Source organism: Dendrobates tinctorius, unplaced genomic scaffold, assembly GCF_039654945.1.
Source record: "Dendrobates tinctorius isolate UK_male_01 unplaced genomic scaffold, ASM3965494v1 ptg000019l, whole genome shotgun sequence".
Lineage (NCBI taxonomy): Eukaryota > Metazoa > Chordata > Amphibia > Anura > Dendrobatidae > Dendrobates > Dendrobates tinctorius.
In genome coordinates, this window is record NW_027361687.1 from 89407663 (window position 1) to 89479751 (window position 72089).

Sequence of the window (72089 nt, forward strand, 5' to 3'; positions counted from 1 at the left end):
CCTTCTTACTAGTGATGAGCGAGCATGCTCGCCACTACTCGGTGCTCGCCCGAGCATCTCACTGCTCGAGATGCTCGGAGCTCGCCGAGTATTTCCGGGGTTGCTCAGTGGGAGCTTGGGTCCACGCCCTGCATGTTTGGTGCTCTATAGAGAGCTAATGAACATGCAGGGATTGTCTGCCACACACTGTAATGCTGCAGCCATGTTGGTTGTAGCATTACAGTGATTGGCTGGCCGCACAGCATCATTAGGTCTATATCAGACCTTGCTCTGCCATGCTCATCACAGTCTGCTCCGGAATCAGCAGCATAGGGAGAGTTGCTGCTGAGCTAGGGAGAGATTTGTTTGCTTCGTACTTAGTCTGGGTATACCATATATAATACACATATCCATATCAACTTACTGTCCTTCTGAGGACTAATAAAGCTGCATAGATATCAATGCTAGGCAGGCAGTGTATGTGGCAGACTTCAGTGTAGCAAGAAGGTACATTCCAGGTCTGTCTGCTGCTACTAGTGCCTATGACAAATATTTCTAGACATAGCCCCAGGTATAAGGGGCTAGGAATATTTTTTTTTATCTTAATCCTGATTATTTGATTTAAAAACAATCCAGAGAACACTGTTTTTCTGCTCCATTCGCTTGTTGGCACTGCAGAATACAGTCATATTCTTTTAATATTAGGCCACATGCACACATTGAATATTTGGTGAGATTTTACCCCTATTCCAGAAGTGGGTGAAAAATGCAGAAGTTGGGCAAATGTTTCTATTATGCTTTTCCTCTGACTGTTCCACTCCTGGTTTTGGCTTGCAAATACTGGGGTAAAAAAATTCACCAAAGACTCAATGTGTGCACATGGCCTTACAGCGCTATAAATACAGCAATTTTAAACTGGGATTTGTCCATCCCATGGATCACATATCAGTGTGCTCAAAATTTTGCCATTTCAGGCTTCCATTTAAATTTTGTTGCAGTGTCTTAGCTATCTTATTGACACCAGTTTGCTGAAAAAAAATAGTTACCTACAGGCTAGATATTTCAAACTTTGGTTTGTCCACCCTACGGATCACATATCAGTGCGTTCAAAATTGTGCCATTTCAGGCCTCCATTTAAATTTTGTTGCAGTGTCTTAGCCAAGTTATTAACATGTGAACATATATTCCCTTTAAAGGGAATCTGTCACCCATTTTTAGTGATATTATGTAAAGATATCAACCAATTGTGTGTCCCATAATGATTCTATTAGGACTTTTGATTCCCCCCAACCCCGCACCTTTGATGCATACATTTTTCATCTTGGTGGAGATGTATGGAAATCGGTACTGCGCATGTGCCTGTATTTTTCAGCACGGTCTATGCCCCGGAAGTGTGTCCTGCATGTGAAGACTTCCAGGGCATAGACCGCGCTGAAAAATACTGGCGCATCGCAGTACCGATTATATGCTTTGCACACAGTTGGCAAAGCATACTGCGCAAGCGCCGGAGGCCTTTTCAATGCGCATGTGCGGAAAACTATGGCATCTGTGATATTCACAGATGAAGATTACGTTCAGCAAGCCGAGGAGGTGGGGGGAAGAAGGCGAATAAGTCCCGCCCATCCGACCAGACCATGGCGATTTCCATACATCTCCACCCAGATAAAAAAGGTATTTACAGTATGCATCAAAGGTGTGGGGTCGGGGGGAATCAAAAGTCCTAATAGAATCCTTATGGGACGCACAATTGGGTGATATCTTGACATGATATCACTAAAAATGGTTAACAGATTCCCTTTAAAAACACTTTAACCCCTTAGTGACAGAGCCAATTTGCAGCTTAATGACCAGGCCAATTTTTACAATTCTGACAACTGTCATTTTATGAGGTTATAACTCTGGAACGCTTTAACGGATCCCGCTGATTCTGAGATTTTTTTTCGTGACATATTTTCCTTTATGTCAATGGCAAAATTTCTTCGATATGACTTGCGTTTATGAAAAAAATGTAAATATGGCGAAAATTTTTAAAATTTTGCAATTTTCAAAATGTAATTTTTATGCCCTTAATCAGAGAGATATGTCAAGCAAATACTTAATAAATAACATTTTACACATGTCTTCTTTACATCAGCATAATTTTGGAAACAAAATTTTTTGGTTAGGAACTTATAAGGGTTAAAATTTGACCATCGATTTCTCATTTTTACAAAAAAATTTACAAAACCATTTATTTTTAGGGACCACATCACATTTGAAGTCATTTTGAGGGGTCAATATGACAGATATGACAGAAAATACCTAAAAGTGACACTATTCTAAAAACAGCACACTTCAAGGTGCTCAAAACCACATTCAATAAGTTTACTAACCTTTGACATGCTTCACAGGAACTGAAACAATGTGAAAGGAAAAAATTAACATTTAACTTTTTTTTACAAACATTTTACTTCAGAACCATTTTTTTTTATTTTCAAAAGAGTAAAAAGAGAAAATGAACCACAAAATTTGTTGTGCAATTTCTCCTGAATATGCCGATACCCCATATGTGGGGGTAAACCACTGTTTGGGCGCACGGCAGGCCTTGGAACGGAAGGAGCGCCGTTTGACTTTTTCAATGCAGAATTGGCTGGAATTGAGATCGGATGCCATGTCGCGTTTGGAGAGCCCCTAATGTGCCTAAACAGTGGAAACCCCCACAAGTGACCCTATTTTGTAAATTAGACCCCCCAAGGAGCTTATCTAGATATATAGTGAGCGCTTTGAACCCGCAAGTGCTTCACAGAAGTTTATAACGTAGAGCTGTGAAAATAAAAAAATCATATTTTTTTCAACAAAAATGATGTTTTCACACCCAAATTTTTACTTTCACAAGGGTAGCAGGAGAAATCTGACCACAAAGGTTGTTGTGCAATTTGTTCTGAGTATGTTGATATCCCATATGTGGGGGGAACCACTGGTTCAGTGCATGGCAGAGCTTGGAAAGGAAGGGGTGCCATTTTGGAATGCAGACTTTGATAGAATGGTCTGCTGACGTCATGTTGCATTTGCAGAGCCCCTGATGTGCCTAAACAGTTGAAACCCCCCATAAGTGACCCCATTATGGAATCTAGACCCCCCAAGGAACTTATCTAGATGTGTTGTGAGAACTTTGAACCCCCAAGTATTTCACTAAAGTTTATAACGCAGACCTGTGAAAATAAAAAATCATTTTTTTTTCCAAGAAATTATTTTTTAGCCTGCAATTTTTTATTTTCATTGGGGTAACAGGAGAAATTAGACCCCAATAGTTGTTGTCCAATTTGTCCTTAGTACCCTGGTACCCCATAAGTGGGCGGACCACTGCTTGTACACACGTCAGGGCTCAAAAGGGAAGTAGTGATGTTTTGAAATGCAGACTTTGATGAAATGGTCTGTGGGCATCATGCTGCATTTGAAGAGCCCTTGATAATGCCTAAACAGTAGAAACTCCTTTACATGTGGCCTCATTTTGGAAACTAGACCCCCCAAGGAGCTAATCTAGATGTATGGTGCGCAGTTTGAACCCCTAAAGTGCTTCAAAGAAGTTTATAGCGCAGAGCTGTGAAAATAAAAAAATCATATTTTTTTCCGCAAAAATAATTTTTTAGCCCCCAATTTTTTATTTTCTCAAGGGTAACAGGAGAAATTAGACCCCAAAAGTTGGTGTGCAATTTGCCCTGAGTACGCTGATGCCCCATCTGTTGGGGTAAACCACTGTTTGGGCACACGTCGGGGCTCAGAAGGGAGGGAGCACCGTTTGACTTTGAATGCAAAATTGGCTGGAATCAATGGTGGCATCATGTCACGTTTGGAGGCCCCCTGATGTGCCTAAAAAGTGGAACCCCTCAATTCTAACTCCAACCCTAACCTCAACACACCCTTTAACCCTAATCCCAACCCTAACCATAACCCTAACCCTAAACACAACCTTAATCCCAACCCTAACAATAATCCTAACTACAAACCTAAACCCAAAACACCCCTATCCCCAATCCCAACCCTAACCCTAATCTCTAACCCTAATCGTAACCTTAATCCCAACCCTAACCCTAATCCCAACACTAATCCTAATCCCAACTCTAACCCTAATTCCAACCCTAACCCTAATTCCTACCCTAGTCCTGTCATGATCTCAGTGCGGGTTGGACTCGCACACTTGGGGTAAATGTCTGGAACCAGTGCTGATGACTTGCACTTCTGGGGTTAAATGTTATGATCCCAGTGCAGGCTCTTACCTGCACATCTGGGGCTTATTATTGTGGCCTCTTGCTGGTTCTGGGAAAGCTTTTTATAGCCACAGGAAGCTCCTATCCCCGTCAGTTATACTTTTGCCCTTGGCAGAGTGTGTTGACACCTGAGTGTGTTTGTGCTGTGTTCTTGTTTGCCTGGTTACGACTCGGTCTGTTCTCTGGATACTGCTTGTTGGATTCTGCTTGGTACCTTCTATGTCTGTTTGGCTTTGACCTCTGCCTGGCCCCGACTATCCGTTCTGTCTAACCCCTGGTACTTTACTGCTATCTCTGTGTATGACCTGGTTTGTCTGACTTTGAGTATTCCTGTATAGTATTCTGCTGATCTCTGGCAGCAGGACGCTAAGCTCCTCCCCTTACAGTCACATGACCATAGGTCCTTCGCTGCTTGGTAAACTGCAGCATTCCCAGGTCCTGTTCTGCCTGAACTGCCCGGCCGTATTGTACCCCAGGCCCCTTTGCAGTGTGGGTGAGTCCCTGCTCAGTGGTGGCTGCACGCCGACCATAACAGGACCGTGACAGTCCTAATTCCAACCATAATCCTAATTTCAACCCTAATTCCAACCATAACCATATCCATAACTTTAGCCTCACTCTAACCCTCATGGGAAAATAAAAATAAATATATTTTCTTTATTTCATTATTTTTACCTAACTAAGGGGGGTTTATTTACTATTTTTTTTATTTTGATCACTGTGATAGGGTCTATCGCAGTGACCAAAATGAACAAATAGGAAAAAACTTCCTATTGTTGCTGGGTGCATTCACAGCTCTGTGGTTTAAGTACCCTTAACTACCGCCGTTAAAAGGTGTATCGTGGTCGTTAAGGGGTTAATATTCAGATTATTGAAAAACACCTACCCAGTGGAAAAAAATTGGTTAAATACCAAAAAATGAAACTGACCAACATGCTTGCCTACAAAAGCCCTGCAATAGACCTAGTGATGCCCCTACCTGGCTGTAGAGGTTGGCACCCTAAAGAACGATTTTGGTGCCCCCACTCAGCGTGGACTATCCCTCACTCCCCTTTTCCAGCCCTATCAGTATAGGTGGGAAAACAATACATTATAGAGCAGAGATTAAAAAAAGTTAGTAGCTTGATACCTTGAATATTTATAAAAAAACCCTGCAGGTGTTTTGTAAGGCAAACTAGATAATGTAAATACCATCCAAAATCATGACCAATACCCCACAATGCAATAAATAATACAATATAGTTTGCCCTGCTGCTAAATAGTCTGGGCCAAATGTACTTGCAGTTAGATAAGCAGTAAAACAATAAAATATACTAGTTGGCCCAATTTTCGCACATTGGTCGTTGGGTTCATTTCAGAAAAAGCAAGCTGGTCAAATGTAAATGTGCTTCATGAGATGATGAACACAGACAGGTATTTATATATGTAGATTGGTAATACAATAAATTGGTTTGATATAACATGGTTTGATATAACATGCAGTAGGACTTAGCATGAATCGGATGCATCCCGACGCGTTTTCCTGCTAACACGGTTCGTCAGGAGGTGGCTTTGATGTTTGAGATGCCGGATGCCATGATGTCCTTCAACCCGATGCCAAGGATTGTGGGCCCTAAGCTAATCAGTGTTGCCCCACAGTCTACAGCTCCTGCACTTCATCCTCCTCCTCTTCAGTCTCCATCTCTGAAATGACCACATCAGCCACACTGCAGCACTGCCTCAGCCAAGCGGCAACAGGCTGTGCTGAAGCTAATATGCTTAGGTGACAAAACGCACAATGCTGAAGAGTTGTGCACAGCTCTGAAAGAGTAGGCATATCTGTGGCTGACACTGCTGAACCTACAGCCAGGCATGGTCATATGTGCTGCTGAATCTACAGCCAGGCATGGTCATGTGTGACAATGCCCAGAACCTGGTGGCGGCTCTGAGGTGAGCTTACACACGTACCATGCCTGGCCTCGTGGTTCAGCGGTTTCTAAAAACCTACCCTGAGCTGCCAGATTTGTTTGTCAAAGTATGCCACCTGTGTGCCCATTTTAGAAAGTCAGTTACAGCTTCCGCCGCCCACTTTTGCAGCTTCCGGCTCACCAACTGGTGTGTGATGTCCCCATGCATTGGAACTCTGCACTGCAGATGTTGGAAAGGATTTGTGAACAGAAGAGGGCAGTTGTTGACTACCAGTATCAACAATGCTGTCGGTATTCAGTTCAGACTCCACGCATAAGAACTCAGGAGGGGACATGGATGTCAGACATATGCACCATCCTCTAAAACTTTGAGGACTCCACCAAGATGGTGAGCGGCGATGACACCATAATAAGCGTCACCATCCATTTTCTCTGTGTTCTGAAACGCTGTCTGCTCACAATCATAGAGGATACATTGCAGGCATAGCACGATGAGATGAAGTAAGGAATCATAAAAGGTGATTATACACTGCCCAGCCTCATCTCATCCCAATGTGGATTTGGTGACAAAGAAAAAGAGGAAGAGGAGGTGGAAAAACAAGCGCAAGTTTAATGCGCTATAGATTGTACTACCTGCACAACAGTCATGCCGTCTGTTCACCATGGATGGCCTGAGGACAGAAAGGATGAGGAGGAGGAGAGCATAGTCAGTTGTCCTCTTGGTTAAGACATGGAAGTCTTGCCTGTTAGCAGTCTAGCACGCATGGCTGAGTTTGGTACGCTGCCTTTCCCATGACCCTCACGTTCTCCAAATTTTGGGTGACAGTCATTACTGTCATTGCTCTAGACCCATGATAAAAGGAGAACTTTCTTTCTCTTATTCCTTAGGCGGACAGGTCTACTAAAATGGGGCAGTACCAGAGGGCCCTTGTTGCGGAATTGTTAAAAATTCATATCTTTAAAAGCTGGTAGCAGAAGTCACAGTTCATTGGACAACCAAAGAGTACAGGCGAGAGAGACACAACTCCAATCCAGCAGAGGCAGGGGAACACTGGCAAAGGCCCTGAGGCGCAGGGTACTCTCGCAAGGAGTGCTAAGTTTTGGAAGATGCTGAGAGAGTACCTTGCTGACCGTGATTCCTCTGTGCCTTATAATTATTGTGTATCCAAGCTGGACACGTGACATGAACTGGCTCTCTATGCAATTGGAGGTCCTGGCCTGCCCTGCCGCTAGTGTTTTGTCAGAGATGATTTTTAGTGCCGCTGGTGGAATTATAACTGATAAGCACATCCACCTGTCAACTGAAAATACGACATGCTGACTCTTATAAAAATGAAAAAGGGCTGGATTGGACCAGACTTCTCAACACCATTGAATAATAGCAGCGTAGCATCTACACAAATCCAGTGTCTTTTTTTGAGAGGTCTATTCCCATGCACCTCTTCACACTCACACATGGGTATATGATGTGCCCCAGAGGCCATGGGATACTCGGTAACAAGCCTAAAAACTTCAATGGGAAATGTCACAGTGGCAGTGACCCGGTCCGTGGCCTCAGACGGTCATGTAAAAGGGGAGTATTGATTAGGGATAAAGTTTATGTAGTGATTCGTGATGCCAGTTGGAGTGTTCGACTGTAGTATAGCCAGCACTGCAGATGATCCCTGGGGGAGTAGATGGTGATGGCAGTGCAGATGTTAAACCCTCTCCAACCAGGGCCGACCCCCAGAGATTGTGATGGAAGTAGAAGGCACGGAGTAATAAGGCAGGAGACAAGAAAAGTCACTTTATCATTTACTGTAGTTCAGGTGCAGTTCAGAGGAGATATTACAACTCTCATCAGGTTACAATCTGCTCTGGAGAATGGGAGTTATCCTTCCTCTGCCGTGACTCAGTGTAAGCTTCCTGCTATTCTAATCCCTTCAGGGACCAAGGCTTCCCAGAGTTTGGAACTTCTAGTATAGCCTCTATTCACTATTTATTTCTCCGCTGGACACTTGCAGCTTGGAACCTTTGTGAAACTCACATTCCTTCTTGTACAATCCTCACTGATCCTAGTTTGCTGCGGTAATCCCATGGAAAACACTGCGCTATTGGTTGTATAAACTCACACAGTTTCTCAGCTTACCAACCTGCTCTGAAAGCATGGATGGCCTAAGGGCTGATTCCCTGAGGCTTCTTATTAGCTTTACTCCTGGAGGGACCACATGTCATCATGGCTACCAAGAGCATTCTTCCTCCTTCTTCACTGAACAACAACTTTAGACTCCTCCCCCTCCCAGTTAGGACATGTCTGCAAAGCTCTAAGCTTCAGACAAGTAAGGGAGTGAGGTGAATTGTGTGTGGTGTGGTCTCTAGCAGAGAAAGCATAACTCCCATTGTTCACAAAACACATACATAACAGTACATATTTAACCCTTTTGTGGCAATAAAGACGCAGGGTGCCACATTCCCCCTAGTTAAAGGTAGCCTGTCCTCGGGCTACACAAGGAACATAAGCATATAATAAATGACATAACAGCTAACTTGAGTGTAAGTAAACAGTCCCAGTAACTGAACTGGGTCATGGATTACAGCCCAAAACCACTTCTGATTTGTTGGATTGTCCCTGAGTGCAGCTGCAGGACACACAGACCATAGCATGAAATTCACTGCACTGGCTGTTTTAGATGGCTTCTTGCCAAAGTATGATGAACGTTTTTTTTCTTCTCAAGTTTAAGAGTCTTTACAAGAGTTCTTGTAGTAGAAAAAGGCATAATAACTATTAAAATCTCACATTAGTCCATGTGGGCACAATTTCTTTAACATTTTCAATAAGGTTACCTAAGGCAAAGTTCAATAATAGTACAACTGAAAACTAACTTATTAATCTTAGACTATTTTACAAATCCTTTTTATAGCGAGTTTGGCCCTGTGTGCTACGCTGTGATCTGCGAAAGATAGGAATACTAGACAGCTTCCTACGAATCTTTGAACCTACCATGGGTACAACAGGTTCACTGCTGACTGTGGGAAAGTTTTCTGATTCCTCCACCTGCAAAGCGTTAGTTTTTAGCATTAGCGACTCATTGCTTTCAGGACAATCCTGCGTCAAGCCTCAGAAGGTCTGAGCGCCTGTCCATACAGGCTGCTCCCTGAACCATCTGCATCTAGGACCCAGCGTTGACCTCCTCCTGCCCTGAGAAGTTTGGATCTATTTAGTTAGTGGCTCAGCTGTGACCCAGTGTGGGTAATAGCTTCATTTCCACTTCTGCTTGCTAGAGTCTTGGACCTTCTCAGAGTGCTCCAGTTTGGTGTCTGGAATCCCTCTTCTGGTATCCGTATCTAGCTATTCAGCTAAGTGTTCCCCTGTTTGTCTCACATTATCATCTTTAGTTTAGCAGAGACTGCCTAGCGTGCATCTCCCTCCCGTTCCCCATTCAGGACTAGGCCCCAGGGAGATTCAGGGCCTCATGTTCCGGCTCGGCGATTGGTGAGGAACCAACATAGGGACTCTGTAGGAGTTCTAGAGAGAGATTAGATCTAACCTAGGGGTCTCCAAATCCATTCCATAGTGTCTGGTCCCCCTTTCCCATTTCCCCTTATGTTACACTTGGTTTTCCCTCACCGTGCGTGACATTATTACCCGCCTCACTGTTTAGAGGAAAAAAAAAATGACACGTGGTTTATTTGTGGAAGTGTTTTGTTAGCTTTGTGGGTTTTTTTATTGTTTTTTTTTTCTCTCTCTCCCTTTGGAGATGGATGCAGTCACTAGGTTGGCTGAGCGACTACGCTGTTTGTCTCTGGAAGTGACTGATCTTCGTTGGGAGGTTCTGCAGCAGCAGCAGCTGCTGGTCGCCAGTGTTGGGGCCTCTGCTGCTGCGCCGGGTCGGCCTGAACCTAAGATTGCTCTCCCTGACAGATTTTCAGGAGGCAGGGACAAGTTTTTTGTGTTTAAAGAGGCCTGCAAATTGTATTTCAAAATTCGTCCCTACTCATCTGGCGGTGAAGAGCAAAAAGAAGGGATTGTGATTTCTTTATTGCAAGGCAATCCACAATCCTGGGTTTTTTTTCTTACCACAGGACTCTGTTTGTTTCCAGTCTGTGGAGGGATTTTTTTGGGGCCCTGGCCCTCATTTATGACAACCCTGACTGAGTTACCCTGGCGGAGTCTAGACTTCGCCGCCTCCTGCAGGGGAACTGGTCAGTAGAGTCATATAGCTTTGAATTCCGTAGGTGGGCAGCAGACACAAAATAGAATGATGCGGCTCTTAAGAGCCAATTTTGTGAGTGTTTTTCTGAAAAACTAAAAGATGTTCTGGCTATGTATGAGGCTCCTGTGTCATTGGAGGAGGCTATTTTGCTTGCTATATGTGTGGATAGATGCCTCCGGGATTGGTGGGTAAGACCACTTTCCCCAGGTCCCTCTGGTGGGGGTCATTCCCCTGTGTCCGGGGATCGGCCTGGCGATGAACCTGTGTTGGGGGAGGAGGTAGAACCCATGCAGTTAGAAGGGGCCGCCACCCCATACTTCAGCGCTGAGAATCGCAAGAAAAAAGGTGTTTGTTTTTTCTGCGGGAAAAAGGGTCATTTTATTGGAGCCTGCCCTTTAGTACCAAGGCAAAAGGGTACTCGGTTAACCCTTAGTGGTCTGTAGTTAGATAAGCAGGTCGTGCATTTTTCTTTTGCTTGCAGTTCCCGATTTGTCCTGTCAGCAGAGGTGGTGCTAGAGAGCAAGGCCGAGAACATTTCTGTGTTTGACAGTGGAGCTTGAGTCAGTATGGTGGACGCCGAGTTTGTGAGAACTCATGGTCTTGCTTGCTGTACATTAGCTAATCCTATTCCCATTTTCGCCATTGATTCAGCTCCACTTGCACAGAAGACTCTCACAAAAATTTTTCATAATATAAAACTGAGGGTGGGGCTGACTCATTCTGAAATAACTCCATGCTATGTTTTAGAGGGGCTCCCCACTCCAATTGTGTTGGGCCTACCCTGGCTGGTCAGACATAATTCGGTGGTGGATTGGCAAGCCAGGGAAATCATTGAATGGGGAGATTGCTGTCAGGAGAACTGTCTGAATGTTTCCCTCTCTGCAGTCTCTGCTGAAGTCTTGCCAGGATTTCTGAAGGGCTTTGAGGCTGTCTTTTCAGAGAGGGGGAGTCAGGAGCTACCCCACATCGTGCACACGATTGTCCCATTAACCTGATCTCCGGAGCTAAACTGCCCAAATCCAGGCTGTATAATCTTTCTGGCCCTGAGAGACAGGCTATGAAGGAGTTCATTGCCGAAAGTCTGGAGAAGGGACACATCAGACCCTCATCTTCGCCCTTTGCGGCGGGGTTCTTCTTTGTGAAGAAGGATGGCAGCTTATGTCCCTGTGTAGATTTCTGGGAATTAAATCAAATCACCATCCGAGACCCATACCCTCTGCCTCTGATTCCAGTTTGTTCAGTCAGGTGGTGGGAGCTAAAGTGTTCTCCAAAGTGGACTTAAGGGGGGCTTACAATCTGGTTAGGATCAGTGACGAGCGTCAGCTTACTCTGAGTCGTTTTTCTTCTTAGAGTGGACCCTCTGGGCCGTGGCACCCACCCACCTAGGGCGAGCTGACCTAGTGAGAACCCACCACCCTGTTCAGGGAGTGTCAGGGGCAAGACCAAGGGGGTGAGCCACCACGGCAGCTGGACCAGACAGCCGGTTCAGAGAGACACTATTGAGTGTCCAGCAACAGGATGAACAGGATACGAAACATAAAGCAAGGTCACAGGATTTCTTCAACAAACGTGGTTTCACACTTTAATCAGGTGCAAGGCATAAACAGAGAATCAGGTGCAGGGCATAAACAGTGAAACACGGCAAGGCGCATGCAAGGGCACGCCAAATGTTCCAGACATAACACGTGCTAGAAAACATACCAGGGTCCAGGGCAGGGTACGTGTTAGGGGTCACACCAGAGTTCCTAGGAATGATGTGTGCTAGGGCATGCCAGAGTCCAAGGCAAGGTGCGTGCTAGGAGACACGCCAGAGTCCGAGGCAGGGTGCGTGCTAGAAGACACGCCAGGGTCCAAGGCAGATGCGAAGGCATCGGACTCCGAAACACTGGCAAGGACTGGCAGGATCCAGGCATCAGGATGTAGTCATCTGGTTCCGGACCTCTGGCAGTGGTTGGCAGGCTTCGAGAATCCAGCAGACAAACCAGGATACGAGGCAGGGTGTGTGCTAGGAGACACGCCAGGGTCAGGTTCAAGGACGGAGGCCTGCGCGGGCAGTGGGCAAGCTAGGGACAGGTACATGGACGGAGGCCTGCACGTATAGAGGGACACGGCAGGGACAGAAACAAGGACAGAGGCCTGCGCGTGCAGAGAGACACGCCAGGGTCAGGGTTCAAGGCAGAGTCCTGCGCGTGCAGAGGGCACGCCGGGGTCAGAGTTAAAAGCAGAGTCCTGCACGTGCAGAGGGCACGCCAGGGACAGAGTTCAGGCTAGGACCTGTGCGTTCAAGAGGGCACGACATGGTACATAGCTAGACCTGCGCGTCGTTTTACAGAAGCACGGGGAGGTATGCCATGGGGCAGGCGAGGGCCTGCGTGTGCTAAGAGAAGCACGGAGAGCACAGTGCAGAGACAGCGTAGGTGCAAGGAAGCACAGAGAGCACGGCTGGGGCACTGGCTGGCTGGACGGGCTGCAGAACAAACAGGCGGGTAAGACTCCAGCGAACCCGACTGGGACATAGCTCTCACTGACCGATGAGCACGGTTGAGGCGCAAGCAGGAGGGCATGGCGAGAGCGGGCACGGCTGAGCCACAAGCAGGAGGCTAGGAAGGCCAGGCGCATGCAGAGGGCACACGGAGAAACAAGGCAAGGCAAAGCAAGAAACAAGGCAAAGCTAGACAGGGTACGGAACCAGGAGCGGAACGTAAGCAGAAACACAGAGCCAGGTCAGAGCGAGAACAAAGCTAACAGCGGAGCGTAGGCCAAAGCCCAGAGCCGGGTCAAGGGAGAACCTTGAGACTAGACATGGAAATGTGCAAGAGAGCACCAAAGGTAAGAGAGGAGGAATGGTGCGTGTGCCAGGAGGCACTACAGAGCACCATAGGTAAGAGAGGCAGAATGGTGCGTGTGCCAGGAGGCACAACAGAGCACCATAGGTAAGAGCAAGGAACAACTTAGGCAAGACATAGTGAAACAGGCTAAGGCAGAGAACAGCGGAAGTACTACAAGGCTCAGAATAGCAAAGGCCAGACATTGCGAAACAGGCAAGGCAGAGAACATAGGAAGGACTACAAGTCAAAGAATAGCTAAGGCAAGACATAGCAAAACAGGCTAAGGCAGAGAACAGCGGAAGTATTACAAGGCAAAGCAAAGCAAGGACAAAGAGGGCACGAGAGATAACACAAGACATGTGCAGAAACGCACTACAGAGCAGAGTGCAGGGGCACAGAATACAGGGAGCGACTGAGCAGACCAAGCAACCATGCAGGGAAGCAACACGATACTCAGGCCCTGACCATAGGGAGGGGCGGTCTGATATAGCACCATAGCACCAGTACTTCCGGGTCGAGACCAGGGAGGAACTTTGGGTTCAGATCCTCAAGGATCATAGAGAGAATTGCTAGGACAGCCTGGGTAGAACTATAGAGAAGGTCACATGATCAGGGGTTCCAGGAATACAGCGGATTGCAGAGTCAGACAGACACGGATAGTTACCCAGCAACAGCGTGCAGCCATGAGGTAAGGCACGCGTACACATTGCTCCAGGCATCTTGCGGCATGACAGACATGACGGACATGACAGACATGGCGGACATGACAGGATCAGAGAGAGGGACAAATGGAAGACTGCCTTCAACACCCCTGAGGGGCATTTTGAGAGCCTGGTTATGCCATTCAGTCTCACTACTGCCCCTGCAGTTTTCCAGCACTTCATCAATGACATATTTCATCACTTGGTGGGCAGGTTTGTGGTGGTCAATTTAGATGACATCAGGGGCATGTTAAATAGGTTTTACAGATCTTAAGAGATAACAAACTACGCCAAACTGGAGAAATGTATTTTTGCCGCACACGAGATACAGTTTTCGGGATATTTGTTGTCATGTTCAGGGTTTCGGATGGATCCGGAGAAGGTTCGTGCTGTTCTGGACTGGGACCATCCTGAGAACCCAAAGGCCTTGCAGCGTTTTCTGGGCTTTACAAATTTTTACCGAAAATTCATTCGGAATTACTCTGCAATTGTTAAACCCCTTACTGACAAGGAAGGGATTGGATTTTTGTAATTGGTCAGAGGCCGCTCTGAATGCTTTTTCCTCCCTAAAAAACTGTTTTGCCAAGGCACCCATACTCAGTCAACCCGATGCCTCTCAGCCATTTATTGTAGAGGTTCAGACATCGGAGGTGGGGGTGGGGGCTCTGTTGTCTCACGGTCCGTCTCCTGGTAAATGGCACCCATGTGCATTCTTTTAGAAAAAATTGTCCTCGGCCGAGAGGAACTATGAAATGGGTAACAGTGAGCTGTTGGCAATCAAATTGGCATTGGAAGAATGGCGACATTGGCTGGAGGGTGCTGCCCATCCTATTACAGTTATTACTGATCACAACAATCTTGCATATGTGCAGTCGGCCAAGCATGTGAACCCGAGATAAGCTAGGTGGTCGTTGTTTTTTGCGAGGTTCAATTTTGTGGTCACTTTTTGCCCCGGGGTATAAAATGTTAAGGCGGATGCTCTGTCTAGAAGCTTCCTGGGTGGGGGAGACCAAGAGTCCAGTACCGATATTGCAGGAGTGGGTAGTTGTTTCAGCACTATATCCTGAACTGGAGGCTGAGGTGTTGGAGGCACAGGGGGATGCACCTGTCTCCTGTCCTTCAGGGAAGTTATTTGTACCACCCAATCTGCGCCGCAAGGTTACTAACGAACATCACAACTCGGTGCTATCAGAGCATCCAGGGGGTAAAGCTATTGCGGACCTTCTCTCTCGTCGTTTTTGGTGGCCGGGGTTGCAACGGGATGTGGTGGAACAGGTGTCCGCATGCAATACTTGCGCTCGCTGTAAGGTATCGCGTACTCACTCACCTGGTACTCTCCTTCCATTACCCATTCCCTGCAGGCCTTGGACACTTCTATCCTTGGATTTCATCATAGACCTACCAGTATCTGCGGGTAAAACAGTGGTGTTGGTGGTTGTGGATAGATTTAGTAAAATGGTCTGTTTCATTGCATTACTAGCACTTCCTAATGTCAAGACTCTGGCCCAGGTTTTCATTAATGAGATTGTAAAACTTCACGGGGTTCCCTCCGATGTCGTGTCTGATCGGGGAACCCAATTTGTTTCCAAGATCTAGAGGGCATTCTGTTCTTGACTGGGGTACAGCTGTCCTTCTCTTCAGCCTTTCATCCCCAGTCAAACGGGCAGACAGAGCTGGTTAACCAGAATTTGGAGACATACCTCAGGTGTTTCATCTCTGAAAACCAAGAGGATTGGTCATCCTACTTACCATTAACTGAATTTGCAATAAATAATTTCCGTCGAGTCCACTGGCAGGTCACCGTTTTTCGGTGCGTATGGTTATCATCCACAGTTTGGTACCTTTAATGGGGGAGGGCTTCAGGAGTTCCAGAGGAGGAGCGTTTCGCGTCGTCGCTGTCTTCCGTGTGGCAGGGTGTCCTGAAGAATTTGAGAATTATGGGAGACAGGTACAAACAAATGGCTGACAGGAGACGTCTGCTAGGTCCGGACCTAAATGAGAATGACTTTGTGTGGTTGTCCACTAGGAATATTAAGTTGAAGGTTCCTTCTTGGAAGTTGGGGCGCAGGTTTATTGGTCTTTAAAGAATATCTGCTGCTATAAACCCAGCAGCGTTTCGTCTGGAGCTTCCAAAAGCTCTCAAAATCCACAATGTTTTTCATAGATCTATTCTGAAGAAATGTGTGAACTCCATTGAGTCCTCATCCCCACCGCGCCCCCCCCCCCCCAATTTTGGTAGATGGAAATTTGTAGTTTAAGATTTCGAAGATTGTTGATTCCTGTCTCCTTCGTCGTTCCTTGCAATACTTGGTGCGCTGGAGGGGTTATGGTCCAGAGGAAAGGACATGGGTGTCCTAGGTTGGTTAGGGCATTCCATACCTCACATCCTGAGAAACTGGGTCTTGAGTGTCCGGAGGCCACTCGTAGGAGTGGGTTCTGTCACGAGCGCATCGGAGGTGACAGGCTATCATCCTGCATCAGAAGGTATGAGCGCCTGTCCATACAGACTGCTCCCTGAACCACCTGCCTCTAGGACCCAGCATCGACCTCCTCCTCCCCTGAAAAGTTTGGATCTATTTAGTTAGTGGCTCAGCTGTGACCTAGTGCGAGTAATAGCTTCATTTCCACTTCTGCTTGCTAGAGTGTTGGACCTTCTCAGAGTGCTCCAGTCTGGTGTCTGGAATCCCTCTTTTGGTATCCGTATCTGGCTATTCAGCTAAGTCTTCCCCTGTTTATCTCACCTTACCATCTTTAGTTTAGTGGAGACTGCCTAGCGCGCATCTCCCTCCCATTCCCCATTCAGGATAAGGCCCCAGGGAGATTCAGGGCCTCATGTTCCGGCTCGGCGATTGGTGAGGAACCTATATAGGGACTCTGTAGGAGTTCTAGGGAGAGATTAGATCTAGCCTAGGGGGTCTTCAAATCCCTTCCTTAGTGTCTGGGCCCCCCTTCCCCATTTCCCTTTATGTTACATTTGGTTTTCCCTCACCGTGCGTGACAGATACACACTTCTTCATAATGTGAACATTTTTTCATGAGGCCCTCCTCTACATCTCTTCAAAGGGGCATTGGAGTGGTTCCAAATTTTTGGCAGCCCTTGCAATCACTGCATAGCAAACACTATGGGAGACCGACTTCTTCATAACGGGAATATTATTTCATGAGACCCTCCTCTACGTCTCTTCAAAGGGGTATGGGAGTGGCTCCAAATTTTTGGCAGCCTTTGCATTCACTGCATAGGCAAACACAATAGGGGACCCATTTCTACATAATGGGAACATTTTTTCATGAGGCCCTCCTCTTCGACTCTTCAAAGGGGTATGGGAGTGGTTCCAAATTTTAGCAGCTCTTGCATTCACTGCATAGGCAAACAGTATGGGAGAACCACTTCATAATAATGGGAACATTGTTTTCAGGAGGCCCTCCTGTATGTCTCTTCAAAGTGGCATTATGGTGTGTCCAAATTTGTGGCAGCTCTTGCATTCACTGCATAGGCAAACAGTATGGGAGACCACTCCCAGTAATGGCAACACTGTTTTCAGGAGGCCCTCCTGTATGTCTCTTCAAAGGGGTATTGGGGTGCATCCAAATTTTGGGCAAACCTGCCACTCACTGCAAAGGCAAACACTATGTGAGACCCACATCCTAATAATGGGAACATTTTTCATGAGGCCCTCCTGTACGTCTCGTCAAAGGGGTACTGGGCTGCGCCCTTATTTTTGGCAGCGCTGCCACACGCAGCATAAAATAACAGTATAGGAGACCCACTGTTTAATAACACTGTGTTATTAAGGTTTTGTGCCTCGGACAATTTTGAGTTTTCCTGATAAATTTTTTCATGCTGATTTCAGAAATTACTTCAGATTTTTCCTATCACTCAAAGTTTTTGAGAAATGATACGAAACATTATAATATTCTGTTTTAATTCTAAAAACTCATAAATGAACTTTTTCTGACACAGTATATTCTGAATTTTCCACTGAAATAACATAAATCGCTGATCTACACATATGCAAGCACTTATTATGCGAATTATGCACAGGCGCAGTGAATCATTCGGCTGACCGTTTGAGGAGCATACCTTGGCAGGGGAGGAATCAAAAGACAATACTGACATACTTAGAGCATGGCTGAATGGATCACGACCTTTAATGCCGTTCGCTGTCCCAATGATATGGAGAGAGCAGAGAGATCATGTAACAGATTGCTACTTCTGCCTTACAAATATAACAGGAAATTCAGCAAAGAACAAGAAGTCACTAGAATATCATACTCTTCCTTCAGCCATAAGACCAGTGCCACACGATGAAAGTCTTCGTGTTCCAAAGCCGCCCAAAGTATGGACAGTGGAGGACGACGAAGATGAACTAACAATGTCAGTGGAAAATGAAACTGCTGCAGACCCAGACTTTGAGCCTTCTACATCTAATCCACATCTGTTCAGTCAACCTGATCTGAGTGACTTGGTCAGAGATTTGAAAATTGTCAAAGAGGCAGGCAGAATTATTGGGATCAAGGCTACAAGAACGGAATCTCTTATTACCAGGAACAAGAGTTTCTGCTTTTCGCAGTTGTCAAGAAGACCTTAATCAATTTTTCAACCATGTCGACAGTTTAACCTTTTGCATCGACGTCTTGGGGTTGTTTCGTGCTCTTGGATGCGAACATTACCTGAAGGAGTCAGGAACACCGCACTGTACTTGCTCACTGAGCCAGTGTGCGTGTCCTGAGTGTCAGGATCCTGTCAGCGCCGGCGTGCAGCCTCCGCTGAGCAGGGACTCACCTGCACTGTAGGGGTACCGGGGTCAGGTACAGCCAGAAAGTACCGATGCACAGGACCTGTGGATGCTGAAGTTTAGCAAGCAGACACGGGACCTACGGTCATGTGACTGCAAGGGGGCGGTGCTTAGCGTCCTGCTTAGTGAGATGGCAAGACACTATACAGAGTTACTGAGAGTCAGGCAAAACGGGGTTCATACACAGAGATAGCCGTAACGTACCAAGGATGAGACAGAGCGGATAGTCAGGGCCAAGCAGCAGTCAAAACCAAACAGACATAGAAGGTACCAAGCAGAATCCAAAGCAATATCCAGAGAACAGACCGAGTCATACACAAATTATCAAGCAACCAGAACACAGCAAAAACACACTCAGGGGTCACCACACTATGCCAAGGGCAAGAGTATAACTGACAGGGATGGGAGTGTCCTGAGGCTATAAGAAGCCTCTCCCAGAACCAGGGAGAGGCCACAATCGTAGCCCCAGGTGTGCAGGTAAGCCTGCACCGGGATCACAACCTTTAACCTCAGAAATGCCAGTCATCAGCACTGGTTCCAGACATTAAACCCACGTGTGCGAGTCAAACCCGCACTGAGATCATGATAGTACCCCCCTCTCAACAGGGGGCCTCTGGACCCCCAGGCTTGCCCGAGTACTTAGCATGGAAAGCCCACACCAGGCGATCAGCATGCATCAACCGGGTCGGTACCCAGGACCTGTCTTCCGGTCCATACCCCTTCCAATAAACCAGGTACTGTACCGACCGCTGTACCAACCTGGAATCTACAATATTACCAACCTCGTACTTCACCTGCCCCTCGACCAAAACAGGAGAAGCAGCAGACTCAGAGTCTCCCCGGACTGCTTCAAAAGGTTTCAGTAGAGTTTTGTGGAAGACGTTAGGGATCTTGAAAGAGGGTGGAAGGCACAGCCTATACGCCACTGGATTGATTTTTTCCACAATCTTGTATGGGCCCATGTATTTGGGCCCCAACTTGGCTGAAGGAACCTTCAACGTAATGTTTCGAGTGGAGAGCCAAACCTTGTCTCCAACCTGAAACGTGGGCCCTAGTGTTCGTTTCCTGTCCGCAAAAAGCATACCTGCCCTGAGACCTAGATATACTCCGCTGAACTTCTGCCCACGTATTCTGTAATCGCTGAACAGAGCCATCAGCCCCGGTACACCCCGAGTCCAGAAGAGAAAACTCACCAAAATGAGGACTGAACCCATAATTGATCAAAAAAGGAGTCATACCCGTGGATTGACTCACCCGACTAATGAAGGCAAATTCAGCCAACGGCAGTGCATTGCACCAGTCATTCTGTCTAGCAGAGGTTATACACCTGAGCATCTGTTCCAGGGACTGGTTAGTGCGCTCCGTCTGACCATTGCTCTCAGGATGGTATGCAGAAGAAAAGGACAGAGACATCCCTATTTTTTGCAGAAAGCACACCAAAACATAGCCACAAACTGCACACCACGATCAGACACCACATTCAGGGGTACCCCATGCAACCGGATCACATGCTGCACAAACAACCTGGACAACATCTCAGCTGACGGTAGTGCAGACAGAGGTACAAAATGAGCCTGCTTAGAAAACCTGTCCACCACTACCCACACCACTGTATTACCCTTAGATGGAGGGAGATTGGTAACAAAATCCATGGATAAGTGAGTCCATGGTCTTTCGGGCACTGCCAAAGGGCATCAGCTCCCCTGCCGGCCGGCTATGAGAGCTTTTAGAATGAGCGCAGACCCCACAACCAGCAATGAATTTTTTATGTCCGAACCAAGGGTAGGCCACCAAAAGATCCTAGCCACGGCCAGACATGTGGCTGAAATACCAGGGTGAGCACTCAGCTTGGATTCATGGAACTCCTGCAAGAGTTTCAGGCGAAGTTGCTCTGGGACAAACAACTTCCCCTCCGACTTGGCCGCTGGGGCCCGCGACTGGGCCCCCTGAATCTCCCATTCCAATTCAGATGAGACCTCTGCTATCACAATCCCAGGGTGAAGAATGGAGGACGGTGGCTCAGGGGGCAAAACAGAAGCCGCGGAGACACCATCACGTGTTTCTCAATGCAAGCAATGACAAGCCAGGTCTTTGCCCGGGAAGAAACAACTACGGGAAGAGCAGTCTCCAATGTAGGAAACCACATATGCCAAAACATGGTATCCATCCACATACAGCTGTTTCGGGGTATTGCCCCTCATCAGTGTGGAGTAGGAAACTGGCTGGTAGGAGCAATGCCTAGTAAAAAGACTATGAAAAGGAGGATGAATGAACTCATGGAGATCAACATCCGACACTGCGGAGACACCATCACATGTTTCTCAACGCAGTGATTCTAGAGCACTGCCCCCATCCCTTATGGGAAATATGTAAAACATGCAAAACAGAAGCCGCGGAGATACCATCACGTGTTTCTCAACGCAAGCAATGACCAGCCAGGTCTTTGCCCGGGAAGGAACAACCACGGGAAGGGCAGTCTCCAATGAAGGAAACCACCTATGCCAAAACATGGTATCCATCAACATACAGCTGTTTCGGGGTATTGCCCCTCATCAGTGTGGAGTAGGAAACTGGCTGGTAGGAGCAATGCCTAGTAAAAAGACTATGAAAAGGAGGATGAATGAACTCATGGAGATCAACATCAGACACTGCGGAGACACCATCACATGTTTCTCAACGCAGTGATTCTAGAGCACTGCCCCCATCCCTTATGGGAAATATGTAAAACATGCAAAACAGAAGCCGCGGAGATACCATCACGTGTTTCTCAACGCAAGCAATGACCAGCCAGGTCTTTGCCCGGGAAGGAACAACCACGGGAAGGGCAGTCTCCAATGAAGGAAACCACCTATGCCAAAACATGGTATCCATCCACATACAGCTGTTTTGGGGTATTGGCCCTCATCAGTGTGGAGTAGGAAACTGGCTGGTAGGAGCAATGCCTAGTAAAAAGACTATGAAAAGGAGGATGAATGAACTCATGGAGATCAACATCCGACACTGCGGAGACACCATCACGTGTTTCTCAGCGCAGTGATTCTAGAGCACTGCCCCCATCCCTTATGGGAAATATGTAAAACATGCAAAACAGAAGCCGCGGAGACACCATCACATGTTTCTCAACGCAAGCAATGACCAGCCAGGTCTTTGCCCGGGAAGGAACAACCACGGGAAGGGCAGTCTCCAATGAAGGAAACCACCTATGCCAAAACATGGTATCCATCCACATACAGCTGTTTCGGGGTATTGCCCCTCATCAGTGTGGAGTAGGAAACTGGCTGGTAGGAGCAATGCCTAGTAAAAAGACTATTAAAAGGAGGATGAATGGACTCATGGAGATCAACATCCGACACTGCGGAGACACCATCACGTGTTTCTCAGCGCAGTGATTCTAGAGCACTGCCCCCATCCCTTATGGGAAATATGTAAAACATGCAAAACAGAAGCCGCGGAGACACCATCACGTGTTTTTCAACGCAAGCAATGACCAGCCAGGTCTTTGCCCGGGAAGGAACAACCACGGGAAGGGCAGTCTCCAATGAAGGAAACCACCTATGCCAAAACATGGTATCCATCCACATACAGCTGTTTCGGGGTATTGCCCCTCATCAGTGTGGAGTAGGAAACTTGCTGGTAGGAGCAATGCCTAGTAAAAAGACTATGAAAAGGAGGATGAATGAACTCATGGAGATCAACATCCGACACTGCGGAGACACCATCACGTGTTTCTCAACGCAGTGATTCTAGAGCACTGCTCCCATCCCTTATGGGAAATATGTAAAACATGCAAAACAGAAGCCGCGGAGACACCATCACGTGTTTCTCAACGCAAGCAATGACCAGCCAGGTCTTTGCCCGGGAAGGAACAACCACCTATGCCAAAACATGGTATCCATCAACATACAGCTGTTTCGGGGTATTGCCCCTCATCAGTGTGGAGTAGGAAACTGGCTGGTAGGAGCAATGCCTAGTAAAAAGACTATGAAAAGGAGGATGAATGAACTCATGGAGATCAACATCCGACACTGCGGAGACACCATCACGTGTTTCTCAACGCAGTGATTCTAGAGCACTGCCCCCATCCCTTATGGGAAATATGTAAAACATGCAAAACAGAAGCCACGGAGACACCATCACGTGTTTCTCAACGCAAGCAATGACCAGCCAGGTCTTTGCCCGGGAAGGAACAACCACGGGAAGGGCAGTCTCCAATGAAGGAAACCACCTTTGCCAAAACATGGTATCCATCCACATACAGCTGTTTCAGGGTATTGCCCCTCATCAGTGTGGAGTAGGAAACTGGCTGGTAGGAGCAATGCCTAGTAAAAAGACTATGAAAAGGAGGATGAATGAACTCATGGAGATCAACATCCGACACTGCGGAGACACCATCACGTGTTTCTCAACGCAGTGATTCTAGAGCACTTCCCCCATCCCTTATGGGAAATATGTAAAACATGCAAAACAGAAGCCACGGAGACACCATCACGTGTTTCTCAACGCAAGCAATGACCAGCCAGGTCTTTGCCCGGAAAGGAACAACCACGGGAAGGGCAGTCTCCAATGAAGGAAACCACCTATGCCAAAACATGGTATCCATCCACATACAGCTGTTTCGGGGTATTGCCCCTCATCAGTGTGGAGTAGGAAACTGGCTGGCTCAGGGGCTGACACCGGCTGAAAACTGCGCGATAAGGCGTCAGCCTTGACATTCTTAGACCATGGATGAAATGTAATCGTAAACTGAAAACGGGAAAAAAAAAGTGACCAACGGGCTGTCTGGGCATTAGTCTTTTAGCAGACTCAATGTATGACAAGTTTTTGTGATCCGTGATCACCATAGCCGGGTGACTGGCCCCCTCCAAAAAGTGCTGAGAACTTCTTGGAAAAGAAAGCACATGGCCTGAGTTTTGTTAGAGTGGCAGGCCCTTGGGACAACACCCCCCCACCCCCACCTTAGAGGCGTCCACTTCCACGACGAATGGTTTGGACGGATCTGGCTGTACTAACACAGGCGCAGACATAAAGCTTCTTTTCAGGTTTGCAAAGGCCTCTTTTGCGAGCGAGGACCAGTTTCTCACATCCGCACCTTTACAAGTAAGATCTGTGAGTGGTTTGACCACCTGTGAAAACCCCCGAATAAATTTGCAGAAATAATTGGCGAACCTCAAGAAGCGCTGAAGACCCTTAAGGTCTCGGGGTTGCACCCAATCCGCAATGGCCTGCACCTTCTTGGGGTCCATGCGAAAACCCTCACAGGACACAATTAATCCCAAAAAAGACAATTCTTGAACAAAAAACACCCATTTCTCTAATTTGGCATACAGATAATTTTCCCTCAGTCTTTGGAGAACGGTTCGTACATGATTCAGATGAGATTGACTGTCGTGTGAGTATATCAGAATATCGTCTAAGTAAATGACAACAAAACGACCAATGAGATCCGAGAATACCACGTTGATGAAATTCTGAAATATGGCTGGGGCATTGGTAAGACCAAACGGCATGACTAAATTTTCAAACAGTCCCTCGGTCGTGAGGAACGCGGTTTTCCATTCATCCCCCTCCCAGACCCTTATCAAATTATATGACCCCCGAAGATCCAGTTTGGAGAATCATTTTGCCCCTGAAAGTTGGTTACACAAATAGGGAATCAATGGAAGGGGGTACGTAATTCGTACAGTAATCTTGTTCAGCTCACGAAAATCGAGGCAGGGACGTAAACCACCATCTTTTTTCTTAACAAAAAAAAACCCTGCCGCCACAGGTAAGACTGAGGGACGTATGTGTCCTTTGCGAAGACTCTCAGCAATGTAATCTTTCATGGCCAAGCACTCAGGGACAGATAAATTAAACAGACGGGCTTTAGGCAATTTAGCCCCCGGGACTAACTTGATAGTGCAGTCAAAGGGTCTATGTGGCGGCAACGTCTTGGCCTCGCTTTCAGAGAACACATTTTCGAATTCTTTCAGGTACTCCGGAATACCTTCCAGCTTGACAGATGACACAGATACAGATTTAAAACAGGTTCAACCAATAGTGCAGACTTATCACATAACATCGAATCATTAAACTCCCACTGAAAAATCTCCCCCGTTTTCCAGTTAATGACTGGGTTATGGCGTTGTAACCAGGGCATCCACAACACCAATCCTGCTGGTAGATTGTCCAGAACCAAACAACTTAATTTTTCCACATGGGTAGCGCCCACTTTGAGTGAAAACAAGTCAGACATAAAGAGAATTCCCTCTTTAGTGAGGGGGGAGGAGTCAATGGCCACCACTTTGATCGGAACCTTAAGTCTAACTGTCCCTATCTTACAGCGTGTGACCAATTGGGAGTCAATGAGACTGATGGATGATCCGCAGTCCACAAAAGCTGTAGAGGGAAAACAACAATCGTCCACTAACAGTTCCACATGAAGCAACACCTTAGAAAACGAGTACCTGAGGGTCTGAGTAGTCTCCCCGCTGACTACCCAGACCTAGTCGTTTCCCGTCGACCGGGTTGAGGATGGACAATCAGGACACTCCCATTTCCAATGTCCTGTTTTACCACAGTAGAAGCATAACTGCTTTTCTCTCCGGCCTTGTCTCTCCTTTTCCTTCACGGAGAGAACCGCTACGTCCATGGGTACAGAAACAGTCTCTTTTCCACTAGGGAACAATGGAGTCTCCGCCTGCATCACCACCCCTGGCCCGCAGCCTGCAGTCCATCTGGACGGCCTGGATCATGGCGTCCTAGAGAGAGTTAGGTGGGGGATGTAATGCCGAGGCATCCTGTAACCGCTCGGACAAGCCTCTGCGAAAGAGTCCTCGGAGTGCGGTGTCGTCCCAAGAGACCTCTGCGGCCCAGCGGTGCAATTCTGTGCAAAACCACTCAGCCGAGTGTTTCCCCTGACAGACACTCATCACCATGTCCTCTGCCAATCGCACTCGGTCCGGCTCATCATATATGTGCCCGAGGGCCTCAAAAAATGCATTCACAGACACTCTCTCAGGGGCAGTGGGAGGAAGGGAGAAAGCCCAAGCTTGTGGGGACCCTCTGTGGGGACCCTCTTAACACCGCACTGTACTTGCTCACTGAGCCACTGCGTGTGTCCTGAGTGTCAGGATCCTGTCAGCGCCGGCGTGCAGCCTCCGCTGAGCAGGGACTCACCTGCACTGTAGGGGTACTGGGGTCAGGTACAGGTGGTCTCTACATAATGACTACTTCCTTCTGACTTTTATCCCCAGAGGAACGTGGCCTCAAACTAAAGAAGAGTTTGCACCCCTCCATGAAGACCCTGAACTCCTTTTCGTTCCCAGAAAAGAAATCAGGCAGTTTAACAGGTGGTTCTGGGGACACCAAAACAACATCACTCGCCCCAGCCCCCAGAGACCCAGCAGCTAAAACCCCCCGCACTGTCTCAGAAACCTGCTGCTGAGAATGAGCCAGAGCAGATTTTTCATTTGCTCAGCAAGAGATTGTATGGGATCCATATTTTCAGCAGAGAAGAAAAAAAAAAAAAACCCCAAAAACTTAATGGTCAGTTATAATGTCAGGAACACCGCACTGTACTTGCTCACTGAGCCACTGCGTGTGTCCTGAGTGTCAGGATCCTGTCAGCGCCGGCGTGCAGCCTCCGCTGAGCAGGGACTCACCCGCACTGTAGGGGTACTGGGGTCAGGTACAGCCAGAAAGTACTGATGCAGAGGACCTGTGGATGCTAAAGTTTAGCAAGCAGACACGGGACCTACGGTCATGTGACTGCAAAGGGGCGGGGCTTAGCGTCCTGCTTAGCGAGATGGAAAGACACTATACAGAATTGCTCAGAGTCAGGCAAAACGGGGTTCATACACAGAGATAGCCGTAATGTACCAAGGATGAGACAGAGCGGATAGTTAGGGCCAAGCAGCAGTCAAAACCAAACAGACATAGAAGGTACCAAGCAGAATCCAAAGCAATATCCAGAGAACAGACCGAGTCACACAGATTATCAAGCAACCAGAACACAGCAAAAACACACTCAGGGGTCACCACACTATGCCCAGGGCAAGAGTATAACTGACAGGGATGGGAGCGTCCTGAGGCTATAAGAAGCCTCTCCCAGAACCAGGGAGAGGCCACAATCATAGCCCCAGGTGTGCAGGTAAGCCTGCACCGGGATCACAACCTTTAACCCCAGAAATGCCAGTCATCAGCACTGGTTCTAGACATTAACCCCACGTGTGCGAGTCAAACCCGCACTGAGATCATGACAGAAGGAATGGTGACTATTCATTGGCTCGTCAGTTTTAAGTCTGAAGGCTGTTTTACTACACAACAGAAATATCTATCCTTCTATACCTATTCGGCCTGCAGTACACATGAAAGAAACATATGAGAATAAGGAGTTACTGTTGACCTACATTAATTATAAAAATTTAAACTGGAACATATGTGGTGATTAGTGTTGAGTAGAGTTGAGCGATACCATCCGATACTTCAAAGTATCGTATCGGATGGTATCGGCCGATCTTTAAAAAAAGTATCGGTATCGCCGATTCCGATACCGGAAGTCCCATTCAAGTCTATGGGACTTCCGGTATCGGAATAAGAAAAACCCTTTCCTGCCCTTGTACAGCCTCTCTGGGGTCTGTACGGGCCTTTCGGGGGGCTGTGCCGGCCTGCCAGGGGGTCTGTGCAGGCTCCGGTGGTCTGTGCCGGCCTGCCGGTGGTCTGTGCAGGCTCCGGGGGGCTGTGCCGGCCTGCCGGGGGGCTGTGCCGGCCTGCCGGGGGGCTGTGCCGGCCTGCCAGGGGGTCTGTGCAGGCTCCGGTGGTCTGTGCCGGCCTGCCGGTGGTCTGTGCAGGCTCCGGGGGGCTGTGCCGGCCTGCCGGGGGGCTGTGCCGGCCTGCCGGGGGGCTGTGCCGGCCTGCCGGTGGTCTGTGCAGGCTCCGGGGGTCTGTGCAGGCATCGTCCGATGGGACTACAAGTCCCATCTGGCGATGCCTGCTACCATGACAGTGATTGACACATTAGCCAATGATGGGACAGTAGTAGTCCCATCATCCGGCTAATGTGTTAAATGTAAAAAAAAAAAAAAAAAAAAAAAAAAAATTACATGCTACATTCATACTACATACTACATACATGCTACATTCATACTACATACTACATACATGCTACATTCATACTACATGCAACATACATACTACATATATACTACATGCATGCTACATATATACTACATGCATGCTACATACATACTACATGATACATACTACATATATACTACATGCATGCTACATACATACTACATATATACTACATGCATGCTACATACATACTACATGCTACATGCATGCTACATACATACTACATACATGCTACATATATACTACATACATACTACATATATACTACATGCATGCTACATACATACTACATATATACTACATGCATGCTACATACATACTACATGCTACATGCATGCTACATATATACTACATACATGCTACATATATACTACATACATACTACATATATACTACATGCATGCTACATACATACTACATATATACTACATGCATGCTACATACATACTACATGCTACATGCATGCTACATACATACTACATACATGCTACATATATACTACATACATACTACATATATACTACATACATACCACATACATACTACATGCATGCTACATATATACTACATGCATGCTACATACATACTACATATATACTACATGCATGCTACATACATACTACATGCTACATGCATGCTACATACATACTACATGCTACATACATACCACATATATACTACATACATACAATACATTCATACAATACATACATAGACATACAGTACATATAACATAGAGTAACATACTTACCAATACTTGTCACATTGTTCCCCGAAGCCATTGTCGTCTACGGAATAAATATTAACATAACAAACCACAAAAATACTCACCCACGATCCGAAGCAGTCCACGAGTGTGTCCCACGACGATCTTGGGTAGAGAACTGCAGCATCAGCTGATGCTGCCGTTCTCTACGGGCTGCAGGAATCCAATGATGGAAGGTAGGTATCCTTCCGCACTGTATTCCTCCGCCACTTAAAAAAAAAAAAAAGTCCCTAGTCTCACTTTATGCCATTGCTGTGTGGGAATTTCCCACACAGCAATGGCATAAAGTGAGACTAGGGACTTTTTTTTTTTTAAGTGGCGGAGGAATACAGTGCGGAAGGATACCTACCTTCCGTCATTGGATTCCTGCAGCCCGTAGAGAACGGCAGCATCATCTGATGCTGCAGTTCTCTACCCAAGATCGTCGTGGGACACACTCGTGGACTGCTTCGGATCGTGGGTGAGTATTTTTGTGGTTTGTTATGTTAATATTTATTCCGGAAAGACAATGGCTTCGGGGAACAATGTGACAAGTATTGGTAAGTATGTTACTCTATGTTATATGTACTGTATGTCTATGTATGTATTGTATGAATGTATTGTATGTATGTAGTATATATGTGGTATGTATGTAGCATGTAGTATGTATGTAGTATGTATGTAGCATGCATGTAGCATGTAGTATGTATGTAGCATGCATGTAGTATATATGTAGTATGTATGTAGCATGCATGTAGTATATATGTAGCATGTATGTAGTATGTATGTGGTATGTATGTAGCATGTAGTATATATGTAGCATGCATGTAGTATATATGTAGTATGTATGTAGTATGTATGTAGCATGTATGTAGTATATATGTAGTATGTATGTAGTATATATGTAGTATGTATGTAGTATATATGTAGCATGCATGTAGTATATATGTAGTATGTATGTAGTATATATGTAGTATATATGTAGTATATATGTAGCATGTATGTAGTATATATGTAGTATGTATGTAGTATATATGTAGCATGCATGTAGTATATATGTAGTATGTATGTAGTATATATGTAGCATGCATGTAGTATATATGTAGTATGTATGTAGTATATATGTAGCATGTATGTAGTATGTATGTAGCATGCATGTAGCATGTAGTATGTATGTAGCATGCATGTAGTATATATGTAGTATGTATGTAGCATGCATGTAGTATATATGTAGCATGCATGTAGTATGTATGTGGTATGTATGTAGCATGTAGTATATATGTAGTATGTATGTAGTATGTATGTAGCATGCAGTATGTATGTAGTATGTATGTAGTATATATGTAGTATGTATGTAGCATGCATGTAGTATGTATGTAGTATGTATGTAGTATGTATGTAGTATATATGTAGTATGTATGTAGCATGTAGTATGTATGTAGTATTTTTTTTTTTTTTTTTTTTTTTTAACATTTAACACATTAGCCGGATGATGGGACTACTACTGTCCCATCATTGGCTAATGTGTCAATCACTGTCATGGTAGCAGGCATCGCCCGATGGGACTTGTAGTCCCATCGGACGATGCTTGCACAGACCCCCGGACATCAGCACAGCCCCCCGGCAGGCCGGCACAGCCCCCCGGCAGGCCGGTACAGACCCCCACAGGGTGCACAGCCCCCCGGCAGGCCGGCACAGCCCCCCGGCAGGCCGGCAGAGACCCCGGGCAGTCCACACAGCCCCCCGGCAGGCCGGCACAGCCCCCCGGCAGGCCGGCAGAGACCCCCGGAAGGCCCGAAATGACGGCGCATCATGATGCGCACACACCGCGCATCATGATGACGTCAGGCCGTCAATCAACTGAACTTCCGATTCCGATGCCGAATTCCGATATTGAAAAAATATCGGAAGTCGGTATCGGAATTCCGATACAGCAAGTATCGGCCGATACCCGATACTTGCGGTATCGGAATGCTCAACACTAGTGTTGAGCGATACCACACGATACTGAAAACATTGTATCGGAATGGATCTGCCGATCTAAAAAAAGTATCGGGTATCGCCGATTCTGATCCTGGAAGTCCCATTCAAGTCAATGGAACAGAAATATCGGAATTAAAAAAAAAAAACTTTTTTTCCCTGTAGGTTAATTCTACATGAAGAAAAACAACTAATAATAATGTAGAATGTATTGTGGGAGGTGTAGGAGACACTAAAGCCATAGAGGTTTAGTCCAATCAAATTGAATAGCAGTAATTTGTTTTTTTTTAAAGACGTTCGTAGTTACAAAGATATTGACTATGTTAAAGTCTTTAATATTTTGTCAGATATGTATGTTTCACTACCTTCTTCTTCTTCTTCTTCCTATTTTTTTTTTACATTCTTCATATTCTTCTTATTCAACTATTATTCTTCTTCATATTCTACTTCTTCATCTTCTTCCTATTCTTCTTCTTCATCATATTCTTATTTGTGTCAAGCATTCCTGTAGTTGTAATCTATAAAAGTTTGAAGATTACACCTTCCGTTCAGCCTGTCACAAAAGATTTACACCAGGATTTGTCCGCGTTCAGTTTGGCCTGCAGCAGCAGGCCTTTTCCAGGGACACCATGAGGAGGAACGGACTCGCCCCCATACACTGCTTAGTCTTCTTCTGCTTATAAATTAGATAATATAATTTGCTCAGATTTTTAGTCTTATGCTTAATGTTCTTCTGCTTTTGGTTTTTATGCTTCTTGTTCTTCTGTCTCTTGTTGTTCTGCTTCTTGGTGGTTGCCTTCATGTTCTTTGTCCTCTTGGTCATCTTCTTCAGGGTCATCTTTTAGGTATTCTTCTGTGTGGTCTTCAGGGTCGTCATCTTCAGGGTCATTGTCAGGGAGATCCACAGTGAGAAGCAAAACCCATTTCCACAAGCTTGAACTTGGAAAAGTAGCAGAAGGTACAAGAAGGCTGAGGAACTGCCGAGAACCAGCTGACGGTGCTGGAACCTGGATGGGTAGCAGAAGGAACAATAGTAAAAGGAACTAGCGAGGACCAGCTGACGGTGCTGGAACCCTGAGGGGCAGCAGAAGGAACAAGAGCCAATGGCACAACTGTGGACCAGCTGACGGTGCTGGAACACGGTTACTAAGCAGGAGGTACCTGTGCTACAAAGCACTACCAAGGACCAGCAGACGTTGCTGGAACTCGGATACCAGGAAGGAGGCACCTAGGCCAAAGGCTCTGCCAAGAACCAGCTGACGGTGCTGGAACCCGGATGGGTAGCAGAAGGAACAATAGCAAATGGAACTAGCGAGGACCAGCTGATGGTGCTGGAACCCGGAGGGGCAGCAGAAGGAACAAGAGCCAATGGCACAACTGTGGACCAGCTGACGGTGCTGGAACACGGTTACTAAGCAGGAGGTACCTGTGCTACAAAGCACTACCAAGGACCAGCAGACGTTGCTGGAACTCGGATACCAAGAAGGAGGCACCTACGCCAAAGGCACTGCCGAGAACCAGCTGACGGTGCTGGAACCCGGATGGGTAGCAGAAGGTACCCATGAAAAAAACAAAGCTGCAAGGCCGTGAGCCTGCCGCAGTTACCAAAACCCACAGTCCTACAGGGGGTGCTTGTCCTATTGGCACTACGGAACCAGCCTTTATTACCAGAACCCGCAGCCCACATAGGAAGCACCGAAACTGCAGGCACCATAGACTCGGCTAACCCGACCGCAACACGACAGGACAACGTATTGGTGGCAAAGTGACGTTGACATTACCCGGAAACAGCAGGCGTGCTGGAGCCAGGCTGGGCAGGAGGGAGTACCCGTGCCAAAGACACTTCTGAGCAGCAACTGGCGATGATGGAGCCCAAGATCAATCACGGAGCAGGCTGAGGCCTACTTGGAGCAAGTTTTAGATCAGTTGTACACTACAACTGATTGTAATCGTGCTCCACTTAGGCCTTCACATGCCACCATCAGGCCTCAGCCTGCTCCATGCCTCATCCTGGGCTCCAACAACGCCAGTTGGTGTTCAGAAGTGCCGTCTTCACAGAGAAAAACACACTAGCTCCTGTGTTAGTGGGGTTCAGAAACGCCAGCTGTTCCCCTGCTGTGTAGACGGCAATGTCTCCTGCTCCACCCACATTCAAACTCCTACTGATTTTTAACCGTGCTCCACTTAGGCCTCTGGCTCCACTGTCTCTAGTTTTTCCCCTGGCCTCCAACCCCGCAAGTTGCTGCTCTTAAGGGGCGTCTGCACAATCCACACTTGTTCCTGGGTTACAGGGGCTCAGTCACGTCAGTGGATCCCCTGATGTGTGTCCAGCAAGGTTTCCTGCTCAGTCCTCATTAACACTACTAGTAATGGGAAATACTAGAGACAGTAGAGCCAGAGGCATAAGTGGAGCATGGCTAAAAATCAGTAGTAGTGTGACAATGTAGGAAGCAGGAGATTTTGCCATCCACACAGCAGGGGAGCAGCTGGCGTTATTGAATCCCACTGACACCGGAGCGAATGTTTCTATCTGTGCAGACGGCACTTCCAAGCTACATCTGGCTGTGTTGGAGCCCAGGATCAATGCTCCGAGCAGGCTGAGGCCTACTTGGAGCAAGTAGAAAATAAGATGTTGCGTGATTTTGGAGGCACCAGGAGACTTTGCCATCCGCACAGCAGGGGAACAGCTGGCGTTACTGAACCCCACTGACACCGGAGCGAGTGTTTCTATCTGTGCGGACGGCACTTCCAAGCTACAACTGGCTGTGTTGGAGCCTGTAACGGACAGGGAAGGACAATGTCCGAGAGTGGACCCTCTGGGTCGCGGATCTGGAGCCCCTGGGTCGAGCGCGCCAGGTGAAGACCGACCCCTATACAGGGATCGTTAGGGGCAAAACCGCAGAGGACAGAACCGCGACAGCCGGTACCAGGAGGGACGGCTCGGGGACACGGAGCGACAGCGCTACCAAGAATACTGGACAGAGCAGGGTTATAGGATGAGGAGGCGGCAGGCAGCCGCTACTAGTGGGTATACAGGAGGAGGCACAGGAGCAGAGGAAGGGCACACCAGGAGGAAACAGATGGAAGCACAAGGACGGTAGCATACGAGACCTAGGGAGCGGGGAGAGGAGAGACAAGGAGGAGGCGACACAGAACTGAGACAAGCAGGGAGACGGAAGGAGGACCAAAACTAGATTCCTAACACGACAGAGGGGGCCAGAACAGAGTGTAAAGAAACACAATCCTCAGGCGTCCTCACTACGGAGAGAACGCCTGAAATATCATAGGACCCGGAAGTGGGCGGTGCGCACCGCCCTCAGCGCCGCCCACCGCTGACAGAAGAGAGAGCGCTGGCGCGCGCCCGCGACCTAAGGAGAGGGCGCAGGGACATCGGAGGATGAAGGGCTGGGTAAGAGATCTCGCTGCGGCGGGAGCGCCGGCGGGGGCGGCAACAGCCGGCGCCGCCGGAGCGGGGGCGCGGCCGGGCATGGCCGCGAGCACCACAGTACCCCCCCCTTTACATCCTCCCTTTCTGAGATTGGCCAGAAATCTTTTCAAAATAAGGGGGGAGTTGATGTTTTCTCGAGGCTCCCAGGACCTCTCCTCAGGACCAAACCCCTTCCAATCAATAAGAAAGAGGGATCTCCCCTTGACCTTTTTCATGGCTAAAATGTCCCTTATTTCAAAGATGTCATCCGAGCCAACAGGCGAAGGAGGGGCAATGGAGGCTGGTTGGAACCGATTCAGAACTACAGGTTTCAGGAGCGAGATATGAAAGGCGTTGGGGACCCGGAGTGAAGCCGGCAATTTCAGTTTGTAAGCCACCTCATTGATGCGTTTTAGCACCTCGAAGGGACCGATGTAATGAGGACTCAACTTATAGGAAGGAACTTTCAAGCGGATGTGCTTGGTCGAGAGCCAGACCTTGTCGCCAGGATGGTACGGAGGAAGGTCCCTTCATCTTTTGTCCGCATGTTTCTTGATTCGAGCACTGGCATTCACGAGGGACTCTCTGGTCTCCCTCCAAATCTTAGAAAAGTCTATGGTGAGAGCATCTGCTGCCGGAACTCCTGATGACGTGGTAAAGGGCAGTGGAACCCCCGGATTGCGACCAGAGACCACAAAGAACGGAGATTTGGTGGTCGACTCACTGGGGTGGTTGTTATGGGCGAATTCTGCCCAAAGTAGAAGTGAGACCCAGTTGTCCTGATGAGCGTTGGAAAAGTGACACAGATAGGTTGTCAGGCCCTGATTTATCCGTTCCACTTACCCGTTGGTCTGTGGATGATAAGCCGAGGAAAAATCGGTGGATGTACCCATAAGTCGGCAGAGAGCCCTCCAGAAGCGAGACGTAAACTGAACCCCACGATCAGACACAATCCGTAGGGGGAGACCATGTAACCTGAAGATCTGGTGGATGAAGATCTCGGCCAATTTTGGAGCTGACGGTAATCCGGCCAGGGGGACAAAATGAGCCATCTTGGAGAAGCGGTCAGCTACGACTAAGATGGTGGTGCAACCGGCTGAGCAAGGCAAGTCAGTCACGAAATCCATAGCAATTTGCTGCCATGGGGCCTCCGGAACAGGCAACGGATGGAGAAGGCCAGAGGGAAGAGTCCTTGGGACCTTGTTCCGAGCACAGGTTGTGCAAGAAGCAACGTAATCCACCACATCTTGGCGGAGGGTGGCCCACCAGTAATAACGGGTGAGGAGCGAGAGGGTCTTCTTGGTCCCGACGTGCCCAGCAATCTTGGAGGAGTGCCCCCAGCATAACACCTCCAGACGCTTATTCCGAGGCACGAAGGTCTTGCCTGGTGGAGGAGCAGAAAAGTTCACCGGGGCCACCGTGATCATCTTGGTAGGCTCGATAATATACGATGGACCCTTGTCCTCCCCAGGCGACTGTAAGGACCTGGAGAGTGCATCCGCCTTGACGTTCTTATCGCCGGGCCGGAAGTACAGCTTGAAATCAAACCGAGAAAAATACAAGGCCCATCTGGCCTGTCTGGCGTTGAGCCTCTGCGCGGACTGCAGATAGGCCAAGTTTTTGTGGTCCATGAAGATAGTAAAGGGATGCACCGCCCCCTCGAGCAAGTACCGCCATTCTTCTAGAGCCATCTTAATGGCCAGCAATTCCCGGTCTCCAATGGAGTAGTTGCACTCTGCAGGTGAGAAGGATCTGGAAAAGAACCCGCAGGGCACCAGTCGACCTGAGGAGGCTTGCTGAGAGAGAACCGCCCCAGCTCCGGTGGAAGAGGCGTCCACTTCTAGAACAAAAGGCCTACCGACCACCGGCCGATGTAAGACTGGCGCTGAGGCAAAGGAGCGTTTTAGCGCCAGAAAGGCGTCTTCAGCCTCGGGAGACCAGCTGTTTGGCTTAGTCCCTTTACGGGTCAGGGCCGTGAGGGGTTTGGTCACCGTGGAAAAATGCGGCACGAACTGTCTGTAATAATTGGCGAATCCAAGGAAACGCTGGATGGCCTTTATACCGACAGGACGGGGCCACTTGAGTACCGCAGAGAGTTTCTCGGGATCCATTTTTAGACCGGAGTCTGTGATGATATACCCCAAGAAGGGTAGCGAAGTCTGTTCGAAGAGACACTTTTCAATTTTGGCGTAGAGGTGATTCTCCCGGAGTCGGTGCAGGACCATGCGTACGCTTCTCCGATGAGAGGATAGATCAGGCGAAAAGATAAGAATATCATCTAGGTACACTACTACGCACGAATACAGGAGGTCCCGAAACACTTCATTAATTAACTCCTGGAACACGGCTGGAGCATTGCAGAGACCAAACGGCATGACCAAATACTCATAATGGCCGTCACGGGTATTGAAGGCCGTCTTCCACTCATCCCCTGCGCGGATCCGGATCAAATTGTAGGCTCCCCGTAGATCCAGCTTCGTGAAGATCCGAGCCCCTCTCAGCCGGTCGAACAATTCCGGAATCAGCGGGAGCGGGTATCGATTCTTAACCGTGATATTGTTCAGGCCCCGGTAGTCGATACATGGTCTGAGGGATCCGTCCTTCTTCCGAACGAAGAAAAAGCCTGCGCCTGCTGGGGACGCGGATTTCCGAATATAATTAAATATATATAAACTTGGCACACACCAAAGGTTTCTGATGCAGAAAGGTGATTTTTAATTATACAACAGTACATACATACACAGACGTTTCGGTCTAGGACCTTCATCAATGTACTGTGAAATATAAATGAAAATAATACAATAAAAAAGAAAGTATATACAACAATATATGGGTTTTCTAGGTAAATACTTTTGAAAAAATGCTGAGACATCAATCACATTATCGCACATAATAGATATTGGCAGAGAGTAATAAATAATCATGAAGAACAAGATCAACGTAGAAAAGAAAAGAACACACATACCGATATATTGTACTGTGAGATTCTTAGTGACTGGGCTTTGTGAGATAGACCTGGGAGAGGATAAAGGTGCTATAATAGCCAATATAACTTAGTGAGTGATGAGATGGTTTGTGTTACCTAAGTTACATACCAATCCTGTGAGGAGGCACATGAAGCCGTCCCACTGCTGAAGGTAAAGAATAGCACTAGAGTAATACTACAGTGACGTGACATGAAGTCACAAAATCTGTCTATAAGAGGCATAAAACTCTTACCGTAGTGGTTTGTGGAGTGTGGACGCAGTATCCGCCGCGAATCCCAAGTGCTGCAAAGTGTGAGAGTGGCAGGGTTATATAACCCTGTAAATTACGAGCCCTGGTTGGGGGCGCGCCACCGGAAGTCAGTGGGCGTGTATTAGACACGTCACCATAAGCTCTGGACGCCGAGAGAGACATGGAGGGGGCGTGTCAGCAGGGAGCACTGGGAGTGTACTACTGCCTGTCAGGCTGGCTTATAGGGCAGAGCGGTGGACATTAGTGAGCTATCCTGAGTTAACTACTGCAGCGCGGACATCATAGGTGCCAGTGGTGAAGATAGTGGCTATTCAGTGCTTTGAGGGTGACGATTCAAACAATCACAGTTGTTGGTTCTGTAAATGAGACACAATTAGATTAGTATCCATGACATTCAATGTACAGTGGCATTCAAGAGTACATTATTTATAGCATTAACCCAGTAGTGACATTATAGAGGAAAAAAGGGGGGGAGGGGGTAAACATATCAGATGGTATCAGACATTATACTTGTAAGAAGGCCTGTGAATCATAGTCTTTATTTAACCCCTTGGGTGTCAGGGTATTGAGTTCGTGAATCCAATAAGCCTCTCTCCTTTTTAATATGTTAATGCGGTTGCCTCCTCTGCGTGAGGTGTGAACCTGCTCAATGACTTGAAATTTTAATTGAGCAATGGTGTGGCCCGCAGTGATGAAATGATATGGGATGGGGAGAAGCATATTCTTGCACCTAATCGTAGACTTATGCTTGGATATGCGGTCTCTGATGTGTTGTGTGGTTTCCCCTACATAGAGTAAACCACACGGACATTTGATAATGTATACTACAAACGAGCTGTCGCAGGTGTAATATTCACGGATATTAAATTTTTTACCGGTATGGGGATGGTAGAAGAAATTACCTTTCTGTACGTTATTACATTGTGTGCATTGCAGGCAGGGGAAAGTGCCGAATTTAGGATTTGATAGAAAACGTTGTTGCTTTTTAAGAGGGCCAGGGGAGCCAATATCTGCTTTAATCAGAGTGTCACGGACATTCCGTGGTCTCCTAAAACACGGTAAAAAGGGTACTCTAAATGCCTCTACGTTCGGGTGAGCCGTAGATAGAAGATGCCAATGACGTCTAATGCTGGAATGAATACGATAAGCAAAGGGATGGTAGTCATGAACGAAAGAAATGCGATTGGCGGTCTTAGATTCCCTTGGGGGGGAAAGGTCCACATCATTTAACACACTCGTTGGATATCCCCTCTCAAGGAATTTTGTGCGCATTTCATCCATGCGTATTTTTTGAACCCCTGTGTTAGACACAATCCTCTGAACCCTTTTGAATTGTTACTTGGGGATCGCGTTTTTCATTTTAGTAGGATGGAAGCTTTCGTAATGAAGCAAACTGTTGCGATCAGTGGGTTTCCTATAGAGGTCAGTGGATAGGTGTCCCGAATCATCCTTCATGACTACCGTATCAAGGAAATTGATTTGTTCAAGGTGATAGGTCATGGTGAAGCTCAGTCCAGGCCAGGCTGTTTGTAACATGGAGAAGAAGGATTGTAGTGTATCTAGTGATCCCCCCCAGATACAGAAGATATCGTCGATATATCTCTTCCACACTAACGCATGAGTGCGGAAGAGACAGTCACGATATATGATGTGATCCTCCAAATGGGCCACGTAGCAATTTGCATACGGAGGTGCGGTGTTCGAGCCCATCGCAGTCCCCCTCGTCTGCAAATAATATGTGTCTTCAAAAAGAAAAAAATTCCTGGTTAAAATGATGGACAATAATTCACAGCATAGGTTGGTTTGTTCAGGATGGAATTTGGATAGTTCCAGAAGTCTCCGCACTGACTGAATACCCTGTATGTGGGGAATGGATGTATATAGATCTTTTACATCAAAAGTGACAAGAATGGCATCTTTAGGGACATGGTCCAGAGTACGGATAACATCCAAAAAGGCCCCTGTATCAAGTAGAAAGGAGGGTGTCTGTTTGATGAGAGGTGTAAGAATTTTCTCTAGATATTTGGAGATGGGAGAGAAAATTGACTCCGTAGAGGCCACGATAGGTCTTCCAGGTGGGTTATCTAAGTTTTTATGTACTTTAGGCAGTATATAAAAAACCGGTGTAATGGGGAATCTTTTGGTTAGAAAATCACAAGTTTTGTTATCTAGGACTCCGCTCAAATTATATTTAGATAAGGTAGTTTGAATAATGTGTTTTATTTCGTTGGTGGGATCCCTCTCAAGTGGTAGATAAACCGAGGTGTCACTCAATTGGCGATGAACCTCACCCAAATACATTGTTTTGTCAAGGACAACAATGGCTCCCCCCTTATCTGCTGGTTTGATAATAATGTCTTTGTCATCCTGTAAGGTTTTAAGAGCTTGTTGATCAAGTGCAGTAAGGTTGGATGGGAAATGCATACGCCCTTTATGGATGTCATCCCGCAGATTTTGGAAAGTGTTATCAATAAAAGAGATGAATGTCTCTAGGGCATGTGAGCCTGTGGGAGGTCTGAAGTTGCTTTTATTCCTCAGTCCTAGGCTATCTGAGGATAGCAAGAGAGGGTGTGGTGGTATAGTACTATTGTTGGTGCCAATAGCATTGGAGAAGTGTAATTTCAGCCTTAGTGATCTATAGAACCTCTGAAGGTCCATGTCAAGATTAAAGGTATTGTACCTATAACTTGGGCAGAAGGAAAGGCCTTTTTGTAAAACCCGGTATTCTGCTATACCTAAACTTTTGGAAGAGATATTGATTACCAACGGGTCATTACCTGCGAGCGAGTGATACGACCGGAGTCCATGTTTCTGTGTGGGTCTCTTCCCCCTGCGGGTCCTCTTCTTTTCATGGATCTGCGTCTCTGGCCTAAAAAACGACTGTATGAGGCCTGTTTGTCGTGATCCGATCCCGAAGACGAGATGTCCGTGGTGGATCTCTAATGGGAGTAGGCATTGAAGTTCCCGGAGTTGTAAGATTCTCGCCATTTGTAGACTCTATTCTGTTCGTAATCTTCTGTGTCACGGGCAAACTTATTCCTCTTTCTGGTCTCGGTGTCTCGTCGGTGTTGATCGATGACACCGTTGATCTTGGTCTTCAAATTATTGAAGTCTTCAGTGCTGATGGAAGATGAGAGCTGGGTTTCTATGTTAGAGATTTCCTCTTTGCACTTTGCAATCCCTAGATGTAGATGCTCTAACGTGAGGGTCATAAGGTCAAAGGAACATTTGTTAATTATTTGTTCAAATTTAGAACAGAAATCACTTGAATCGCTGAAGAGGGTGGGACGTAGGGGAACCCGTAAACCTCTAGGTATCCTCTGAACTTTAAGGTATTCAGTGAGGGTAACACAGTGTAGCTCCAAATTGGTGCACCGCCTGAGTGTCCTCTCCAAGTCACGACCTCTGGTCTCCCTTGGGAGGCAGTCTAAGGAAATCGCTGGGAAGGGTGGATTGTGCTATAATGTGAGATGTCTCCTCTGCATTATATGAAAACGTAAGGGATGTCATTGCCCAGAAGGGTGTGCACAGCGTAAAGGGTAGCTATGTAAGAACAAAACCGTTGGCACAACCCTGAGAATTGTAGGTGGTGCCCAAGTAGGATCCCAATCCGTGAACTAAATATATATAAACTTGGCACACACCAAAGGTTTCTGATGCAGAAAGGTGATTTTTAATTATACAACAGTACATACATACACAGACGTTTCGGTCTAGGACCTTCATCAATGTACTGTGAAATATAAATGAAAATAATACAATAAAAAAGAAAGTGTATACAACAATATATGGGTTTTCTAGGTAAATACTTTTGAAAAAATGCTGAGACATCAATCACATTATCGCACATAATAGATATTGGCAGAGAGTAATAAATAATCATGAAGAACAAGATCAACGTAGAAAAGAAAAGAACACACATACCGATATATTGTACTGTGAGATTCTTAGTGACTGGGCTTTGTGAGATAGACCTGGGAGAGGATAAAGGTGCTATAATAGCCAATATAACTTAGTGAGTGATGAGATGGTTTGTGTTACCTAAGTTACATACCAATCCTGTGAGGAGGCACATGAAGCCGTCCCACTGCTGAAGGTAAAGAATAGCACTAGAGTAATACTACAGTGACGTGACATGAAGTCACAAAATCTGTCTATAAGAGGCATAAAACTCTTACCGTAGTGGTTTGTGGAGTGTGGACGCAGTATCCGCCGCGAATCCCAAGTGCTGCAAAGTGTGAGAGTGGCAGGGTTATATAACCCTGTAAATTACGAGCCCTGGTTGGGGGCGCGCCACCGGAAGTCAGTGGGCGTGTATTAGACACGTCACCATAAGCTCTGGACGCCGAGAGAGACATGGAGGGGGCGTGTCAGCAGGGAGCACTGGGAGTGTACTACTGCCTGTCAGGCTGGCTTATAGGGCAGAGCGGTGGACATTAGTGAGCTATCCTGAGTTAACTACTGCAGCGCGGACATCATAGGTGCCAGTGGTGAAGATAGTGGCTATTCAGTGCTTTGAGGGTGACGATTCAAACAATCACAGTTGTTGGTTCTGTAAATGAGACACAATTAGATTAGTATCCATGACATTCAATGTACAGTGGCATTCAAGAGTACATTATTTATAGCATTAACCCAGTAGTGACATTATAGAGGAAAAAAGGGGGGGAGGGGGTAAACATATCAGATGGTATCAGACATTATACTTGTAAGAAGGCCTGTGAATCATAGTCTTTATTTAACCCCTTGGGTGTCAGGGTATTGAGTTCGTGAATCCAATAAGCCTCTCTCCTTTTTAATATGTTAATGCGGTTGCCTCCTCTGCGTGAGGTGTGAACCTGCTCAATGACTTGAAATTTTAATTGAGCAATGGTGTGGCCTGCAGTGATGAAATGATATGGGATGGGGAGAAGCATATTCTTGCACCTAATCGTAGACTTATGCTTGGATATGCGGTCTCTGATGTGTTGTGTGGTTTCCCCTACATAGAGTAAACCACACGGACATTTGATAATGTATACTACAAACGAGCTGTCGCAGGTGTAATATTCACGGATATTAAATTTTTTACCGGTATGGGGATGGTAGAAGAAATTACCTTTCTGTACGTTATTACATTGTGTGCATTGCAGGCAGGGGAAAGTGCCGAATTTAGGATTTGATAGAAAACGTTGTTGCTTTTTAAGAGGGCCAGGGGAGCCAATATCTGCTTTAATCAGAGTGTCACGGACATTCCGTGGTCTCCTAAAACACGGTAAAAAGGGTACTCTAAATGCCTCTACGTTCGGGTGAGCCGTAGATAGAAGATGCCAATGAAGTCTAATGCTGGAATGAATACGATAAGCAAAGGGATGGTAGTCATGAACGAAAGAAATGCGATTGGCGGTCTTAGATTCCCTTGGGGGGGAAAGGTCCACATCATTTAACACACTCGTTGGATATCCCCTCTCAAGGAATTTTGTGCGCATTTCATCCATGCGTATTTTTTGAACCCCTGTGTTAGACACAATCCTCTGAACCCTTTTGAATTGTGACTTGGGGATCGCGTTTTTCATTTTAGTAGGATGGAAGCTTTCGTAATGAAGCAAACTGTTGCGATCAGTGGGTTTCCTATAGAGGTCAGTGGATAGGTGTCCCGAATCATCCTTCATGACTACCGTATCAAGGAAATTGATTTGTTCAAGGTGATAGGTCATGGTGAAGCTCAGTCCAGGCCAGGCTGTTTGTAACATGGAGAAGAAGGATTGTAGTGTATCTAGTGATCCCCCCCAGATACAGAAGATATCGTCGATATATCTCTTCCACACTAACGCATGAGTGCGGAAGAGACAGTCACGATATATGATGTGATCCTCCAAATGGGCCACGTAGCAATTTGCATACGGAGGTGCGGTGTTCGAGCCCATCGCAGTCCCCCTCGTCTGCAAATAATATGTGTCTTCAAAAAGAAAAAAATTCCTGGTTAAAATGATGGACAATAATTCACAGCATAGGTTGGTTTGTTCAGGATGGAATTTGGATAGTTCCAGAAGTCTCCGCACTGACTGAATACCCTGTATGTGGGGAATGGATGTATATAGATCTTTTACATCAAAAGTGACAAGAATGGCATCTTTAGGGACATGGTCCAGAGTACGGATAACATCCAAAAAGGCCCCTGTATCAAGTAGAAAGGAGGGTGTCTGTTTGATGAGAGGTGTAAGAATTTTCTCTAGATATTTGGAGATGGGAGAGAAAATTGACTCCGTAGAGGCCACGATAGGTCTTCCTGGTGGGTTATCTAAGTTTTTATGTACTTTAGGCAGTATATAAAAAACCGGTGTAATGGGGAATCTTTTGGTTAGAAAATCACAAGTTTTGTTATCTAGGACTCCGCTCAAATTATATTTAGATAAGGTAGTTTGAATAATGTGTTTTATTTCGTTGGTGGGATCCCTCTCAAGTGGTAGATAAACCGAGGTGTCACTCAATTGGCGATGAACCTCACCCAAATACATTGTTTTGTCAAGGACAACAATGGCTCCCCCCTTATCTGCTGGTTTGATAATAATGTCTTTGTCATCCTGTAAGGTTTTAAGAGCTTGTTGATCAAGTGCAGTAAGGTTGGATGGGAAATGCATACGCCCTTTATGGATGTCATCCCGCAGATTTTGGAAAGTGTTATCAATAAAAGAGATGAATGTCTCTAGGGCATGTGAGCCTGTGGGAGGTCTGAAGTTGCTTTTATTCCTCAGTCCTAGGCTATCTGAGGATAGCAAGAGAGGGTGTGGTGGTATAGTACTATTGTTGGTGCCAATAGCATTGGAGAAGTGTAATTTCAGCCTTAGTAATCTATAGAACCTCTGAAGGTCCATGTCAAGATTAAAGGTATTGTACCTATAACTTGGGCAGAAGGAAAGGCCTTTTTGTAAAACCCGGTATTCTGCTATACCTAAACTTTTGGAAGAGATATTGATTACCAACGGGTCATTACCTGCGAGCGAGTGATACGACCGGAGTCCATGTTTCTGTGTGGGTCTCTTCCCCCTGCGGGTCCTCTTCTTTTCATGGATCTGCGTCTCTGGCCTAAAAAACGACTGTATGAGGCCTGTTTGTCGTGATCCGATCCCGAAGACGAGATGTCCGTGGTGGATCTGTAATGGGAGTAGGCATTGAAGTTCCCGGAGTTGTAAGATTCTCACCATTTGTAGACTCTATTCTGTTCGTAATCTTCTGTGTCACGGGCAAACTTATTCCTCTTTCTGGTCTCGGTGTCTCGTCGGTGTTGATCGATGACACCGTTGATCTTGGTCTTCAAATTATTGAAGTCTTCAGTGCTGATGGAAGATTTCCGAATAAACCCCTTGGCCAAGTTCTCCTGTATGTACTCAGTCATGGCTGTGGTCTCAGCTGGGGATAAGGGGTACGTTCTCCCTCTGGGCGGCGTGGCTCCGGGAATCAGGTTGATGGGGCAGTCATAGGCCCGATGCGGGGGCAGGGAATCGGCTTCTTTTTTACTAAATACGTCGGCGTACGCGTAGTACGGTGCGGGAAGGCCCGGAAGATTGGCTGGCATAGGCAGGAGACGAGGATGAAGGATGGACCGCAAACACCGTGCGTGGCAGGAATGACCCCAGCGTAGGATCTCCCCTGAGCGCCAGTCGATGACTAGCTCGTGCAGCCGGAGCCAGGGTAATCCTAAGAGGACAGCGTGGGACAAATTAGGCAGGACATAGAAGGCAATTCTTTCAACATGAAGCGCTCCAATTTGTAGGTCTACTTCAGCCGTAACCATGGTGACGAGCTCGGGAAGAGGTTTTCCATCGACGGAGGTGATAGCACGCGGATCTTTTAAGATGACCACCGGAATCCGGAGTTTATCCACCTCATCTTGCCGGATAAAATTACCCGCCGCACCCGAGTCCACATACGCCTCCACAGATCTGCGCTCCCGACCTGAAATAATTAAAGCTGAAAGGGTAAGGGGCAGAGAGGAATTATGATCACCTAGGGAGACCCCTCTTACCTTACCTAGGTGGAGGCGTTTCCCGGTCTCTCTGGACAGGTGCGCACAAAGTGATTGGCTCCACCGCAGTACAGGCAGAGCCCGTTCATCATCCTCTCCCTGCGACGCTGCTCAGTCAACCTAATCCGATCTACCTGCATAGGCTCAGGACCGGTACTAGTAGGGGTAGCTGAGGGGCGCGGAATGGGCGCTTGATACAGCCTGAAGGGTCTGCATTCCCTAACCGATTCTCGAGCGCGTTCCAGGAACTGCAGGTATATGCGCGTGGCCAGAGATATGAGATCCTCCAGGGTGGTTGGGGTATCCCGACCGGCAAGTTCATCCTTAATCTTACTTGAGAGGCCTCTCCAGAAGGCCCCCACAAGTGCCTCATTATTCCATCCAAGTTCCGACGATAAAGTCCGAAAGCGGATGGCGTACTGTCCCACTGCAAGAGACCCCTGGCGGAGGTTAAAGAGGGCCTCTGTACTAGACGCTAAGCGTCCAGGCTCATCAAAAACGTTGCGAAACGTCTCCAGAAAGTTTTGGATACTAGACACGACAGGATCGTCCCTCTCCCATAGGGGATTCACCCAGGCCAGGGCTCCCCCTCAAGATGGGAGACAATGAAGGCCACCTTGGCGCGATCAGTGGGGTATTGTTGGGGCAAGAGCTCAAAGTGCAGTCTGCACTGATTTAAAAATCCCCGACAAAGTTTAGGATCTCCGCCATGCCGGGGAGGCTTTCCCAGTCGGGGGGGCAGAGACGAGGCTGCGTCCCTGGGTGGGGTAGCGGCGGCCGCGGCAGACTGCAAGGCAAGCAGTCGGTCGTCAACGGGCGCCATATAACCCAAAATGTGGGACTGGGCATCGCGCTGCTGCACGAGCTCCTGCTGAAGGCTGACTAGGAGGGGGGCGTGTCCTGGGTCTGAGGTTTGCAGAGCAGACAACCGGGTGTCCATGGACTTCATGAAGGACATTATCCGGGTCTGATTTTCACACAGGAACAGCAGTTCCTTCTGCGTGGCGGCCGCGGCACCGGCGGGGTCCATGGTCTGAGGATACTGTAACGGACAGGGAAGGACAATGTCCGACAGTGGACCCTCTGGGTCGCGGATCTGGAGCCCATGGGTCGAGCGCGCCAGGTGAAGACTGACCCCTATACAGGGATCGTTAGGAGCAAAACCGCAGAGGACAGAACCGTGACAGCCGGTACCAGGAGGGACGGCTCGGGGACACGGAGTGACAGCGCTACCAAGAATACTGGACAGAGCAGGGTTATAGGATGAGGAGGCGGCAGGCAGTCGCTACTAGTGGGGATACAGGAGGAGGCACAGGAGCAGAGGAAGGGCACACCAGGAGGAAACAGATGGAAGCACAAGGACGGTATCATACGAGACCTAGGGAGCGGGGAGAGGAGAGACAAGCAGGAGGCGACACAGAACTGAGACAAGCAGGGAGACGGAAGGAGGACCAAAACTAGATCTCTAACACGACAGAGGAGGCCAGAACAGATTGTAAAGAAACACAATCCTCAGGCGTCCTCACTACGGAGAGAACGCCTGAAATATCATAGGACCCGGAAGTGGGCGGTGCGCACCGCCCTCAGCGCCGCCCACCGCTGACAGAAGAGAGAGCGCTGGCGCGCGCCAGTGACCTACGGAGAGGGCGCAGGGACGTTAGAGGACGAAGGGCTGGGTAAGAGATCTCGCTGCGGCGGGAGAGCCGGTGGGGGGCGGCAACAGCCAGCGCCGCCGAAGCGGGGGCGCGGCCGCGCACGGCCGCGAGCGCCACAGAGCCCAGGATGAAGCATGCAGCAGGCAGAGGCCAACTTGCAGCTGATTTTATAGAGGTTGTAGACTACTACTGATTGTAACCTTGCTCCACTATGGCCTCCGGCTCCACTGTCTCTAGTATTTCCCCTGGCCTCCAACCACGCAGTTGCTACTCTGAAGTGGCATCTGCACAATCCACACTTGTTCCTGGGTTACAGGGGCTCAGTCATGTCAGTTGATCACCTGATGTGTGTCTGGCAAGGTTTCCTGCTCAGTCCTCATTCACACAACTAGTAATGGGAATGTGGACAGAGCAGGGGATCAACTGACGTGACTGAGCCCCAGTAACTCAGGAACAAGTGTGGATTGTGCAGACGCCACTACAGAGCAGCAACTGGCGGGGTTGGAGGCCAGGGGAAAAACTAGAGACAGTGGAGCCAGAGGCCTAAGTGGAGCACGGTTAAAAATCAGTAGTAGTTTGAATGTGGATGGAGCAGGAGACATTGCCGTCTACACAGCAGGGTAACAGCTGGCGTTTCTGAACCCCACTAACACAGGAGCTAGTGTTTTGTAATCTGGGAAGACAACATTTCTGAACACCAACTGGCGTTGTTGGAGCCCAGGTTGAGGCATGGAGCAGGCTGAGGCCTGATGTTTTGGGCATGTGGAGTCAGCAGGAGACATTGCCGTCTACACAGCAGGGGAACAGCTGGCGTTTCTGAACCCCACTAACACAGGAGCTAGTGTGTTTTTCTCTGTGAAGACGGCACTTCTGAACACCAACTGGCGTTGTTGGAGCCCAGGATGAGGCATGGAGCAGGCTGAGGCCTGAAGTTTTGGGCCTGTGGAGTCAGCAGGAGACATTGCCGTCTACACAGTAGGGGAACAGCTGGCATTTCTGAACCCCACTAACACAGGAGCTAGTGTGTTGTTGTCTGGGAAGACGACACTTCTGAACACCAACTGGTGTTGTTGGAGCCCAGGATGAGGCATGCAGCAGGCGGAGGCCAACTTGCAGCTGGTTTTATAGAGGTTGTAGACTACTACTGATTGTAACCATGCTCCACTTAGGCCTCTGGCTCCACTGTCTCTAGTATTTCCCCTGGCCCCCAACCCCGCCAGTTACAGCTCTGAAGTGGCGTCAGCACAATCCACACTTGTTCCTGGGTTACAGGGGCTCTGTCACGTCAGTGGATCCCCTGATGTGTGTCCGGCAAGGTCTCCTGCTCTGTCCACATTCCCACTACTAGAAATGGGAATGTGGACAGAGCAGGAGACCTTGCCGGACACACATGAGGGGATCAACTAACGTGACTGAGCCCCAGTAACTCAGGAACAAGAGTGGATTGTGCAGATGCCACTTCAGAGCAGCAACTGGCGGGGTTGGAGGCCAGGGGAAAAACTAGAGACAGTGGAGCCAGAGGCCTAAGTGGAGCACGGTTAAAAATCAGTAGGAGTTTGAATGTGGGTGGAGAAGGAGACATTGCCGTCTACACAGCAGGGGAACAGCTGGCGTTTTTGAACCCCACTAACACAGGAGCTAGTGTGTTTTTCTCTGTGAAGACGGCACTTCTGAACACCAACTGGCGTTGTTGGAGCCCAGGATGAGGCAAGGAGCAGGCTGAGGCCTGATGGTGGCATGTGAAGGCAGCAGGAGACTTTGCCGTCTACACAGCAGGGGAACAGCTGGCATTACTGAACCCCACTAACACAGGAGCTAGTGTGTTTTTCTCTGTGAAGACGGCACTTCTGAACACCAACTAGCGTTGTTGGAGCCCAGGTTGAGGCATGGAGCAGGCTGAGGCCTGATGTTGTTGGCATGTGGAGGCGGCAGGAGACTTTGCCGTCTACACAGCAGGGGAACAGCTGGTATTACTGAACCCCACTAACACAGGAGCTAGTGTGTTTTTCTCTGTGAAGACGGCACTTCTGAACACCAGCTGGCGTTGTTGGAGCCCAGGATGAGGCATGCAGCAGGCGGAGGCCAACTTGCAGATAGCTTTGTAGAGGTTGTAGACTACTACTGATTGTAACCGTGCTCTACTTAGGCGTCTGGCTCCACTGTCTCTGGTATTTCCCCTGGCCTCCAACCCCGCCAGTTACAGCTCTGAAGTGGCATCAGCACAATCCACACTTGTTCCTGGGTTACAGGGGCTCTGTCACATCACTGGATCCCCTGATGTGTGTCCGGCAAGGTCTCCTGCTCTGTCCACGTTCCCACTACTAGTAATGGGAATGTGGACAGAGCAGGAGACCTTGCCGGACACACATCAGGGGATCAACTGACGTGACTGAGCCCCAGTAACTCAGGAACAAGTGTGGATTGTGCAGACGCCACTTCAGAGCAGCAACTGGCGGGGTTAGAGGCCAGGGCAAATACTAGAGACAGTGGAGCCAGAGGCCTAAGTGGAGCACGGTTAAAAATCAGTAGGAGTTTGAATGTGGATGGAGCAGGAGACTTTGCCGTCCACACAGCAGGGGAGCAGCTGGCGTTACTGAACCCCACTAACACATGAGCTAGTGTGTTTTTCTCTGTGCAGACGACACATCTGAGCGACAACTGGCTGTGTTAAAGCCCAGGGATTATAGTTCAGGTGGTAGAAACATGAACACAACAGGAGACCTGGATACAGTTGCCAACCAATTATTTAGTCGGGAAGAGGACTGGCAAATTCTGGAGAGATCCAGGCCTTGCTCATTTTCAGAAAAGTAAGCCGGTCGACGTTACCGGAAGATAGTCGTGTGCGACGGTCTGTTAGTACACCACCTGCGGCACTAAAGGCGCATTCCGATAATACACTGGCAGCAGGGCAAGCCAGCACCTCCAATGCATACTGGCTAAGCTCTGGCCATGTATCCAGCTTAGAGACCCAAAACTGGAAGGGGGAAGAGCCATCTGGGAGTACACTGACAGGGCAAGACATGTAGTCTGTCACCATCTGACGGAAATGTTGCCTCCTGCTGACTGGAGCCGTCTATGATGGTGTAGACAATTGTGGCGGACACACAAAAACTTTGCCACATTTGGGCCATAGTGGTCTTGCGTTGTGCTGAGTCGCTGCCTCTGCTGCCTCTATGTGCCGAGTTTCCTCCACTGCCTCGACGCATAGAGCTGCTTTGTGAAGCAGTAGCACCACTGCTGTCGGGAGGAGAGGAAAACATGATGGACTGCACCAGTGTGTCTTGGTATTCCCGCAGTTTGCGCTGCCGGTTCAACATTGGTATGAAGCTTTGTAAGTTGTCCCGGTAGCGAGGATCTAGGAGGGTGTACACCCAATAATCAGCCATGTAGAGAATGTGGGCGATGCGGCGGTCGTTTCTCAGGCACTGCAGCATGAAATCAACCATGTGCTGCAGACTCCCAACTGCCAAAGAACCACTGTCCCCTGCTTGAGGCGTGATCTCTGCCTCCTCTGCATCACCCCACCCTCGCAGTACATACTGACTAGAGCTTTGTGTACCTCCCTCCTCTGGAGAGATGTCTTCCTCCTCCATCGTCTCCTCCTCATCCTCCTCACAAAGTGTCCCCTGCCTAGGCCTTTGTGAGGAACCACGTAGCGCAGACTGTCCAGAACCCCATCCCTTAGTGCTTGCAGTGTTTTTTGAAGCAGGCAGATAAGGGGGACAGTCATGCTGACTAGTGCATCATCTGCACTCGCCATCCGCGTGGAATCATCGAAGGCATGCAAAACGAGGCAGATGTCCTTCATAGAGGCCCACTCAGTGGTGCTGAAGTGTGACCGGCGCACAGTGCGACTTGTTTGCGCCTGATGCAGCTGGTACTCCATGACTGCTGCCTGCTGCTCACACAACCGCTCCAACATATGTAACGTTGAATTCCACCTGGTGGGTAGGTCACATATGATGCGATGTTCCGGAAGGCGTAATCGGCGCTGCAGATCAGCGATCTTGCCGTGCTGGAACGCCGCAAGTGAGCGCACTCTATGCGGACCTTGTGCAGCAGTGCCTCAAGATCCGGATAGTCCCTCAGAAAGCTCTGCACAACCAAGTTCAGCACATGTGCCAGACATGGGATGTGAGTGAGGTTGCCTAGGCCAAGAGCTGCCACCAGATTTTGGCCATTGTCACACACTACCAAGCCCGGCTGGAGATTCGCTGGCACAAACCACACGTCGCTCTCCTGCTTGATGGCATTCCAGAGCTCCTGCGCTGTGTGGCTTCGATTCCCCAAAGAAATTAATTTGAGTACAGCCTGTTGACGTTTGGCCACGGCTGTGCTCATATCGGTCATAACAGGCTCCTGCTGCGCTGTTTCTGAGGAACTTGAGTAGGAGGAGGAGTCAATGTGTACAGACTGGATTCCTGCAATCCGTGGAGTTGGCAAAACACGTACAGCGCCACTCTCCAGATCTGTACCCGGCTCCACAACATTGACCCAATGGGCAGTGAGGGAAAGGTATCGTCCCTGTCCATGGTTACTGGTCCACGCATCGGTGGTCAAGTGGACCTTGCTACTAAAGGCGTTTAGTAGCGCATGTTTCATTTTTCCCTCCACATGTTTCTGCAGGGCAGGGACGGCTCGCCTGCTGAAATAAAAGTGGCTGGGCATCGTGTATTGTGGGACTGCCAATGCCATGAAGTCTCGGAAGGTGTCAGTCTCCACCAGCCTGAATGAGAGCATTTCAAGTGCCAGTAGTTTGGCAATGCCAGCATTCAGAGCCTGTGCTCGGGGATGGTTTGCTGAGTATGGCCACCTTTTCTCCCATGCCTGTGCTACCGATGGCTGTCGAGTGGCCTGGGAGTGTGAGGATGACTGGGAACGTGGTGCTGTGGGTGGAATGTCACAGGGTCTCTGGACAACAGTGCCAGAGGTTCTTCCTTGGCGATCCTGTGAGGAAGCCGAACCAGCTGTGTGTGAGCTGGAGGAAGAGGCCCCAACACGAGCTGAAGAGGTGGTAAGTGGTGCTGTACGTTGGCCTACGTCTTCAGTGTGTCTGTGTAACTCCACCTTGTGCTTGGTCCGCACGTTTCCACATATTAGTGGTATTGAGGTAGCTGACATTTTTCCCTCTTTTGACTCTCTGATGACACAGCTTGCATTTGACAAAGCAAATGTCATCTGCAACTGTGTCAAAAAAGGACCACGCACTGCAAGTCTTGGGAGCGCCCGTTTTGCCTTTTGAAAGAGGAATGCTCCTAACGGGTGCCGAAGTTGAGGCTACAGGCAACCAAGTCTGCACCCTCCCTCTCCCTCCTGTTTTGGCCATTCGGGGAATCTCTTCCTCAGACCTGCTCCCACCACCTTCCTGTTCCTCACGCCATGATGGGTCAAGGACCTCATCATCTACACTCCCCTCTTCAAACACCTGCTTCTCCTGGGTTGGCTCACCAGCACCGTACGCACCAGAAAGTGGCACCTGTGTCTCGTCATCATCTGATGCATACTGAGGTGTGCTGACCATAGGCACTGGCCCACCTGCCTCTTCAGATTCAGAGGGACATTGGAGTTGCGCATTACTGCATACTCCCTCTTCTTCACATTCTGGAATGCTGCTTGGCTGGCCCCCCCTTTCCAAGCCAACAGATTCAGAGAACAGAAGTAGAGACTGTGATGGCTCCTGTCCAGGGCTCTCTGACTGCCTGGGCACTTTGGCAGGTGGTGAAGAGACAGATGGTTGCTCTTCGGTGCTCTGGCCCTGAGAGGATGTGGAAGTCATTGAAGTCGATGCGTTAGCTGCCATCCATCCGACAACGGCTTCAATTTGTTCCTCCAGCAGCAGTGGGGTACGGCGAGGTCCTACAAAGCTGTGCATAAAGGACTGTTGCCTGCTAAAACTGGGGGCTGCTGACTCACTGGTGCCCGCAGCAGGCACAGAATCCCCACATCCTCTCCCTGCAGAATCCCCACGTCCTCTCCCTGCTGAAACTCCACGCCCATGTGCCTTACTCCCTGCCTTCTTCTTCTTGCTAGACTGATCAAGATAGGCAGAAAAGTACAAAAGGGGAGCTTAGTGTGCTTATTCCTGAACTGCTGGTTACAGGTAGAAGAAACACTAATTTTATGAAGTGTGTGTGTGGACTACACTTTAATAGGAGCTAATGTGGCCTACCCAACTTTCAAATGTAGTGTTTGGTGAACTTTATTGTTTTTCTTATGAAAAAAAACTAAAAGGATGTGACCAAAGATTTGAAAGTGATAGTATTAGGAACTTTTTGGAGCTGTTACAATGCAGGCAGGTAACCTACAATGCAAAATATGAGGCTCCAAAAAAATTGGGTAATACTAATCTGGCTGCAGATGAAGGGCACAAGCCAGAAAAAAGGCTCCTCTATCTACTCCTATATAGTGTTTGCAACCAACCAATGTAGATGGATAGGGATGGATGCACACTAATAGGAGAAGAAAAAATAAGCTGCCATTAAAGAAAAATATGTGTGAGGCAGTGACGCATGCTGAGCGGCCTACAACCAGACGTAGCTGCAGGACACACTACTCAGCGTGAGCTGCACTCACACACAGTCAGAGACCTCTCAGACTGCCGTGAACAGTGCAGCTAAGTGGGCACTAGCACTGAAAGGCTGCAGAAAGGCTCCGCTGTCTACTCCTAGAGTGTTTGCAACCACCGTATATGGATACGGATGGATGCACACTAATAGGAGAAAAAATGAGCTGCAATAAAAGAAAAATGTGTGAGGCAGTGACACGCTGAGCGGCCTACAACCAGACGTAGCTGCAGGACACACTACTCAGTGTGAGCTGCACTCACACACAATTAAAGACCTCTCAGACAGCCTTGAACAGTGCAGCTAAGTGGGCACTAGCACTGAAAGGCTGCAGAAAGGCTCCGCTGTCTACTACTAGTGTTTGCAACCAACGTATATGGATACGGATGGAAGCACACTAGATATAATTTTTGAAAAATAAGCAGCTCAAAAAGAAAAATATGTATGAGGCAGCAGTGAGGCACGCTGGGTGGCCAACAACCAGACGTGGCTGAAGGACCCACTCCACAGCGTGAGCTGCACTCACACAGCCCTTGCAGACAGCTGTGAACACTGCTGCTAGGGAAAAGAAAGCTACAGTGGTGGTTTATGTAGCCTGGTTAAAGCACAATATGCTTGGTAGAATCGCTATTTCTAACTGTCCCTCACAGTCTTCAACAGCAGTCTGTCCCTAACTGAATTCACAGCAGAGTGACCAGAAATGGCGGCGGTGGCGGCTTTTATAGTGCATCATGACATCATTTCAGCAGCCAGTCACAACCATGCCAATAGTTAACATGCCTACATGCCTAACAGGATGTGCCCACACTTCTGAAGATTCCCATTAGCTGAATCAAAGCGAGCGGGCTCATAGCAGTATAGGAACTTCCGATTCCGGTATCCGATATGAAAAAAGTATCAGAAGTCAGTATCGGAATTCCGATACAGCTAATATTGGCCGATACCCGATACTTGCGGTATCGGAATGCTCAACACTGGTGGTGATTAGGGATGGGCGAATCTACTCGTTAGGACTCGTTACTCTACGAGTAGTAGAGGACTCGCAGGACTCGGTACTCTGCGAGTTTCCAAGCGATTACTCGCACAGTAACGAGTCCAAAGTAAATCAATGGCAATCCTAGTTTTGGTCCGTTTTGTATTCTACTCAGATTCTCAGATCAATGCTTTCTGCTTTCAGAGTTTAAATCCGAGTTTTGCTTTCAGAGTTTAAATCCGAGTTTTGCTTTCAGAGTTTAAATCAGAGTTTTGCTTTCAGAGTTTAAATCAGAGTTTTGCTTTCAGAGTTTAAATCCGAGAGCATTCAGAGTTTTGCTAACTCGCTATCACTGTAGGATCATTTTTGACAGTCAATCCGGGTCCAGCAGCAGAGGAATCGCTGAAAACTCACTTCCCTATTAATTAACATTGGACTCGCTAGACTCGCAACGAGTAGCGAGTCCTGCACTCGGACTCGTTAGAGTCTAGTGATTCCGAGTAATTTAGGATTCGCCCATCCCTAGTGGTGATCTAAAAGTTGTTGCACTTCTTCTTGGCCTGGAGCTTGGATATGCCAAGTATTGTTGCTTTATTTGCTAGTGGGTCAGAAAGGACTGGCCACCTAGCGAAAATCTGGTTGCTGGACAGAAGAATGTTAAACATAATTCTCTTGTTGATGAAGCAAAGAAGCAAATATATTTCTCCCTCCTTTGCATATTAAACTTGGGCTTATGAAGAATTTTGTCAAAGCAATGAACAAAGAATCAGAAGCCTTCAGAAATTTTCAAGAATAAGTGATGCAAAGATTAAAGAAGGTATTTTTATTGTCCCACCGATCAGAGATATAATGAATGACAGTAGCTTTGATGGTCTTTTGCAAGGTGCTGAACAAGTGGCATGGAGAGCCTTTAAAGATGTGACCTTCAACTTCCTTGGCAATAGCAGGGCACCGAACTGTGAACAACTCCTGGACAGCATGTTCACAGCATATTTTTGATGAAATGCAATGTCACTAAAAATGCATTTTCTACATTCTCACTTGGACTTTTTTTTAGCCAATCTTCGTGCCGTTAGTGATGAACATGGTGAAAGATTTCACCAAGACATTGCACTGATGGAGAAAAGGTACCAGGGAAAGTGGAAAGTGGAGTACACAAATGCTGGCTGACTATTGCTGGAATCTTATTCGACAAGCATCTGATATATTATAAACGAAAGTCATCTGCAAAACATTTTTGCACAATTGCTTTTGCTACTGATCGATGCATATATGTAGTGTCTTGGACGTCATAATATAGACTATAAACTGTTGTTTCTTAACCCCTTACTGCCAGCTGATGGACTAGTACATCAGCTGGCAGTATTCCCCGCTTTGAGGTGCGCTTCGGCAGTGAGCCCACCTCAAAGCCACGACATGTCAGCTGTTTTTAACAGCTGACATGTGCCCGCAATAGGAGAGAACAGAATCGTGATCCGCCCCCGCCTATTAAGTAGTTAAATGCCGATTTCAAACTCTGACAGCGGGCATTTAAATGCACTTCCGGATGCAGGTCTGGAAATACACGCAGCGACGACCCCCGTCACGTGATCGGGGTCATCACTGCTTTGCCATCACAACCTGAAGTCTCCTTGAGACCCCTAAATTTGTTGATGGCAGATTGCTATGAGCGCCACCCTGTGGTCGGCGCTCATAGCAGACCTGTAAATCTGCTGCATAGCGGTGATCTGAGCATCACCTCTATGTAGCAGAGGCGATTGCGCTATGGCAGCTTCTAGCCTCCTATGGAGACTATTGAAGTATACCAAAATATAAAAAAACCCATAAGGCTGTGTGCCCACGATGCTATTTTTAAGCGTTTTTGCAGTGACTTTCGGTGCGAAAACGCGGCGAAAACGTTTAAAAATTGTGTACAGAACTCACCCCATGCTGCTGTGCTAATGATGCACTTTTTTCCACGGCTGAATCGCATCGTGTCAAAAATCGCAGCATGCTCATTCTTTTGTGCGGAATCGCAAAGAATTGCCGCGATTCCGCACCCATAGGAATGCATGAGAACCGCTTACTTCCCGCATGTGGCTATGCCCACCATGCGCGAAGTTAAACGTCTCATGTGCGGTTGGTACCCACTGTGTGGAGGAGAGGAGACTGTCCTCCAGGCCCTGGGTACCATACCCCTGTAAAAAAAGAATAAAAAATAAAAAATCGGGGTATATTTACCTTCCGACGTCCCGCGCTGCCTTCCCGGCCTCAGCGTTCCCAGTAATGACGTAGTGTCGCGTGACTCTAGCGGTCTCGTGAGATCGCTATAGCAACGCGAGACCAACGTCATCACAGGTCTCGCAAGGCATCGCTGGGAACGGGAGTGCCGCTGAGACTGCGCGGGACGTCGGAAGGTAAATATACCCCGATTTTTTATTTTATTATCATTTTTAACATTCTATCTTTTACTATTGAGGCCGCATAGGCAGCCTCAATAGTAAAAATCTGCTCACACTTGTCAAACACTATGTTTGACGAGTGTGACCAACCTGTCAATAACTTTCCAAGCGATGCTTCAAATCGCTTGGAAAGTGCTTGAATATCGCACGCGAAAATCGCGGCAAAATCGCGATCATAATCGCGGTGAAATCTCGGGGAAAAAAACGTGCGATTTCTGGGAAGGAATCCGGTTTTCAGTGTCCGGATTTAAACACTACGTGGGCACATAGCCTAAAAGTTCAAGTCACTCCCTTTTTGCCCCAATCAAAATAAAACAATAAAAAAAAATCAAACCTACACATATTTGGTATTGCCGCATTCAGAATCGCCCTAGCTTTCAATAAAAAAAGAATTAACCTGAAAAAAATCAAAACGCCAGAATTAAGTTTTTTTGGTCGCCGCGACGATGCATTAAAATGCAATAACGGGCAATCAAAAGAGCTTATCAGCACAAATGTGGTATCATAAAAAACATCAACTAGGTATACAAAAAATAAGCCCACACCCAACCCGAGATCACGAAAAATGGAGACGCTACGGGTTTTGGAAAATTGCGAATTTTTTTTTTTTTTAGCAAAGATTGGAATTTTTTTTTGCCACTTAGATAAAAGAGAATCTAGACATGTTTGGTGTCTATAAACTCGTAATGACCTGGAGAATCATAATGGCAGGTCAAGTTTAGCATTTAGTGAACCCAGCAAAAAAGCCAGACAAAAAACAAGTGTAGATTGCACTTCTTTTGCAATTTCACCTCACTTGGAATCTTTTTCCCATTTTTGAGTCCATGACATAGTAAAACCAATGGTGTCATTCAAAAGTACAACTTGTCTCGCAAAAAATAAGTCCTCACATGGCCATATTGATGGAAAAATAAAAAAAGTTATGGCTCTGGAAAGAATGGGAGCGCAAAATGAAAATGAAAAATCGAAAAAAGCTCCGGTCATGAAGGGATAAAAAACCTTACGTGATACAGACATTTTGAGCACATTTTCAGCATATCCAAATCTATAACATACAATAAAATTTTCCCAGGGGACAAGAACTTCCCTGAAATTTGTTGCGCAGTGTAATGGGAACAATAAAGCGTAGCCGGCTGATGGGTCGCTAAGAAGATAGTGAAGATAGTGAGGGCCGACTACTGGCCCTTTAAGAATAGTAAAGGTCTCCTGAAGGCTCTATAAAAATATGCTTTGTGACTTTCAGAGTCCTTCCCTTAGGCCGGAGTCACGCCGGGGTCACACTAGAGAGGAATACGAACGAGTGAGAGGCGTAAAAAGCACGCATTAGACACGGACAAATGATTCTCCATGGGGTCCCTCGCACCAGGCGTATATTTCTCATCCGTATTCTACAGTCCGTGCCAATCACAGCATGCTGCGATTGTCAGTGTACTACGGCCGTAGTACGCCAATGCAAGTCTATGGGTGCGCAAAAAATACGGATTACAAACGGACCACACGTGTGACCTGCGTGAAATACCCAGGTCTTTTGGCTGCTGCCAGCAAATGGCCCAATCCATCATCAGGAAGCTGAGACATGCAAATGAGCTCAAAAAGCGCACCAGACATCCAGGAAGTACGCCTCCACGGAGTACAGCAGCATCATGGCGCCCACTTATCTTAATGTGGAAATGCTAATTGTCCTGGTGCAGGAGCGGCCCGAACTATGGGACCAACGTGTTGCCCATTATGCCAACCGGGCAAGAAAGGAGGCATCATGGAGGCGCATATGTAGGCAGATGTTCCATGACTTTGGTGATCGGCCACGTGAGGAGCAGCAGAAAATTAGTAAGTACAAGCCAAAAAATGAGTAAAATTAGCGCCGAACAAAAAATGAATATAGATTCAGCACCCCCCTTCCTGTGCTTGTACTTTTTTCCTCATGAGGCCGTTAGATTTTGATGTGACACATGGTTTGACACTGCCATAATTTGGGCCAGGCCACAAGCTCCTCATCCTCCTAGCCAAACAAGTTATTAAGTGTAGTTACTTGATACATAAACTAATGTGACCCTGTGTATCTGGCCTGTATGCCCCAATTACATATGCCACCATGGGTAGAAAGCACACCTGTGAGAGGCTGTGGGATGGCGAATATGTATGATGGGTATATGGGCATGGGACTATGGGATGGAGGATGTGTGACGGGTATATGGGCACTCGACTATGGGATGGAGGATATGTATGATGGGTATATGGGCACGGGCCTATGGGATCGTGGATATGTATGATGGGTATATGGGCATGGGACTATGGGATGGAGGATAATTATAATTTGCTATAACTAACCACAGTTAGTTACTATGCCCGGCCAGTGCCGGGCTCTTCAGCTAGTATATATTATATATATATATATATAATGTGATTGTTAAAGAGAAGAGTTGAGCGACTTTTGCTTTTTTTAGGGTCGAGTTTCGTTTCATGAAACCCAACTTTTCGAAAAGTCGGGTCGAGCAAAATCGGCCGACTATAGGGAAAAGTCGGGGGTCCGACTGAAACACGAAACCCAATGTAAGTCAATGGGGAATAAAAGTCGGCAGTGAGAGGAGGACAGGAAACACACCTACAGTGCCCATTTGAATGCCAAAAACATCAATTCTTCTTACTTAAGCTTGTCAACATTAATTAACTTCATAATACTAGTTACGCACTGAAAAATGGGGGTTATTTGGCTAAAGTTGTGGGGGGGTAGGACTGGCTCCAGCTTTCCATGTGCCCTGGGCGAAAGAGCGCCCCTTTAACACATACCACAACTCATGATGCTCCGATACGGCAGAGAAATAGCGGTATAGTACAATGAAAAATACTTCACTTTTTACATCTCATGACGAGGCCCATCTATTTCTCCATACAGAATCATTGGTCCCATATAATGTTTGAAACAGTATATGATGAGCTCCACATAATGCTACAGTATATGTTGGTCCCCATGGATGAAGCTCCACTGTCTTATGGGCCCAAATAATGCTCCAAACATAATTGGCCCCATTTCTAATGCACTAGTGTATAATGGGCCCTGTAAATGCTGCTCCAGTGTCTGATGTCCACCTTTGGAATGTTCCAGTGTATGGTGGGCCCCATCTATCATTCTCCAGAGTATAGTGCTCCCCAAAAATTGCTGTCCCAACATTGAAAACAATGAAATAAGTCTCCTCACTAGGGAATCCCTGTACTCCTCGTCGTCCCCATCTTCCATATCACTGCACAGTATTTCAACCTTGCAAGTGCTGTGATCCTGAGCAAGCAGGGGGGGCCCACTCGTTGGCGATGGCACTGGCACAGGGCCCCTGATAGTACGGTGGTGTGTCTGACGGCGGGTGTGCCGAACCTGCACTTTCATCTGCAGCTTCCTCTTTGTCACCGTGTAAGATGGAACTGTATATGGGAAGGGTAACCTGAGTTTCATCAGGGTCAGATTCAGGCCGTGTAGCGTGCGAGGGGAATGTAGTGGTCTGGGTCAATGTACCAGCAGATTCACAGATTCATCAAGCAGTGGCTGGGCATCAGTGCACTTGTGTCGCCCCCAGGAGAACGGTCGCCACAGTGGCATTACCTTCCTCCTAGGGAGTGTGATGTCATGCTTGGGAGCAACGAAGGATCTCTCTAGCAGGTTAACTTATTGGGCGGCGTTATTCCCATGAGTCACGACCCTCCAAACAGCGTTGATGAAGGCAAAGTGTTTGTTTTACGTGGGCAGTATGGTTGCAAAGCTGAACCTTAAAGGGATGTCCAGTAGAGCACCACCAGGAGTGGAGCCTACGGCATAATTTGACTCAACATGGGCAACCTCAACCATCCAGCCACAAAAAAGATGCACACATTGCAAGCTTAATTTCGTTAACGAGCGAGACTCCGTCATGCCCCGCGGTCCGAGTCCGGCTTACTAGAGGGACACGCGAGGCTCTGGCACGTGAGATTGGACAATAACTGGTGTGTCATGCCCTTACATGTCCGTAGCTGCATGTGCGCTACACTGAAAAGGCTAGCGTTTGTCGCTTACAGGTGCAGATAACCCGCTGAAGAATGTTAGTGATGGGGATCTGGGATTACAATTATTACCCGTGAATGATGATTTCCCAGTAAGTGCAGGTCAACCGCAGTTCCGGAATTAGGCCTAACCGTCATTCCTGAAAAAATGAAAAACTTACGTGTGCAAACCACAGGTGCTGTAGCTTGCTTAACAGCTCGCCAGCCGTTCTCAGGCTCAGTATGGATTACACGTGATTGCACAAAGGTGAGAAAGGGTACCGTATCCCCGGATAACATGTATGGATAGCATAGTGTACACATTCAAAATATATGTCTATAGATCAGGAGGCAGGCTCAGATGGTGTCAGGCCCAGTATGGATTACACGTGATTGCACAAAGGTGAGAAAGGGTACCGTATCCCCGGATAATATGTATGGATAGCATAGTGTACACATTCAAAATATATGTGTATAGATCAGGAGGCAGGCTCAAACGGTGTCAGGCCCAGTATGGATTACACGTGATTGCACAAAGGTGAGAAAGGGTACCGTATCCCCGGATAATATGTATGGATAGCATAGTGTACTCATTCAAAATATATGTCTATAGATCAGGAGGCAGGCTCAGACGGTGTCAGGCCCAGTATGGATTTGATGGCCCAGACTACACAGCAGAGGAGCAGGGAGAGGTAAAGATTGCAAATGCTGGGGCCTGCCCAAGCAAGGGGGGCCCACTCGTGGGCGTCGGTACTGGCACTGGGCCCCTCATAGTACGGCGGTGTGTCTGACGGCGGGTGTGCACCACCACCATCAGAGACACTTGATTGCACTATGAGGGACCCTTTGCCAGTGCCCGCTCCCAAGAGATGCTGGCCAACCAGTAGTCATCATCGTTCATCATTTTGGCAATGCGAGGGTCCCTTTTTAGGATCTGCAAGGCATAATCTGACATGTGGGCCAATGTTCCCAGTGTCAATGATGCACTGCGAGTGCTGGTTGGAGGAGCGCTTTCGGGCAAATCCACATCCCTCCAGTCACGCACAAACCCTGTACCAGACCTTGCCACGTCAACATTTTGTCTTGCCCCACGAGATGCATCCTCCTCCCCTAAGTAATCATCCCCATCATCATCCTCCTCATCCTCTTCTTCCTCCACCTCGTCCAGGAGAGGTCCCTGAGCAGACAATGGCTGAATGTCATCAAGGATTCCCTCCTCCTCTTCCTCCTCGTCAACATTGGCTGCAGATGCCTGCTCCTTAAGGTGCGTCAAAGTTTGCATGAGCAGACGCATAAGTGGGGTGCTCATGCTTAGGATGGCATCGTCTGTGCTTACCAGCCGTGTGCATTCCTCAAAACACTGAAGGACTTTACAGAGGTCTTTCAGCTTCGACCACTGCACACCTGTCAACTCCATGTCTGCTCTCAAAGTGCCTGGCCGTGTATCCTCCCACTAATGCATTATGGCCTGCCTCTGTTCGCACAGCCACTCAACCATGTGCAGGGTGGAGTTCCACCTTGTTGCAATGTCGATAATGAGGCGGTGGTTGGGAAGGTGGAGCAATCGCTGCAGCTTCTGCATACGAATGGAGTGTACAGGCGACCGGCGGATGTGCGCGCACAGTCTTCGCACCTTCTGGAGCAGGGCTGTTAACTCCGGATAATTGTTGAGGAAGCACTGCACCACCAGGTTCAAGGTGTGAGCCAAGCAAGGTATGTGGCTGAGTTTTGAAAGGGCTATGGCTGCCACAAAATTACGGCCATTATCACTAACTACCTTGCCTGTCTCAAGATGTATACTGCCCAGCCATGACTCAGTTTGTCGCTGAAAGTACTCGGCCAGCACCTCCATGGTGTGTCTGTCGCCCAAACACATCATCTGCAACACAGCCTGCTGACGCTTTCCACTAGCTACTCGATAGGGGGACACCTCATGTGCAACACTGATAGCTGCAGATGGAGTGCTCGTACGACTGCGCTCTGTGGACGAGCTTTCGCTTCTGGAGGAGGAGGAGGGTCGAACGCCTACAGCAAACTGTTTCCTATACCGTGGGCTAGGCAGCACTGCCCCACCACTGCTGTCCCCTGTGGACCCTGCATCCACCCCATTAACCCAGTGCGCAGTGATGGACACGTAACGGCCCTGGCCATGCCGACTGGACCATGCATCTGTTGTTAGGTGCACCTTTCCACTCACTGACTGCTTGAGTGCATGGACAATGCGGTCTTTCACATGATGGTGGAGGGCTGGGATGGCTTTGCGAGAGAAGAAGTGGCGACTGGGTAGGTCATAGCGTGGTACTGCATAGGCCATGAGTTCGCGGAAAGCTGCGCTTTCCACCAAACGATAGGGCATCATCTCTAACGAGATTAGTTTGGCAATGTGGGCGTTCAAACCCAGTGTACGCGGATGAGAGACTGAGTACTTTCTAGACCTACTCATAGTCTCTGGGAGGGTGAGCTGGACTTGAGAGCTGTATATATGGTGGAGCTAGGGGTGGACAGGGCGGACTGAGAGAGGGTTAATGGTGGTGATGGAGTTGGTGTTCTTTCTGATGGCCTAGATTCAGTCTTTCGTTGATATAACAGTGGGATTCCCTGACTGCTTTGGCCTTGCAACGACACCTCAACATTTGCTGCTGTGCTAATCGGTGGGCTTACAGTGGGGGAAATAATGTAGCGTTGCTAACTACCTTCTTTGTGATCAGTTGCACATGTGGTACTTGCGGTTTGGTGTTGTGTCCACGCTTGCAAGTGCATGCTGGTTAAATGTCTAAGCATGCAACTGGTATTCAAATTTTTCAGATTTTTCCCTCGGCAAAAGGTCTTTGCGCACTTCTTACAGATAACCTTGGCCTGATCATGAGGATTTTGTTCAAAAAAGTGCCACACTGCACTCTTCCTACTTTGGAAGACATTTTGCGGCCTAGCACGCTGTGCTATTTTGACCGTCTGGACAAGCTGTCCAGCAACTCTTTTGATTTTTGGAACCTGTCTTTGGAGTGCTCCGGGCCTGCAGATAACAGCTGTTGTGATGTCGATGTCTGCTGTGGATGCTCCTCCTCCTCATCTGAGCTATTGGAAGCAGCACCCTCTTCCCCCAATGGATGCCAATCTGGGTCAACAACTGGGTCATCCATCACCTCCTCTTCAATGTCATGTACACTTTCCTCTGTGTCATCGTGTATGGTGGTATAGTATGCGGGAAGGGGCACCTGAGTCTCATCAGGGTCAGAATCTGGCTCATTACACTGCGAGGACAATGTAGTGCTCTGACTGAATGTACCAGCAGAATCATCTATCAGTGGCTGTGCATCACTGCACTCCATGTCAGATTCATCTTGGCCTGGGTAATTCACCATTTCACTTGATAACAGCTCCATGGAGTAATCAGTTGTATGGCCTGCGTCATCCTTCAATCTTGGTTGGGGTGAAGGACACAAGGAAAGGTGTGGTTCATGAACATGACCCTCCAATGATGACTCAGTGCTTTTATTTTTTACAACTTCAGAAGAGGAGGCGATAGAGCTGGAGGCTGAGTCAGCAATGTAAGCCAAAACTTTTTCCTGATGCTCTGGCTTTAAAAGCAGTTTGCCAACTCCTAGAAAACTAAGCGTTTGAAGCCTTGTGGAGCCAGACGATGACGCAGGCTCAACACCTCCTGCATTCGGTCCTATTTTGCTTTTGCCACTACCATCAGATCCACCATCATTACCAGCTGGCAACTCCCGCCCAATTCCACGGCCTCTTCCACCAGCCTTCCTCATTTTTGGTAAAAATGTACACAAAATCCCACAAACTATATAGTAATGTAAAACAAGGTACAAGGTGTATATAGGACAGGGGAGACGTCGAATTTCTGAACACACTTGTGGACACTGCTGGATTGTGTGAGGCCCAGTTAATATCACACCGCTATGTCACAGGCTCAATGTCGCAGGTGTGAAAAATGTCACTATAGGACAGGGGAGATGTAGAATTTCTGAACACACTTGTGGACACTGTTGTGTGAGGCCCAGTTAATATCACACCGCTATGTCATAGGCTCAATGTCGCAGGTGTGAAAAATGTCACTATAGGACAGGGGAGATGTAGAGTTTCTGAACACACTTGTGGACACTGTTGGATTGTGTGAGGCCCAGTGAATATCACACCGCTATGTCACAGGCAGAAATTGGCTAGTGTATGACAAACTATAAGGTGTATATAGAATTGGGCAGAATAGGAATCTCCCTAGAGTGTAGGTCTGTAAGAACAGAACATGTCATCGACTAATTCTTACAGAGTGACACACAGATAGCTTCACTGTGGCCATGATAACAGCCGTTACACAGTACTGAGAGAGGAGCGTGCACGTACACCGCCGCTGTCCGGTGTTCCGTAAAATTGTCAAGCTCCGTGTTTTTTAAGTATACGGACTGACACACGCTGTCTCTCCATAGTTTTGAATGTGATCAAACAGCAAATATACTTAACTGTTTGAAAAGCAGACAAAACTAGAATGTGTAGGTCTGTAAGAACGGAACATGTCCTCTACTTATTCTTACAGAGTGACACACAGATAGCTTCACTGTGGTCGTGATAATAGCCGTTACACGGTACTGTGTGAGGAGCGTACACCGCTGTATGGTGTGAAAAAATGCACGCTCAGTACCTCACAGGACAAAAAAAAAATTTGGATTGCTTTTAAAAAAGCAGTTTGCAGAGCAGTGGGAAAACAGCAATGAAGCTATCAGGAAGCCTTATAAGGCAGCCTAACAACCAACACAGCTGATCCAGCAAAATATAGCCTCCACTTGCACTGCACACACAGTGACTGGTGTGTTGTACAGGCAAAATCGCTAGCAGCAGAAGCAGTTTTTGGTGTCTTCTTCCCTGCCTAACGCTCTCCCTACAGAATCAGCAGCAGCAGCAGCTCTCCCTAATCTGAGATCAGCATGAGTAACATGGCGGTCGGCGTGCACGCCCTTTTATATCCCCTGTGACGCCCCCCAAAGCAAGCCAATCACTTGCATGCCCTTCTCAAAGATGGTGGTGACCCCTGCCTATGTCATCACGTTGCCCACAGTGTCCGTGGATCCTGATTGGCTGAAAAAGGGCGGAAAACAAACCTTTGAAACGCGACTTTGGCGCTAAAGTCGCCGAGCTCGTGGCCGACCTCACCCTAGGGTCGGGTTTCGTTTCATGAAACCCGACTTTACCAAAAGTCGGCGACTTTTGAAATTTTTCAACCCGTTTCGCTCAACTCTATTAAAGAGCCACTTCATGAAACCAAAGAGGTTCCTAGAATGAAATTTCTAACTAACATAAGAGTTTTTCATCTTTAAACACAGAATGAATTCAAGGCTTCAGATTTTATACTGTTACTGCTCCGTTGTCTGTCTTTTGTTGAAAAGAAACTGCCTGTATACACATGGAACAACATTGGACGCATGTAGACTTCCACATGAGGACATCACTGGTTACTCCCTGGAAGGTGATATCACTCTTGGAGGACTCTTTGCCATCCACATGGATGTAGAATATCCAAAAGTCACATTCCAAGAACGACCAACATCACTTAAATGCACCAGGTAGGTTTTTTGTATATTTGTGAAACCATGAAAAAATAAAAATGTGATCTTATAAAACAGGTAACAACCCCCAGACAACATATAGTGCAGGCTAAACAAGTTATTATCAATACCTGTTAAATCGGTGTGGGCATAATGTTTAGGACACCCACATATTGCTAGAACTTTCACTTGCATTAGACTCTCAGTTTGAGGCAGACTAGCTGCTATAACGCCTCCTTTTAGAATAGCGCACACAGAGAAGGATTCATGCTCTTCAACACTTGGCATACAAACTGAAACAACAGCAGCATGTAGGAAATTTTACAATAGTACTGAGCAATATAGATGTTACTCCATCTTTTTAGTGAGGCAAAAAACTTGTTGGAAAGCTCTTGTTTTCTCGCCTTGCTCCTGACTCCTTCTCCCTCCTCCACTCCCCATAAAGTATAATAGGTAAAGTAAGATGTCACCTTATTGTGCGATCAGTCCATCTTGTCTTGAACAAAAGAGATATATCAACCCTGTCTATAGCGGTTGGTAGCCCCTAGACTAGAAGAAACTCCAACAAGAATAATATGATTAAAAAATAAGTGTTTATTTATAAGAAATAATTAAAATATATTAATAAAAAGGATAAAAAGACAGGGCAAGAAAATGTTCAAAAAAGGAGGGGGAGGGAGACGCCTACTGTAATAGCATAAATTATTGAAGTAGGGACCAAAATGGAATATACCAAAACTGATAGTAAAACCATTAGGAATAGTATCCAATGCACAAAACCGAATATTATACTGAATTCATAAATAAATACAATAACTGGTACAAAGTATTACTAATGAGGATAGTAGAAGTGATTTCTAGATATACAAAAGTAGAACTTTATAACAAATGTATAAAAAAGTGCAATGTGCTGGTATAAAGTGCCACTAGTGGAGGTACCCTTCACTCAGCATAACACAGCTGCACCCATCTTCATATCTTCTTTTACTCAGATAATGGCACCATATTCATGAACACACTTATAATTAATCCTGGCATTAATGTAACAGGGTAATGTCTGAATTTCCTTGCAGTGGGGCTCTATACTGGGGGTTTATTACCATGAATGCACATGCTTGACTAATATATATGTATAAACCCTACCCCTGCACATTGTTAGGTCATGTGCACACGGTGTGGATTCTGCTGCGGATCCACAGTGTTTCAGGCTCTGCGGGTCCGCAGCAGATTTAGGTGCATTGTACAGTACCATTGTTTTCAGTGGTAAACTGAAAAACGCTGTGCACATGCTGCGGATTTTTCCACGTGGATTTGCTGCGAGTTCAGATCCGCAGCACGTCAATTCTTTGTGCGGAATCCGCAGCGGTTTCACACCTTCTTCATTGTAGAGATGTGAAACCGCAGGCTAAACCGCAGGCTAATCGCAGGTCTTTTGATCTGCGGATTTTCCCAAATCCACGTGGAAAATTCTGCAGCACCTAAAACTACGTATACACATAGCCTTAGGAGTTTTTCAATCTTGATACTATTTACATGATTGTATTACATCTAACACCTCCACTAGTGGCACTTTATACCGACACATTGCACTTTTTTATACATTTGGTATAAAGTTCAACTGTTGTGTATCTAGATTTCACTTCTCCTATCCTCATTAGTAGAGTTGAGCGACTTTGGTCGGATCGGGTTGAATGAAACAAAATAAGTTTCAGATGAAACTCGTCCGACTAGAGCAAAACAAAGTCGGAGTTTCGTCCGAAACCCGACCCCAATGCAAGTCAATGGGAAATAAAAGTCGGACGAAACTCCGACTTTGTTTTGCTCTAGTCGGACGAGTTTCATCTGAAACTTATTTTGTTTCATTCGGGTTTCACGAAACCCGATCCGACCAAAGTCGCTCAACTCTACTCATTAGTAATACTTTGTACCAGTTATTGTATTTCTTTATGCATTTGGTATAATATTCGGTTTTGTGCATTGGATACTATTCCTAATGGTTTTGCTATCAGTTTTTGTATATTCCATTTTGGACCCTACTTCAATAATTTATGCTATTACATTATGTGTCCCCCCCCCCCTTTTTTTTGGAAGTTTTCTTGCCCTGTCTTTTTATCCTTTTTATTAATATATTTTAATTGATTGTTATAAATAAACATTTATTTTTTAATCATATTATTCTTGTTGGAGTCTCTTCTGGTCTGGCGGCTACCAACCGCTATAGACAGTGTTGATATATTATATGTGAAGTGTTTAATGACTACTGATTCTTTTTGGGACACATAGGAATTGAACAAAAGAGAGTGGATTTTATTTTTTGTAGAGTGGATGAAGAGCTCAAAAGGCATGGAGGAGTGGGAGAAGTATCTGTTAAGTGGAGAAAGAAGCAAAATTCTCTGATAAGATCTATAACAAAGTTTCTTATATTCACTTGTACATATGAGCAGCTTGTAGAAAGTACAGTTCCCCCACTGAAATTAAGCCTTTATTAGTAATTATTTGTGTTGGAATATCTTTGGTGTAACAACTCCATTCCTGTTTGAGTGTTTGGTTGCTAGATTTGTATGCTGTTCATAAAGTTAGAACAAAAAAAAAACTCCCAGAGGCTCACACACGGAGAGCATGTGTTAGGCCGGGGTCACACTGGCGAGGAATACGGCCGAGTGAGAGGCGCTAAAAGCACGCATTACACACGGACCAATGATTCTCTATGGGGTCCCTTGCACCAGCCGTATATTTCTCGGGCGTATTCTACGGTCCGTGCCAATCGCAGCATGCTGCGATTGTCAGCGTACTACGCCCGTAATACGCCAATGCAAGTCTATGGGTGCGCTAAAAATACAGATTACACACGGACCACACATGTGACTTGCGAGAAATACGCACCCGGTGTCTTTTAGCAAAGCCTGCAATTCAGTGCGCTATACAGTAAACTCACACTGACAGTTTTAATAAAGAAACGAAAGAATAGATATAGACACATAGAATACATATATCTATATATATATATATATGCATTCTATGTGTCTATATCTATTCTTTGGTTTGTGTTATAAAACCTGTCATAGGGCTCCATTATATGTCCATTTTGCAAGCCTGCGAGAAAATCTCGCCATACGGATGCTTACATACGCAAAATACGCGACCACACCTTGATTACGGATGACAAACGGAGCACTGTTTAGGGGTCATTCATCCGTATTACGCATGTAAAATACTGACCGTATTTTGCGTCGGTTAGTGTGACCCTGGCCTTAGGCGTCGAATTCCCCCCACTGCACAGGGGGAAACTCAAGCCATGTCCTCTATGTTCCCCCATTCTTCTTCAGCGTCTTGCTCAGGCTAATGCTATGCGTTTGGTTGCTGCTGCCGCTCCAGGTTCAGCTATAGCTTCCAGCATTAGTCAGCAGTGAGCAGACGCTCCTGGACTAAGTCCTGCTTTTCTCCATCTGAGCATGCCCGTGAGACGACTGCTCATTGGTGGTTGGATGTCACATGCTCAGGTCCTCAGGCAGCTAGGATTGGGCCATCAGGAAGGTCCCGGAAGGCTGCGGCTATAAAAGGATCCCACGGCCGCACGGCCGTGCGCTAGTATAGGCAATGTGGAGTGAGTGTTGTATGCACGTATTAATGCCTCTGGTGACTGACTCATTATGAAACCCCTACCCATGGTACATATGTGTTGATCAACCTTGCCAGGTAGTGCCTTGGCAGTTTGTGCAAGTAGGAGGCAGAGTCAGGGCCTAGCTTCAGCACTAAGTAGTGACTTTGCCTGTACTCAACTGAGCACTTGGTTTGCACTCCACAGTAGCCAGCGTCCTTTAGTGGCATTCATTGTGCGCCTAGTGGGTCTAGAGAGGCTCTTACCCTATGTCTTTGGGACAGAGTCTTATGATCATACACTAGCGCTGACTCAGCTGTGCCCTATGACAGTCAACAGGGTACTAGATAAAAAAGACGGCGCCTAAGACAGTGGTGAAAAAAAAGCCTTACATTTTATTCTTCCTCCTGTGGTGACGTTTCGGTCCAAAGACCTTTTTCAAGCTTGAAAAAGGTCTTCGGACCAAAACGTCGCCACAGAAGGCAGAATAAATTGTAAGGCTTTTATTCCCCACTGTCTGAGGTGCTGTCTTTTTTATCTATTGCTATGGAATTTGCTCCAGGATGGACTTCCTGGTTTTGACGTGTGCCTTTACAAATGTGTCTTAAAGATTGGTGCGGTTTAACTTTTCGTTTTTTGGTATCAGTCAACAGGGTATGGCATCTGTGTTATGCTGTACCGTGGCTCTGTGAAGCAACAGATCTCGTCGTTATTACATACTGGGTGGCGTTTAACCCACATGTGTCCGAGCAGCAGTTAACAACTGTGCACGATGGACTCTGGGCTGCGAACGCACCTTATTACCATCTTTTATTATTTGGTGAATTCCGCCAGCCCTAACAGCATGTGACTGTATTTCCTGTTTTCCTGTGTCTGTGTATGAGAGAAGCAGCCTGCCTTAGTTGTTGCACAGATAGAGACACACAAATATATTAATCCTGTTTGTTCCTAAAAAAAAAAGGAGCTCTCTTGTCACACACTTGGAAAGTATCCTGAATAATCCACTGCCAACAATTAGGAATGTTAGTCAACATTCATGACATGTTATTGTGTGACTAATACTACTACACAAGTGGTGACACAGCAAAGAACCAGTTAATTCTACATATTCTCTAGTGACAGCCATTTTTACCAGTGACAATGATGGAGAAATAATTAGTGAATCAGTCCAACAGACTAATAAATATATGATGATTGGTGAATCTCCTGCTACCTTTGTAATACAAAGCTTTACAGGGGCATCAAATGCCATCATAAGGGCCCCATTCGTGTGATCTGATCGATGCAGATTATATTTTCTGTAAATGTGCTTATGAAGGTTTTTTCATGTTGCATAATAAAACATTAAATGACACTTTTTTTTGCAGATTTCACATACGGTATTACCGCTTCCTCCTAGCTATGGTTTTTGCTATACAAGAAATCAACAAGTCATCTGATATTCTTCCAAATATTACATTAGGTTTCAAATTATACGATTCCTGCTATAATCAAGTAAGGTCTTTGATGGGAACAACATGGATCTTGTCAGGAAAACAGGAAACAGTGCCAAACTTTGACTGCCACACGGAAAAAATGCCTTCTGCTGTAGTTGGGGACATGCCATCGAAGGCCTCCATACCAATGGCTGGGATTCTTGGCCTCTACAGGTATCCTCAGGTAAGTTTATAGAGGAATAATGCATTCTGTAAATACATACATACAATACATACAGTACACGTAACTATGAATATTGAGTCCCAGCTCTAGAGTTTTTAACTAAGTAGGAATAGTTAGAAATAAAAGTTGAAACTCATAGTAGGTCAATTTCTCTACCATTAAAATTTGTCTAGGATTAGATTAAAAATGAACCAGCTCCTCTCAAAAATACCAATTGTCCAAAAATGTTGATACAAAGCTTCAACTTTAACTTTTTGTTTGTTGAGTAGAGATGGGAAAATCCTAACACTAAAGTTCAGCATCCATACTGAACACCTACTGTTCGGGCACAGACACCGAACACGGACTTCACCAGTAAATCCGTGTTACTGTTTGGGTTCTGCTGCCAAACACCAGGTGTTTGTCATGCTGCCATGTGCATAACAGTGTGGCAAGCACTGCTTCAGATCAGCGGAAAAATCATCCCCGACGGTCAGAG

General features: G+C 47.1%; 1 protein-coding gene and 1 long non-coding RNA gene across 2 annotated transcripts in view; one reads left to right on the forward strand and one right to left on the reverse strand.

Annotated features, from left to right (window-relative positions):
* Nucleotides 1–36611: 36611 nt before the first annotated feature.
* On the reverse strand, nucleotides 36612–44477 carry LOC141083093 (uncharacterized). Its single transcript, XR_012230649.1, has 3 exons — nucleotides 44131–44477; nucleotides 39935–41709; nucleotides 36612–37513 (listed from the first exon to the last, which is right to left on the reverse strand). It is a non-coding gene; the product is annotated as an uncharacterized lncRNA (long non-coding RNA).
* Nucleotides 44478–71345: 26868 nt separating this feature from the next.
* Nucleotides 71346–72089, forward strand: part of LOC141083094 (extracellular calcium-sensing receptor-like) — a 65779-nt gene continuing 65035 nt past the window's right edge. The window contains exon 1 of the mRNA XM_073567282.1: nucleotides 71346–71611. Within this exon, the coding sequence (XP_073423383.1) occupies nucleotides 71354–71611 (258 nt within the window). The 5' untranslated portion in view covers nucleotides 71346–71353. The remainder of the gene's footprint in view (nucleotides 71612–72089) is intronic.